The following is a 72,089-nucleotide window of genomic DNA, read 5'->3' on the forward strand; positions in this document are numbered from 1 at the left end:
TATAGAGCCTTGCACAGGGGCTGGTTTTGGGCCTATACTCGCTATCAGGGTGTCTATTTCCCCATTTGCTGGCCTCATATGCAGCTCTCTTGTTTGTTGTGCTGGCTGCCCCAATGGGATGAGCGCGTGAGATTGCACTCACCGTGTTCCCCTTGCTGATTGTCGTGATGCTGCCCGGCAGGGTGTACTCCGCTGGGCCTGTTGCACGTGCGCGCGCGCGCCGATCCTCGACGCTTCGATCCTCGACACTCCGATTTCCTTTTCGGTGCGCGGCAGTTGCACGGCAGCTGGTGCGCGGGTCTTTGATCCCACCCTCGTCACCAGTGTAGTGTGCGTTACCCGGGGCCCTTGGGGGTATTGGCGCGCTAAGTGCCGCGGCGCCGGGAACAGATTCAGGCCACACGCGTACTGTGATTGGAGACCTCGCCCCCGAGCGGGCGGCTCCTTTTATTACTTCCCCGCAGGCCACGCCTGGCCCGCGGATGTAGTGGGGCGGTCTCAAACAACTAGACCGTGAAATACTACAAACAGTAAATGTAAGTTCAAATATTGGGTGGGAAATGCATTCTTACATTCTGCAAACTCAAATGGTTAATGCAATCTCTCTGCAGTTTTCTTTCTGTGTGTAGTCAGAGAAGAATCTTGATTGGCAGCGTATAGAATAGTGGCTTTTCTACTTATAGTGCTACGAGGTCCCATCCTGGGACTGAGAAAGCACTTTTGACTTTGCAAGCCATTAATAGTATGAAAGACAGTAAAAGATAAGTGTCACTCAAAGTGTCACACATTTGACTGTAGAATTTCACAACTAAGTACACTGAAAATATGAAAATGTCACACATAAGCAATCTGAAACCTTGGCAGCTATGCACCATAAGCCATATGAAAACGTGGTAGCTATGCACATCGCACACTGAAAATATGGAAATGTCACACTATACATCTGGCAGCTCATGTATATAAATGCAGCATTACAATATACACTGCATGCTCCTGTTGAAACAAACGGCAGCGCTTGATGCTGTAGTGTATTTTCCATGCAGTGTAAACGTCCCATCCTGGCGAAATCCTCTTTGCTGACTACAGAGAGGAGAATGTTGAGAGACGGTACAAACTCGACACGAAAATATTAATTCAATTTTGTGTTTATGTGTTAGTTTATTCTCGTTTGTGTTCATTACAGTTTATTTGTCACTTCTTAGCCAGTCGTCTCTTTCAGCTTAGTCCGTTGTTTCTTTCAAATACGGTAAACCGACAGTGACGTAATTATCTTTTCCGGGTTAGTCAGAGCAGAGACAGCACGAGCAGTGAATACAGTCGGTTCCAGCCTCTTCGCTCTTCCTCCGGCTCCAGCAGCTGTAGGGGTGGAAGGATCCTCCGTCTGTGCGGCGACCTTCACCCTCTGACCCCAGACATCACCCCCGGCCTCGGATTGTCATCTCCACCGTCCCAGGCCGAGGGAGAGAGGGCTCTGAGCAGGTGTCTGCGCAGGTAGGAGTCTTCCTGTCCGCCTCTCCCCTCCCCGCTTCTGGACAACCTTAACTCTCCTCTCCAAGCCATGGCCCCTCCCCGCCTGCGGCCCCCTTCCCACCTCTCCTGTGCAGCCTCTCTCTTTCCCACCTCTCCTGTGCAGCCTCCCCCTACATCTCTCCTGTGCAGCCTCTCTCCCTCCCACCTCTCCTGTGCAACTTCTCCCCTTCCCACCTCTCCTGTGCTGCCTCTCCCCTTCCCACCTCTCCCGTGCAGCCTCTCCTCTTCTTCCCACCTCTCCCGTGCAGCCTCTCCTCTTCTTCCCACCTCTCCCGTGCAGCCTCTCCTCTTCTTCCCACCTCTCCCTCCCACCTCTCCCGTGCAGCCTCTCCTCTTCCCACCTCTCCCGTGCAGCCTCTCCTCTTCCCACCTCTCCCGTGCAGCCTCTCCTCTTCCCACCTCTCCTTTGCAGCGTCTCCCCTTCCCACCTCTTTTGTGCAGCCTCTCCCCCTCCCACCTCTCCTGTGCAGCATCACCCTCCCCCCACCCCCACCTCTTCCGTCCCACCTCTCCTCCTCTCCATCTCTCCTGTGCAGTTTCTCCTCTCTTTTTTAGGTCTCGCCTGAGCCAGCGCTTTAGCGCTGCTCTGGCGAGAGCTATAGAAAGCGGGATTTGGAAGTGCAAACGAGTGCTTTTCAGGCCGCCAACTACAGTGCATGTGCGCCAGGCGCGCGCACCATTTGGCAGCCTGCTGATCACTTTTGCGGCCGCTTTGATGTTCTCAGTGAGCAGCGCGGCCACTGAGAACATCAAAGCGGCCGCGAAAGTGCTCACCATATGCCAGTCTTCCCTGTGTTGCTTTAGCATTCCTCCCCCCCTTCCATGTTCTTTTGTGTCTGCAGTTACTTTTGAACTGGAAGCGCTGTAGTGCCTATGCTTGCTAACGGAGCAGTGCTCTTCCACCCTTAGAATCTTCAACTGTAGTGCCTCTATAAACAAGCATTGGCATAGCCAATAGGTCTCGCTTTTGGGACCTTATAAGTATTTAGTTATGCAACTGTTCCATGGCTAAACACTTATAAGGTCCCAAAAGCGAGACCTATTGGCTATGCCAATGCTTGTTTCTTCCGTGATCCGCTCGACTCTGTTTAGTCAGCGGCGCAGTCTGAGACTCCCTTCTTCGGTACATTGTTTATGGGACACATTCTGTGACATGTGGCACTGGATCAGTTCAGCTGCAAGCGGCTTGTAGGAGGCTTTAAATACACAAACAGCAAGCGCTGGGTCCAGCCTCCTGTGGATCTGCGCACCTTTTGTTGTTTTCGAGCTACCTGAAACTAGTGGTGTAGGCGCCTAAACACCGAGCTGCCGTTAGACATACGCGCCCCCTACTCACTCCTGTGCCCCTTGAAAATGGACCCAGGGGGTGCATTACACTCTTGCAGGGCAGATAAGGTCATCCACGGTGCTGAATTTGTTTCGGTGGGTGCCAGTGCCACTACCACTTATTCTCGGGGACCGGAACTCTTTCCACACAAGCAGTAATTCCGATCATAAGTGTGCTAGTTTTACATGTTGTATTTTTTAGAATGTTTTTTTCTAAAGCCCCAGGCCCCATATCGTATTTGTTATGTCATTATGTGACCTCAGCGTTGTAGCGTCGTCATGATGAGGCATTCCCTCCTCCTTTGCCTGTGAGCGCCCTGTCTAGACCGGGTCTATGCAATTGCAACACAGCCCACCCGCGAAGCATGACTGCAAGCAGTCATCAGGAAACATTGACTGGTAAAACAACCACACCATTGTCCTTTTCATTTCTACTCGTGCAATGCACTGATAACCTAAAGCACTGCTTTGTCATTTCATGTATCCCTCCTCAATTCCTGTCCCCGCCACCCCTTGTTCACTGTCCTCAGTCATTTCAATCCCAAGTGTGCAGTCCATCCCGGAGGTTCCCGACCCCATGCAAGAGTGAGGGCTCAGGAGGTCATTTGTGACATTAGGCTTCATTTCCATACATCAGATGGCACCCTGGAATCAAGTACAAATACTGCCATGAGCATTGCCTGGCAACTGACCCATGATGCTCTGCAGCTCCTATATAAAAGGAGGCAGTGATTAGATTGGCACAGGGCCAGTATCAGCTTGTTAAGGAGCTGCCTCAAATGGTATTTGATGGCCTTAAAGTTAAATCACCCCCTTAAGCAGTATGTCACCTTTTGGCACAAGTCTTTCTCTATTTACTATCGGTAAAGTGTATTTGTTGTGCTTGATCTAATTAAAATGAAAAAGGTTGAAAGAGCGGTGCTGGCTGACTTTGAGAAAGCAAAGAGTTTGTTGTGATTGAATGTAGTCCTCTGTTCGTATTAGTTTGTTTTCCTCAATTTTGATTCTTCCTAAATCTAAACATGTGGGTGAAATAAAAGGCTCACATCTTTTACTTGCTCACCCAAAATAAGTGAAATGCACATATACACACCCAGAAAATATGGAAATGTAGCTCATAAGGAAAATAAAAACCTGGCAGCGATGCTGACCTGGACTATGCACAGAAACTCCGCCCACCCTGATGCTGTGTGGAGCAGGCAGAGCAGGGTCTTATCTGTCTCAGGGTGGTAGTGTAGTAGTACATTTATATAGCGCTTGATAACCCCGAAAAGGTGCCAAAGCACGTTTTCAAATACATAGCACAGTTTCCCTGTGTTGTGCTATGGAATGAACTTCATCAGGTATATATGGGTAATGTTTTGATGGGCATAAGGACCAGAGTTATATTTTTATCTTGCTTGTCATTGCTACTGTGCATAGATTTGAAGCGAAAATGGGTGAGAAATAAGAGACTTAAGCCTTGGGTGCCAGTGTTGGAATGGGTACAAACTGAGTGAGTGAAGTATAGCTTGTGAGGTAATTGTTGTTGTGTTCTATCTGTATGCAGAGTCTGCTCAAACCACGCCAGAGCAAGTGTGTTGCTTCATCTGTGCATCAGTGTAGGGAAAAGTGAGAGAGAAGATGCGCTCATCCCTGCTGGTGGATACCTACCAGTTTTGGCTTGTTCTCTCTTGGATGTGAGTATAGGAAGGGCCCACACATGAGATGGTACCACTCTTGGGGTGGGTACAATCTTTCATTTTCTACAGCATGGGTGCTCATAAACATTTTAACAGGAGTGGCAGCTTCTGCATTGGGGTGTTGCGACTCCACATTTTTGATTTTGAGGTCTGATTTTTTTTCCATCTGTTCTTACACTTAAAAAGTACCTTCACTCAGAGCATTATCCGACAACCAGACAATTATGGGATGACCATTGTGGGTGTGTGGGAATCTCACTAATTGGGCTTATTTTTTTACTTTCTTGATTGTCAAAAGAGAGGTTCTACAGAAGTGACCACATCAAGGTTGATGAAACTCAGTGATGGCTTTGCATGAAGCAGTCAGACCCTATTTTACTCAGGCAGTGAGAAACATCTGCTTTGCAGCAGTCCCTCTTCAATGTTTAACAGATGACAGACGGCCCACTTTGACTTTCTTTTGTTCCAGCATTCATGGCCGTCAGAAACCTCCACTAAATGCTTCAGGCTTCTTAGGACAACACCTGTTAGCATTTTTCCACAGTAAATGATGCCACTAGCACTTACACTGACTAGGTTGGTGTGATGCAGTTGTTCTGAATTAGTGTAATCAAACAGTGTCACCTCCTGGAAGGTTGCAACTTCTTTAATTTTCTAATGAAGTTAGTGCAACTCTTTGTCAAATTGTTGTTATGGCATGAGCTAACATGCACTGTTCCCATTGTATTTACTGGCCTGGATGGAAAACACACACTAAGCAGCACTGTGCAGTGCTTGTAGGGCTTGTTTATTTCCTATACCGGCTAGGTGTATGTACATGGTCTCACAGTAGTACTTTTTTCTGTTCCGTTTCAAATTTCACCAGCTACCCCTGGTCTGTGGTGTAACTCAGTGCTACAGTGAAATGTGGGATTAAGTAGCTTTTTCTCTACTGCCTTATCTTGGGTCTATCCCCTGTCTGCGTGTGAGATCACGTACTTTTCTACCTGCAGACAGAAAGAAAATAATACACAGGGCGCTTATAGCTGACCATTTTGTGTTTTACTCCAACCAAGATGCTAGGTTTGCATAGTTAGCTCAGACTTCATAGATTAAATAAAATGCTAGGTGCAACCAAAATGTAGCACGCAACGACGGCTGGAGATGGCAGGAGGGCAAACAAAAACTGCAGGAGGCGTTGGGGTGCAAGCAACAACTGGCAAGCAACGATGACAAGGAAGAAACAATGACTGGAGGGAGGATAAAAAAAAATAAAGTACCTGAATCCAAGCCTGAATCGTGGAAGGGCACCAATAAAGCAATTAATCAGTACCTCGTCTGGGGTTGTGGCCAAGACTCTTGCTAGCGGAGCTCCATGCTGGGCCCAAACACTAGGCTGTCACGATTGCAGCCATCCTGTCTGCCGCTGAGCCCGCTTACTGGAGGATGTCCAAAGTCCCTGTCGCCATGCTCTGGGACTGCGAGATGAGGCAAGGGGACCGCCTGAAACCCAACTGTGGCAAAAACATTGTGAGTGGTCTGCGGCGTTCACACACACGGGCTGGCCACCCCTCTGGAGCCTTGCCTGAGGGGCACTGTGCCTGCCCCAACCTGAACCCTGCTTTCGCCCATAATCCTTGGCGGAGCTGCCACCCATTACAACGCGCCCACCTGGGAGCTCAATGGCTCCTGCTGTCTGCATACTCTTAACCTGAGTGGGTGCGATCCAGGATCTTCGCGGCCCGTGCTGCCTGAGGTGAGGCTGCGATCGCACGAGGTGTGCCCCCAGTGGCTGGTGCTTGGTGGTGTGAGTCAAGGCGCTGTACCCTCCAATGAGTACAAGAAGTTCCGAGGCCGCTCCCTCCCATCTGAGACCAGTACTGGCATATAATGAATCGAGCTTGCGGCATCGGCCTCTGGTGTGTCAATGCTGCATGTGGCCTACCAGTTGCTAAGGGGGTTGCGGGGATGCGTGCCCCTCCTAGTCATGGCAGAAAGCATCCCGTGACCTCCTGTGTCCCCTGTGCGAACAATACAACTGAAAATAAAATAATAGATCAATAAAAAGCCCCACCTGACCTGCCTACGCACAACATGGCCCCCTGCAGTTGAATGGGCCTTACAGTTGAATGGGCCTTGCAGCTGGTGACATTGCATACCTGCACCAAAAGAGCTGCTTGTCCTACAGACCCCCTTTGAGTCGATGGGTCCCATTTGCACCACCACAGCCAACAGACCTTCAGTTACTTCTTGGGGGGCAAGGGGTTGTGAGAACGTGCCCCCCCACCCCTCTGGCGGAGACACTGCGCTGTAGTGAGTTCCCTGGGCGTTCCCCATTGCACCGCTGCTGCACGATGCAGGCCCTGGTGAATTGCTGCCTGCTTGACTGCTGCTGCCCATTTGTCGCATCATATGAGCATATTGGGGGCTACTGACCTTGACTTACCCCACCAATAGCTCCCTGTGGTGGCATTTGGGTCCCGCGCTCTGGTGTGGGATTGAGCTGGCAGCGTTACTGGTGGCATGGATCAGTGGGGACTGAGCTCTAAGTTCGAGCAGCTGCGCAGGAGTTCTACATCACCAGTGAGGAGAACCTGTGGCTCGTAGACCTACATTGAACCCATAGGCTGTCTGTTACCCACTCATTGCACACTCTAGCGAGAGGTGCAGGCCTGTCTCCCAATGCACTCCCTGCTGAGCTGGGTGCCCCCTATCCTGAAATTAGCACAAAGGTTCTCCAACTGACCCGGAACACTTGTTTGCCTCATGTCTGCTCACTACACACAACAGTTGTACTGTAATAGTTGTGATGTCCTAGCCTGGATGCAACCAGCACCACCTCATGTCTGCTTACCGTCTTTGAAAAAAGCATTGGGAAAACATGGACTGCTAAGAACTCACTCCCTGATCCCCGTGCCTCGGGCCACCCCCGTCCTCTGCCAACCACACATTGGGGGTCCTACAACACCTGGAATCCATCCTAGACAAGCACTCCATGCAGTTTGAAAAGATTCTCCATGCCATCCTGGACACTAAAACATCCCTTGAGGTGAAAATAGATGCTGTTTCCTTAGATGTGAACCTTTTGAGAGCAGATCACCGCAAGCTGGTGGACCGAGGGGACGTAATGGAATCTGCCATGTCCTACACAAAACCCTATTGTGAAGGATCTGCAGGCCAGTATGCTCACCATGCAGGAAGAAATGACCTCCATACTTTGCCATGCGGAGGATGCTGAATGCCGCGCAAGGTGCAACATCTGCTTCCTAGGCTTCCCGGAACATGCTGAACATCCCAGCGGCGAGCTCTTCTTGGAAGACTGGCTGATGTCCAATGTGCTGGAGAACAAGGTCCCCAAGCTGTTTTTGGTGAAGCGCACACATTGTGACCCAGGCCGACCACTTTTACCTGGAGCTCTGCCTCGCGCACTCAGTGCTTGCTTTAATTATCGAGATCTGATCCTACAACTCTTTCGCACAAAGGACCCCATGCGTTTCGAGAACATAGACATTTCCACATACCTAGACTTCACAATCGAAGTACATTGCCAGCGAAGGTCTACCTAAAAGTGAAGCGACACTTACATGAGCTACAATTTCGTTACGCCTTGGTATTCCCTGCAAAACTTAAGGTGATAGTTGGTGAATCGCCCACATTTTCTCCTCATTGGAGGATGAATGGACTTGGTTGCATGCAAAAGGCCTTGTGGGTTTGGCAGAGGCTGATCGCACAGATGGGGAATAGGTAACTCCACGACCCAAACTCACAAGACTGAGAGGGAGTCTGACAAGACCCACCCAGGCCCAGGTAGCCAATGAGCAAGCCTTGTGAACCGTACCGATCTTGGACTCTAGCTTTGACACAGGTGCCTCCGGGTCCTCTACCACAAGGGGCACACCTGACCTGAAATTCACACCACGCTTGGCCGACGATCTCATGTGACCGTCACTTCATGTGTTGATTCCTCGTCGATGAGAAGAGGTGGCGCACCCTGGCCCCATTGCGACGTGTGGGCTCTAGCTGGGGTTGGCAGCCCGGTAGCTGGGCCTTTTTGGAATGGGCCTTGAATATGCACGGTGGCCTTTGATGCTACCTCACACCTGCTCCAATGAGGACTTGTTTGTATGTTTTTCGTTACTGTTTATGAATGAAGGAATGAAGTCACTTGTAAAGTGCTGGCTATCACTCCAAAGGAGCATCTTGGCGCTGCAAGCGGGTAAGCGGAGTGTCAAGGAGTGTGATCTCTGATGGCGCCGTTATCAGATGAGAGATAAACGCCAGACTATCTGGCGCTGCAAAGATCCGGGTTTTCAGTCCTTTCTTAAACATGGACTCCAACTGTGTGAGTCTCAGTTGGGTGGGTAGATGGTTCCTTGCTTTTGTTCCCAGGACTGCCATAGACTTTCCTCCTCTGGACATCAGACGGAAATGTGGGGGTACTAACAGATTTTCCGTGGAGGATCTCCAGTTGCGTGCAAGTACAGAAGCTTTTATTCTAGTCCTGAGGTATTTGGGGCCGCTTTGTTTTACAGCTCTGAAGGTTATTACCAGGATCTTGAAGAAAATCCTCCTGTGTATTGGCATCCAGTGGAGGGTTTGGAGGGCCTCAGAGGCAGATGACCCCCTTGGTAGATTCAGTACCATTCGGGCTGCTGCGTTTTGAAAATTCTGCAGGTTTTTCAAAGAACTCTTCTTTACTCCTGCATAGAGACTGTTACAATAGTCTAGGCGTGATCAGATCAAAGCCACTGCCACGGTCTTAGGAGCTATAGCTGGAAGGAGGTCAAAGCATTTTTAAAGAGTTTTTATCCAATGAAAGCAGGCTCCTGCCACAGACAGTGCCTGCTGGTGAATGGAGAGGGATGTATCTAATCTGACCCCTAGGTTCTTAACAGTGTCCACTGTATTGGGGGGGGGGGTGGGGCTGCATCTGTTGGCCACCACAGTTTGGGCGTGAAGATGTTACATTTTCCCAGCAGCATAATCTCCGTCTTTTGGCTGTTGCACTTGAGGTGATTGGCCTTCATCCATTCAAAAACAGCAGAGAGACATTGTTGGAAATTTTCTTCTGCTGCTGTGGATTCTTTATCCAGGGTTAAAATAAGCTGTGTGTCGTCAGCGTAAGACACAGTCTCGATGTCAAAAGATGACACCAGATCTAATAAGGGCACCATGTATATATTAAAAAGTGTTGGGCTCAAAGCTGTGCCCTAGGGCACACCCGAGAGCAACTGCTTCTCTGTTGAAGTAAAATTGCAGAGTGTTACTGTTTGTCTTCTGTTCCCCAAGAATGATGTTAGCCAAGCCAACGCTTTATGCGAGATCCCCGCTCTTCTTAACTGTTCACCCACGATAACATGGGAGACAGTGTCGTATGCGGCCGAGAGATCCAACAGAATCAGCACTGTCACCTTTCCTTGATCCAATGCGAATTTTAAAGTCTTCAAAGTGTGTAGCAGTGCTGACATACCCAGCCCTAAAACCTGATGTTTCCATTTTACATTTGGGGATTTTTGGACAGGGACACGTGACCGCTGTCCTGGGAGGCTGATACAGCCGTTACACCCAGCTGCTGTTCACTTATGAAATATGTTTTTTTTGTAGTCTGCTGAAAGGGTGGGTATGCACATGGGAGTCCCCAGTGAGCATCCTCCGTGGTCCTGGGGAGCATCTTTAGTGCCAACGCGCTACTGTCACTGGGCAGGAGTGGGCAACACATCCTCCACCATGAGTCTCACTGATAGCTCACAAGACATGACTGACTTTTATACCCCACAGTACCACATACTCATGTGGAATGTGCATGGCATGGCTAGCCACTGCTAAACTCGTATCGCGTGTATGCTTATCTTAAGCGCCGCCACATGCTCATATACATGTTAGAAGAAATCCATCTCACGCTGGCGGAGTTACAAAAGGTTTGCATGAAATGCAGGGGCAGGTATTTGGCACATCCATGTCAGCTTATTCCAGAGAAGTGCTAATTTGGAATGCTCCTGTGGTGCAGTTCGCAGTAGACACACAGAGTAGGTGCAGATGGTCAGTTTAAAATGTTGGAGGGCCAACTAGATGGTGCCTCCCTCACATTAGTAGCTGTATATGCCCACACTGCCAATCAGTCGGGTTTCCAAGACATGCTCACCTCAGCCCTCTACTGTGATCCCCTCTATGTGGGATTCTGGGTAGGTGATTTCAGTTGTGTACTGGATGTCGCAGTCAATCGTTCCTCCCCTCCCCTACACATCTCCACATGTGTTTCAACCCCACAATAATTTTGTATATGGACCAAACACTGTGGTTTACATGATGCTTGGTGACTCGGACACCTGACCCACTGGGAATACTCTTTTTACTCCCTGGTACATGACATTCACACTAGGATTGACTTTATTCTCTGCACGAAACAGCAGTGCCCACAGATAAAACAGGCGGGGTACTTGGCACGTACCCTCTCGAACCACTGCCATTGGTCATACTTCAATGGTGAAGACAACGACCCACAATATCCACTCAGCGGTTGTAGATGGAGGCACTCTCCAATCCTCCATTCCGACAGGAGTTAGCACAGTGTATCACTCATTACTTAGAGCTCAACAAGGGCACTGCCTCACACAAGTTGTCACACGCAGCTACACACCACTTACTGGACGTGCTTCCAGAGGCCAAAACGCTGGGACACCTTCCGGTCTCACTCCGTGAGGCCCTGATCGTGTTCCTGCCTAAACCGGAAAGGGACCCCCTCGATGTCCCCTCATACCATCCTTTATCATTCCTGAATCTTTATTTCAAAAGGCTGGGCAGAGTGCTGGTAAATCGCCTCTTCCCAATAATCACTACCCTGGTCCATGTCGACCAGTCCGGTTTCATACCGGGGCGAAGCGCTTTTACCAACATTTGCTGCCTCCTGCATGACACCCTCAGACGCCTTCAGACAAGTCTGTGTCACTTGACATCGAGAAGGCGTTCGACACCCTGAGCTGGGACTTCTCTTTCTCACCCTTGACTCCATGCGGTTTGGCATGGCCTTTTTGGATTGGGTTTACATGCTATATGGCAGACCGTCGGGGTAGGTCAAGACTGACCAGATGATCTAACGGCTTCGTTATTCAAAGAGGCACCAGGCAGGGGTGTCCACTATCTCTGCTCATCTTCTCCCTGGCCATGGAACTGCTAGCTTACCATCTTTGCCAGCGGGCCAGATGAGGTAATCCCGGAGCTGCGTGTCCGTTACATCATATTGTTTTATGCAGATGATGCTCTTGTCTATTTATGCGACGTAGAGGCTTTGCTGCCTAGCATTGTGCGGTTGTTAGACAAATTTGGGGATGTCTCAGGGCTCCTTGCGGGCCCGTCTCAAGTAGTGTTATGACACTTTTAAATACTTGGGTGTTCTATTTTATCACTCGGAAAAAGACCTAAGGAGGGCAATGTAGGCAAAGCGTTCAGCTCCATCTGCCGGTCCTTGGCCTTTTGGCGACTGCTGCTTCTATCCCCACTGGGTTGCATGGCAATATCCAAAATGTTGATGTTCCCTTGCTTACTTAACTTTTTTACCACACTAGGAGCTTCCACGAACGACACCGCTTACTGCTCAAGATGGTATGATGCGAGGGAAGCAGACCGGTTGCGCTTACTTCCCTACAGCGTCCACTGGCGGCCTAGGCACACCCAACTTTGAGCTTTACTAAGCGGTGGCAAAGCTACAATGGCCCCTAGTCTGGTTATGCATATCCGCAAGTCCTGAACGGGCCCATGTTCATGCAACTGTGGGCACCGTGAGCATCTATACATGGCTGTCAGACTTGAAATCCCACCCCGTCAGGAAACATGCCAAATGGTTGTGGCCCACTCCTGCTTGTGTGAATTTGTGCACACTGAGGGAGCCCACATCCCATACTTGCGGTCCTTTGTGCTTTGGGACCTCCCCCAGCTTCACAAAGCGGCGCATCAAATCAATGTTTTCCCACTGGAGTGAAGCGGAAGTCGAACAGGTGGGGGAATTCTCAGCTCAGGACTCCATTATGTCCTTTTAGGTCGTTATAGACACCTACGGCATAGAAGCTGGCCAGTTCTTAACCTTCCACACGATACAAAATGCACCACGTACTGCCTGGGGTGGTGGCACTATGGAACCTCCTTTGTCTGTCAGGCTACACTTAATCTTGACTGCAGATAAATCGTGCCACACGGTCGTCACCCCCTACATCTCTCTCACCCCGCCAGACTACTCTGCGGGCGCACACACCAGATGGAGCACTGTACTACTGCAACTCCTAATGAACAAATCCTGGTCCCGCACGCTAAAAATGGTGATGGAGGTATCCTGCAATCCTACATTTCGCTTCACACAATTCGGCTATGTAGACCAAGCCTACCTCTCCTCCCAGCCCATCAAGCGTATGTATCTGTCCCTCTTCCCCTGAATGCCCCCGCTGCAAACAGTTGGACGCCTGACTCTACCACATGGTTTGGGATTGCTCAATGCTACATTCTGTATGGTAGAAAATCACTGCCATGGTGGCTGCACTGTCTGAACACGCTCTTGAGTCCTCACCTGAATCCTGCCTATTGGGATTATGCATCCAAGCGAAAGGTGAAGACACCTCCACTAGTTCATAGACCTCACTTTTGTGCTAATCAAAAGACTGATAACCATGGCATGGAAGTCGCCCATTACCTCTGATCTCCAGCAGTGGCTGCCTGCACTACTAACATGGACGCAGGCAGAGGCCACCACTCTGCTGCTTCTCCGTTCGTGGGAGGGACCACGGTGAATACTGGGACATCTTCTTACTTCAGGTTGATGTCCAAAACCATACGTGCAAGTAAACCATTCCACTCTATCACACGCTTTACCCCACACCTGCACGACCACGGACAGACTTCCCACCATGAGCAACGCAGTTGCATCACCCTCCCGGCACATGACTCGTCAGCCAACATGACCATTACTACAAGGCTCCCTTTGGACTCGAGCCCTGCTCCCCCAAGCGCACAAAGAAGACGAAACCTGGCTGCAACCCCTGCCCCCTTTTTGGTGCTGCTTACTAACGCCCCCGCCCATGTGCTTCCCTTTGGCAGGCGACCCACTCAGGAATTCAACCCTCTACACCATGATCATGCAACACACACCGTCACACTCTCACTCTAAAGTGTGGCCTCGAAAAATCTTTTTGCAATTTCGAGTCCATTTTAATCAGGATGAGCTATTTTTAGCACCTACAAGTCCCGTCTGGTGAGTGAACTTAGGCTGGAAAGAAGCAGGTGTTCTGTTCATTCAGAAAGTGAATGAGCAATAAAGATGCCATGAAATCTTGTTTTTTATCTTCACACATTTGCTGTCTGTTCAAGGAAAGAGATCAAATGTCAGTGCTTGGAAAATGGAGTTTATTTTTCTCTCTCTTATTAGAGTTAGAGGTTTTTGTCTAGTCAGCTGTCTGAAGATGTCAGTTATTTTTCTCTAACACCTAACATTTAAATAAATAGCCCGCTAATTAATATTACTAACGTTTCGAAATATATCAGGAATTACAAATCACATTGTTTTGTAAACAAGAAGTGTGATTCAAACAAAGTGTTAAATGGGAGCAAAACAACCCAGAACACTTTACTTGATGATGTGCAAATGACACATATTTGCAGAAACTCTATTTGCAAACATTATTGCTTGTACACTATATTGTTTTATCTGTAAAGCTGCATGTCTGATGGAAAGTTTGTGGCCATTTCAATGTAAAATCTGCTGATTAAACGTGATAGTGTGCTACCACTTCATGCTTTAGTTATTTATTTGTTAAAAATGATAGTTTTTAAACATGATTTGAGAAACATTCCTGACCTCGCCCTGATGACAATACTGATAATGAACTAAGAGGCAAGTCAGGGGTCGTGTGTATCAAAAGACACACAATTGGACGGAATGCAGAACAAATCAAAACATTCACCCCCAGTCAAGAGATTTGATCTCTGTACTGGGGTTAATGTTTGACATTGTTCTGCATTCTGTCCATCAATTGTTCTTTTTGCATTTATCCTATATGTGGCTAGATTTGTATTAGATGTGGGAATAAAGTTTTGTCTATTAAATCACACAAGAGTTTTTTGTACAGCAGACATGCTGAACTTGCACATTTGAAGGTGCTCTTAAATGTAATAATTAAGAAATTGGCAGCTTAATGAATTAAAATATTTGCGCACAATCACATAATTTGAAACCAGTTTATGGGCCAAGAGCGTTACAAATAGGTTGAGTAGGTTATTTAAGTCACAAGACCTGCAGGTCTAATAATATTTTTAGATTTTTCGAGGCCTGTATAGTAGACTCCACAATTGTATTAATATTTGAATAACTGTTTAATTGTAAATGTGTTTATCATGTTGCTTCAAAACACAGGCCTATGTTGTTGGATGTAATGGCATGTAGAGCTGATATCCTACATGTGCCTCGCTGCGAAATGTCATTATGCCCATGATTATCCCTGCTACTAACACTGTACAACGTCTATGAGAATCACTAAAAGCCATTTAAAAAAAAAAAGTGCTTCATACTTGCTCCATCGAAGGGACAAACAGACGAGGAAGAAAGTGAAACCAGCAGGCACTGACAATGAGAATCATGGAAAGGGACAAACAGAAAATCTTTCAAGCCAATTTGGAGTGAAACGCAAAAAATTACATAGGGGAGCAGGGTGAACATGAGGGGGATGTTCATGGATAGATGTAGGCCACAAACACCCCTTCATCAAAAAAATCAAAAAACAATACTTGCCTCCAGACCAAAGCCTAGACTGCTCTTGTCTTAACAGCCCCAGAGGTCTGAGATAATTACAGAGACAGACGAACTAGGACAGGTGCAAAGACACAGACACATAGACACTGTTAAACACACTTGCAGACACTGTTAAACACACTTGCAGATACTGTTAAACACACTCGCAGACACTGTTAAACACACTCGCAGACACTGTTAAACACACTCGCAGACACTGTTAAACACACTCGCAGACACTGTTAAACACACTCGCAGACACTGTTAAACACACTCGCAGACACTGTTAAACACACTCGCAGACACTGTTAAACACACTCGCAGACACTGTTAAACACACTCGCAGACACTGTTAAACACACTCGCAGACACTGTTAAACACACTCGCAGACACTGTTTAACACACTCGCAGACACTGTTTAACACACTCGCAGACTATGTTTAACACACTCGCAGACTATGTTTAACACACTCGCAGACTATGTTTAACACACTCGCAGACTATGTTTAACACACTCGCAGACTATGTTTAACACACTCGCAGACTTTCTTTAACACACTGCAGACTTTCTTTAACACACTCGCAGACTTTCTTTAACACACTCGCAGACTTTCTTTAACACACTCGCAGACACTCTTTAACAAACTCGCAGACACTCTTTAACACACTCGCAGACACACTTTAGAAACACACAGACTGTACGTGGAACAGTGGATCTTTGGGCAGAAGAGGGTGTGGAATGTGGTTTTGTCTTAGTTCAGTAACAAAGGCTAACTACAAGACTCTCTGAATTTTTAAATTTTTTATTGTTCTCCATTTATCATATGGGCTCAAGTTCTCTATAAGGTCTGTAGGGATCTCACAGAATCGTTTCTTGTATTTTCAATAGGCATAGGCCCTGCAGACTCCTTCCTAGCTTCAGAGACCGTCTGGAGTTCCACTTCCAGTGTCCTCAGATTAAAGTAAAAGGTAAGTGTCCTTTTAACCCAGATTAAGTTTTTTAAAATTCTCAATTATTGGAGGGACAACTCCTCTCAACTTCTCATTTAGGGTTGTTCTTCCCAGCTATAATTGTTCAGCTATGTAATACTTTCCATGAACACTTTCTTTCTCCTGTCTGTTTATCCTTCTGCTTTGTTTCTTATTCCTTAAGTCTTCTCCTCATCCCCCCCCCACCCCTCCTCACAAGAATAAGGCCCTTAGTTAGGCCATCAAGACTTGCTAAAAGAATAGAAACCCAGGTGATTTTAGGACTCAATCTGTAAGCAGGATTCTATGCACAGTTGTCCTGGTTTCGCCCTCAGTTGTCCTTCAAGGGCTCTGTGCCAGCCTCTAAGCCTTTACTCTCCCTGACATGTTCCTTCCCGGACTACCCCATCAAGCACCTGGTCAGCCACGGTCCTCCCATGATCCATGGTGGGGCCACAGCATTTCATTTGTATTTCTAGGTCTGACCCTTGGCTCAATGGTCCTCCTCCCTCAAACAGCAGCTCCTAGGTTTTAATTCCTCCTGGTTGTCATCCGTGCTGTAGCTCCTCATCCCTGTGCAGCAGGGTATCCTCTTCCGTGAGTCGACTCCTTGTTGGTGGTCCTCCACTTCCCAGGTCTTAGAGTCAAAGATTGTCAGCATGTGAGAAGCTTTTATACTCCTTTGTTAGTTCTCCCTCTCCAAGTCTTTCCTCTCTATCGCTCTTTCTTAATTTGTTTCCAGTCTTTCTTCTCTTTCTACGTTTTCCTCTGTTCTTCTTCTGCAGGTGCTTGTCCACGCTCTGTATGCTGAGGACATCATTGGGATTCCTCCTCCTTAGGCCAAAGCTGCTAAATCATAAATTGTTAACTCTCTGTAACCAAAAATACAACACTGTACTTCACTATCCACACTACTAGCAAGACATAATAAAACCCAAAATTCATATTGAAACCACACTTTAAATCAACAAGAGGCTTAATGTACAAAGCAAAACCTGAGGTGCACTTATACATCTTTTATAAGCGACAGTCCTGTCTTACCGCCAGTTCTGGTCTCTTAAACAACACGTTCACTCCATCAGCCAGGCCGCAGAATGTTTGGTGCCGGGCTTCGCTTTAACTCTGACAGTGCCAGGTCTACAAGGAATCAGGGCAGATGCTTCTTAGGCAGTGAACTGTCAGCTGGGGGTCTTTTGTCTTTATGTGGATGCTGTGCTCAGACTGTTCCATCAGTCTGATTCTGTCTGGAAGCCAAATTAGTTTCCCCAAAAATTCAGAATCTTACTTTGAACTAGTTGCTATCAGAGGCATCTCATACACTCCCCAACCCACTACAATCTTCACAAAAGCATCCAGTGAGGAGTGCCAGTGTCCAAAGTATGTGTACCCCAATAATCAGGCCTTTTATGGGATTTTGGACCTGAAAGCATCTGTTCATGCAGGCTGTGAGGCAGTATTGCATCAGACTATTTGCTAGAGAAAAGAAGCTTTTAAAAGTGCCTTTTGGTGATGCTGTACAGCAGTTGTTGTGCAGCATGGCCAAAACAAAAGTTATTTTTTAGGCGCACACATGCGCGATGCCAAGTGCACATGAAAGTGTCATTGCTTGCTTGCTCGTCGTTACATGCCTCCTAAGTGATACCGGGAATGTTTTTTTTTACCTATCCTAGATGCCTCAAGAAATGGAAATAATTAAAAGGAATAGCACAAAAATGATTTTACTAGGCAAGGGCTTCAGCAGCAGTTCGCTGCCCAGTTCTAGCCAAACAAAAAACATTTTTTTCAGGATTGCAACCAAGGAGCATGTGAGAAGGAAGCAACAGAGAGTGAATGGGGAGAGGAAAAGCAGAGAATGAGGGAAAGCAACATAGGTGGGGAGAAGTACAAACTTCATAAAGCAACAAGGAGCATAGAGTTTAGGGTAGTTTGGTTGGGAGGAGAAACACAACAGCACAACGTGGGGGGGCATACGATAGAGAATGCTGAAAGACACATGCATTCTCATGAAGTGCTTAAGTAAATAAAATAAAAAGTAGTTCCCTAAAAGTGAGCAGTGGAAGGATAGAAGCCACCCAATCATAGATATGGAGAAAAGACTATGCCCCAGGGGAGGGACAAACTCAAGATGGACAAGCTGGAACAAGGAAAGTTAGCAAAATGAAGCTAACAATTGAGTAACAATTAAGCCACCCTTTGGTAAACAGCGAGTGGGATATAAGCCCAGGTAACTTCTTGGTAAGCCCACAATAGTTCTTCTGGCAAAGGCCGCAATAGTTCTTCTGTGCTTGACCTAAAAAACGGTCCACCACTTAAAATCATGTTTTTTTCAACTTTATTAACAACACATAAACAATGTAAAATTGCATTTCTATCAACATGTTAACAGACAAAATGCCTTTTAATCTAACCCTATAAATAGAGTTTTTGATTCAAGCTACTTTTGTTTAGCACATGCATTAGATTACCTTCTTACAAGAGGCATTCATAAAATAACATTTGTACCACCAAACACACATAAAATAGACTTTGCTGTGCTAGATGTCATAGATAAGCTTAACACATGTTGTGATTAAATTGTGTACAGTTTTGCAATCATCTGTTATAATTTACCCTTTTTCAATTTATGCTGCTTTTGTATCACACAATGCATGGATTATTATTGAATACATATTTAAAATGCTTTCGAAGTCTATCCCTCTGCAGCTATAGTGCAAATAACATAAACAGTATAAGCACATTAAAATCTGTAGCACTTTTTTTTAGAGCTTGGCGGATGGGATATTCACCACTTTTTCATGCAGGATTTGTGAAGCTCACTACTCACCTGCGAGGGTCTCAAGGCACTGGGTGGGGGGACAAGCAGCTACGTCTCATATGAAGATCCAGGTCTTGAGGCTCTTCCTGAAAGCCTGCAGTGTATCTGGTCTGGAGTAAAAAGAAATGGAGTCCTTTTCGCTAGAAATATTGCTAATCCGTACCAATTTCTCTTATTTTGTACTTAGGTGTAGCAGTATTTGATGTTCACTCAGTCAGAGCATCTGCTGCAAATGAGCCCATAAAAGAACATTGAAAAGATAAGAAAAGAAAATACATTGTCCATGCATTGATTACATCAAGATGCGACTATTCCAATGTCATTTTCCTTGAGGCACCGTTGGAGCTGATTATTACAAAAAGATCAATTAATAGACCGAATGTTAAACAATGTCAAACATTCACCCCAGTACAGAGATCTGGACCCAAGCCCATCGTTATTTTGCTCCCCATGCCATTCCAGTTTAAACCCAGCCATATGCTGATGAGGAGTGATACCACAAAACTGGTCCCAGGATGCACTTTTCCGGTCCAGGGAGGACCTGGCCTTGCAGTTCGGGCTGGACTGTTCCCATAAGGAGCAGGGTCAAGAGTGATTTGCATATGGCTGTGTCTAGACTGAGCAAAAGAATGATGGACTAAACCTCAGATCTCTTGACTGAGGGTTAGTGGTTGAAAGGTTTCATCACTCAGTCCATCATCTTGTGTTTGCTGAGTTTGGCGTAAGTGGCCAAGGATATGCCCAGATGTGGGTCCCTTGCTCGCTGTGCCACTAGATTCAAGCTAGCCTGGCTGATATGGGGTGTTACCCTGAAACCAGTCCCAGGATGCTTTATTCCGGTCCAGGGAGGACCTGGCCTGGCAGTTCGGGCTGGACTGTTCCCATGAGGAGCAGGGTCAAGACTGATTTGCATGTGGCTGGGTCTAAACTGGGGTGGCATAGTGAGTAAAAGAACAATGGATTAAACCCAGATCTCTTGACTGGGGGTGAGTCATTGAAAAGTTTCAGCACACCGTCCATCATCTTGTGGTAGCTGATTATTAGGCTGCAACTGGTTTAGAATGCTTTATCCTGTCTAATACAAAAATCGATTCAGCATGGTCTGAAACTATTACACTGGCTACCAATTAAGCAAAGAATAAAGTTTAAAACTTTTACGATCACATATAAGGTGGTCCATCGGATGGGCCCGGTTTACATCCAGGAAACAATTGAAAAGTAGAGACCCTCTAGGGCCCTGTAATCTGAAAGCCAGTAGAAGGTTTGTGATGGACACTCACTCCTTGTGTTTGCTTTGTTCGCCCTAAGTTGGCAGGGTATGCCCAGACGTTGGTCCCTTGCTATCATCGCCACTGAATTCAAGCTTGCTGGGCTGATGAGGGGTCTTACCCAGAAACCGGTCCCAGTATGCTTGTTTCCAGTCCAGGGAGGACCTGGCTTGGCAGTTGGGGCTGGACTGTTCCCATTGGGCGCAGTGTCAAGACTGATTTGCATATGGCTGGGTCCAAACGGGAATGGCGAGCAAAAAAACAATGGATGTAGTCCCATATCTCTGTACTGGGGTAAATGTATGACATTGTTCTGCATTCTGTCCATCAATTGTTCTTTTTGCATTTGTCACCCCGAGTGGGACATGTATGCCCAGACGTGGGTCCCGGGCTCTCCATGAGGAACAGGGTCAAGACTGATTTGCATATGGCTGGATCTGAAATAAGTTGGGGAATTGAGCAAATGAATGATGATGGATTCAACACAGCTTTGTGGGAGTGAGTGTCTGAAATGTTTCAGCGCTCCGTCCGTCATCTCCTTGTGTTTGCTTCACACAGAACACACCCATTCCATTAGCGGTTAAGAATTATATAGGATTAATTTGGGACGTGTGGGATGTGGGGCACTCCAAAATCACATTTTAAACATTGACTTGGTCAGTATACAATGGAGGGATTGCATTACCTAACATTAAACATACTATTGGGTGACCCAAATCTCTTTAATAAATGCCTGGACATATGCACATAGGGAGGAACTGTCTATTAGTTTGGAGAGGGCAATGATGAAGAAACCTACTTCTGATGGATACATTTACCTGTAGATTCTCATGGCTAAATTCTCGTGAACTCTCTGTCCTTACTGTATATTTTTGCTAGTTCTGTTCTTCTGCTCCATAGTTGTCCTTCTCTTTTTTGCGCTAGCTTATGTGTACGTGTATAAGCTATGTATAGCTGTTTCACCTATATCTCTGTGTGCTTTATCTTGTTTTCTACATATGACTTGTAAAGCGCTCTGATACTCGCAAGGGTCTTGTTCGCGCTATATAAAACCTTCAAAATAAAAAATAAAAAAATTCCTCACCTTTTCAATATCCCAGGCACAAGACTGGATCTGTAACCTTTTCTCCAATAGCTCTGCCACACTGCCAGGGGGACGCAGTTCCAAGTCACCTCTGCACACAGCACCACATGACGTCACTGGAGCCATAAAGTGCCCCTGTCTGCACGCTGACGTCACTTCCCTGAATAGCTCTCCTCAGAGTAAAAGGAAATCTTTCAATCAACAATTTCTCATTCTGATTATTCTTTTAGGTGCAATTGTTGTCTAAATATCCCAAATGAAGCGATCTGGATTCAAACTATGCAGGGACTTTTATGGGCAAATGGGAATTCATGACCCTCACAAAATCTGCCTCTGGTTTTGGACCATGTTGTCGATAGATGTGAATCCTTTCAGAAGATGCATCCCAAGGCTCTGAAAGAAAGAAGAGTCAAAATATTTATGGCCAGAGCTGAGGAGAAAAAGTTGTAGAAAGTTGTGTCCCAGGTCAAGATCAAATCTCCTCCATCCTCAAAATCATCCCAGAGAAAACATAAAAAGAAGAGAAGGCATGGATCAAGACTAAGATCAACAAAAGCAGGTCACCTTCCCCGAAACTGCCACCTGCACCTCCTCCATTGTCTGACGTTGACCACCCTCCGGAAGATGAAGACCCATCAGAGCTGACTGCGTTCGACCCAGCGCCAGTGGCACAAAAGGAACCAATGACCACTGTGCATCCATTTTCACCTGTGGTGCTGTCTCCAAGGCCCCAGTCAGGAACCCAGTACCCTAAATTTGAGGATTCATGGATAGATCCTTCAAAGTTTCTGAACACCATGTTAAGTGTATTTATCAAAGACATGATCCCCACTGGTGTGCCGCTTGGCTGGTTGTATGACGGAACCCCGCATGCATTTACCACGCATGCCTTTACAACGCAGTCACTATCCTGAGTGTGACTTTACCACACGTTCCTTTACCATGCAGGACATTACAACGAATTGCCATAGGGGGGTGCTGGACATTAGAACTTTATATATTAGTATTCCAATTCCAGTCTACTCAACAGTTGGGGAGGTGTTGGATTTATAATCTAACAACGCGCCCCCCCTCTTGAAGTAAGTCGTGCACTGTAGGCCTCTCCTGAACTAGTTGCTCAAGATGCTGAATGCGTAAGATTGAATGGTGTCCTTCCTTTCCTTCCTTCCTTTCCTTCCTTTCCTTTCCTTCCTTTCCTTTCCTTCCTTTCCTTCCTTCCTTCCCCATATCTTGATGCACAAAACAACAGCAATGTGGTAAACCAGCAAACAGGGGGAGTGGGGTCATCTCTTCTCTGCGGAGGCTCTGTGACTTTTATCCTGGGCTCAAGATCACCAGATTTGTGTAGTAGCAAATCACCTGTCCGGAGTTCTCAATGTAGGAGTAGACCGTCTCAGTCAACGTCATCTGGCAGAACATGAGTGGCGTCCTCCCCCAGAGGTGATCCAGGTCATCTTTCAGTTACGAGGGACTCCTCTTGTGGATATGTATGTATTAGTTACATGGCATGTCAGGATCCAGTTGTGTATGTATGATGAGAAAATGCTCTGTACGTTATTGGGACTAGGACCCGGCTATTCTCATCTTTGTTTGCGGCTTCCCCCCTCACAACCCTAATGTGTTTTTCGTTGTTTGCACACCCCGGCCCTCTAAGCCCCTCAAGAGCTTCTCTTCTTCCCCCATCCCACTAGGCCCCCATATCCCTTCTCCCCCTACGTTACAACATGACTCCATGTCTTCAAGCACACCATGATCCAGCCTTGGACTTTCCTTTTACTTATCTCTTTTTCCACAATGTTGGTTCAGCTGAAAAGAACCAAGACTTCTACTCTTAGAATGCATCATTTTGTTAACGAAAAGGTCAGAGATGAAGAATGGTATCCAGTGTATGACCATCCAACTGAGTGAACCAGATGCGATTTGTTGGCGGTTGAGGGTGTCAAGGTTTGGACAGCTAGCTTCAGTTTTTAAATCCTTCTTGTCAAGTTTCCAGTCCTTGTAGGATGTATAGATTGAGGTAGGTTAGTATAGTCTTGGTAATTGCATCTGGTAAGGCACCCTAAAGTCTTCAGTTGTTGCAGGTTGGTCTGCAGATCAGAATGATGGCGCAAGCACAATTAACAGGAAAGTATGCCTATTGATATTGAATAGAGATTACAGATTATACAGTATCCATTGTAGTTACATGATTTATACCATAATATTGCTTCGTTTCCCCCACTATTTGGGCCGCATCTACACACTATATTTATGTATACAATGTAATACCCTGTGGTTCCAATCTAGTAGGTCTCCAGCGTGGCTTGGATGATTGTATTGTTGTGGGGCTAAACATTTTAATGGTTTTAATGAGCAGGATTGTGGATTTCAGAGGACGGAGGTAGTATATTGTACATAAATTGGTGTTTGGTCGTGAAAGAATGAAATGTGTAAGAACGTTCTCTTATTTATGTAAAGTGCTTTATTATGACTTGAAAACGATGCATCACATTAACCTGAAGGCTAATAAGGCTTTGCCCCATCCGGCAGTGGAAGGTTTAAGTTCCTTTTATAAATCAAGTGATAGGCACTTGAAGCATTGAATTCACACCTTCAAGGTAAAAACTCTTGTCACACTGCTCTATGTAGTAGAACATATACCGTGTGGATCGTATGTATGTGTTTTTTTAGCGCAAAGCAAAAGGGTAAATATTGCACAAGTTTTGTTTCTTGGGGCACTCAGTCCCTATATGCGACTAGAATTTGGACTGGCAGGCACGTTTGCTAAAACCCTAGATGCTGTGATTCAGTATGGCTATCACCCGATCCATTCTACAAAGGCATCACTGAAGGCGATTCTAAATTAACACTTTTTATGATTAATGATTTAAGTATTAATTTTTTGGGGTGACATTCACTTACACACACTGACCTACACCCAGCAGCTGGTGGGGAGAGCTCTTAAAGGTCTGCAATACAACTGGGAAAAAGTAAACCAAACCCCAACATAGTAAACTAGAAGACCCCCTCAGCTCCCTTTCTGAATTGTGCTAGATTTGGTAACTCAGTCCAAGTCCTATGCTTTGCACAGGCCAATCCAGTCCTTTGTGTGAAACAAACTCCCACAGTCTTAGAAGTGAGATGAGTCAATCGGTGGTTATAAGGGTCCCGGAGTGTTCCTCTTGGGTTATCTGCAGAATTTTCAATTATCTCGAACACATAAGCTCCCTAAAATCTTTGACCAGGAATGATATAAAAAGACCCCAAATTCTTTCAAATTGATCCACTTGTAGTCACAGGTGCTAACATTGTCTCTATTCCAAGTAGATCCCATAGTTTTTTCATCTGGGATCTGGTCTGAACCTCGCAAAGCTGTGGTGATTTGTTCAGCCGTTCCTCAATAGGCTTTTAAGGGCAAAGTTTGTCCTAAAGGAGGCCAAGAAGAATATATGTGGACTGTGGTGAGGCTGCTGCCACTTATGACAATATTGGCGATTCTGCGTGTGTGCGAGTTTTAACTTGTGCATGTTTTTAACTTTGTTCTGATTTAAATCTTATGCTGTTCTTACCTGTTTTCTGCCCTGTTCTACCGCGGCTGAGTGCCGTTTGTGTGGAGGGCGTACTAGTAATTTTCTTGGCCACTCCCGGCCATTTTTCCACTTCCGGGTGACGAAGGGGGTCGTTTAGCTTTGCTGCTCTTCCCCCTACTTAACCCAATGTGTCAGCGGGCGCGCCGCTGGCGCGCCAAAAGCAAGCCTATGGCAAGCCAGTCTGCGCCCGGCCGGGATCAGGGGCCACAAATCCTGGCTCTTCTCAGTCCGCTCCTAGATGTTATTCTTCCTTGATGCTGCATAATCTTTGACCTTCTTTGAACTGGTCCTGTCAAGTGCTCATTCCAGACCTTTCCCTCCTTGGGTGCTCATGCTGCCATTTTGAGCTCACTCCTAACACTCAGCCGGCGGCTGTTTATGACCCCCCAGGCTTGGAATGGGGCAACCTGTTCTTTTCCTAATATTTTAACTGCTTCTTTGCCGTATAGCGAATTTCGCTGTTACAGCTTAAATTGCTGCTCCTTATCCAAACATCAGTTTCACATAGATAAGGATCCTGATGTAGTCTTTTTTATCTGAGACTTGGCTTCATGATGGCTCCCTTCCTGATGTCATCTCGGCCCTTCCTAATAATCTTTCGTTGCTGGGAATCAATAGGCCCCTCAAAGTTGGGGGTGGTATCGACATTATTTAAAAAAAAAAATGTATAACTGTAAAAAATTGTAGACCTCCAGATTCCTAACTGGAAAGCCCTTGCCTTATCTATCCCTTTTAATCACAAGTTTACTTTCTCAGGCGCTCTTATCTATCGCCCTCCTGGGCCTTCTCATAATTGGTGTTCAGCATTTTGTGATCTTCTGGCACCCCATGTCCTCCGAACTGCTATTTTCTCTGTGCTGGGAGATCTCAGTCCCCTTCTGGAGAACCCTGAAGACGAATCTGCGAAGACAAATCTGCATACACATTCACAGAGGACATGAACATTCTTAATCTTCCATTGTTAAACTCACTTCCTACTCACATTGCTGGTCATTTACTAGACCCTATTTTTTTCTAATCTTGCTACCTTATTTGTTGCATCACCTATCCAGCTTTGCTGGACTGATCATTTTGCAGTCCCTTTATTTATCAAGTTTCCCTTTATTTTTTCTACTTGGCCGACCTCACTAGCTAAAATTCGGAACTGACCCAAACTTAATATAATGGCACTCAACAAAGCGCTTCGGGACAGTATTCCGTCTCTTGACTCCTCCCCTAACCTAGCCCAGCCTATCATTCACCAATGGCTCACAGCGACCACTGATTCTATTTTACCCTCTATCTACAAAGCAACAGTGTAGAACCCGTCTCCCTGGTACATGGTTTACTGATTCTCTTAAACAAGAGAAAAAAACGTTGTAAAGCCTTAGAAAGGCACTGGGGGAAACACTATCTGCCTGCTGCTAAGCTGGAGTACTTCAGTATTGTTGCAATCAGCTCACTGAGCTGTCCCCTAACTATAGACTTCGGTTGATTCACTTCAAATTCTTACATGTGTATTACAGAACGCCCATAAGTTTACACCGTATGGGGCTGAGGGATGATGAGTGCTGCTGGGGTTGTGGGGTAACCCCCGCTTCTTTCATACATATGGCTTGGGAGTGTTCTGCACTAGCTGAGTACTGGTCCCAGATCTTTACACAAATAAATCAAATCCTGGGAATGTCCCTGTTCCCATCCCCAGTATTGGAACTGTTAGGATATGTGAAGGAAACCCATATTAAAAAGCGTAAACTACATGCACTACTACTGCTATTCGCCAAACGTCAAATTGCGGTTCACTGGGGGAGGAGGAGGAAGCCAACGACCATGGAATGAATTAGGGAAGTTGAATATGGTCATTCCCAGCTAACTACTTTCTGGGAATTGATGCCTCCTACCGCTAGTCTCCGTGAAATATGGTAGCCGTTTGTTGCCTGGGCTCGGGAGAAGACAAGTGGGGATGAGGATGTTGTGCTAGATGCTGCCAGAACTGACGATGTGACATGAATACGATATGGTTATTTGACATGGTTCTATGATAGATGCTGTTGGATGGGGACTGGTATCTGCTTTTGTATTTCTGAACTACTACCTCTAAATGTTTAATTTTTCGTGACTAATGGTCCTGGTGATATTGGAGCACATTGATGTCAAAGGCGCATGACGATTAACGATTATTGTGTGTATACTGAGATATTGTATGACTAAACAATGTATACCTGGCATGTTGGTTTGTTGCATTAAAATGTACATTGCATTTATTTGAAAATACCAATATATATATATTTTTTTAAAGAGCTGGAGTACTTAGGAGCATTAAAGAGATCTCATGCTCTTTGCAGATCGGCTTGTGCAACTTTTTACATTGAAAAGATTTCTAGCTCCCATCACTGTCAGAAAACTTTGTTTAAGGTTATTTTTAAACTCTCAGCCGCCAGTACATTCCTGGCTTCTCCCTCGCTCTCCCAACTTCAATGCGATGAGCTGGCGTCCTTCTTCTACAATAAAGTTACGTCTATTCATAACCAACTTGCTGTGGATGCCCTCCAACAAGGGAATCTAATGTTTCCAACTAGCCCCTTGACAGGGTCACCTGAATTTTCCTCCCAGGCTTCTGCACCAACTAGTTTTTGGCCTCCTTTGGATTTGCCTTCCTTGGAGCGGTTACTGAGTTTTATCAAGTCTGGTTCACCTCTTAATCCCCTTCCCCCCATCCAAACTCATCCTCCTGCACGACTCGATTCTTTCTGTGATTCTTAACCTTCTCAATACTTCTCTTAGCACAGGTTTGGTTCCTCAGGAGTGGAAACATGCACTTGTTCTCCCTCTTTTAAACAAGCATTGGTATAGCCAATGGGTCTTGCATTTGGAACCTTATGAGTATTTAGTTATGCAGTACAATATCCTTGGTGCAACAACATCAAATGTTGCATGTCTAAACACTTATAAGGTTCCAAAGGCGAGACCTAATGGCTATGGCAATGCTTGTTTATATAATTATAATCCGTGATGACTGAACGGAAAGTAGAGTAGAAAGTCTTCATGCGGTCCGGAGTGTCAAAAAAGGTGTATATCTTTCTTTCTTCAATGTACAGTCTCTATGTGATCTAAATGCAAGAACGTGTGATATACTAGTTGGAGGATTTTTATAGAACAAATAGAGTGATCATCTCCAACAGAAGTTGTAAGAGATTGGTGCATAGACACTACGCAACCTACTTATAATAATGAATGTATATATGGTGTGAGGGGTTCCTCCTGGTTTGTTTGCTTACTTATTGATCCTGCCCTCTCCACTTTAACAGGATCACTCCCCGTTTGGACGATGATGGCAACCCTGATGGCAGCACCCCCACTCTGAAAATAGTACCCCGAACTGCAACTTTTGAAGACCACGTCTCCTTCTCTGCTGCCCTCCCCCTTGCAGTCTGCAATACTCTCCCACTGGAACCGAGGGCTGAAAAGTGTCCAGGCTTTTAAGGCTTGGCTTTTTACTTGCTCATCTATCTATTCTCTTTGTCGGGTCAAGCCTTTTTCCAACCCTCCACTACCTTTCTATCGTCCTTCTTGTTGAGTATGTCCTGCCTTTGTTCTCGGCCCGCTGATATTTTTAACATTTCTTTTATTTTCCTCCGGACATTCTGTTACTTTAGGGCCATGAAGCTTTGCGTCTGCACGCTCTAACAATACATTTCACACAACAGAAGCTCCTCTGTGAGCACTCCCAACAGCCTCCAAGGCCATGGACAGGCTGTATAAACACAAGATATTCAGTCTGGCCTGCGATATTTTTGTAAAGCAGGTGCGTGCGAGGGGCAAACTCTGAACTCTATGGAAAGTCAGCAGGCTGCAGCAAGCGCTTTGAAACCAAACTAATGACAGAATGTGCGCTGTAAAGCTGAGGAATAGATGCCTTAGTGACTGGCTTTTGGTGCTCATAGAGTCGGTGCTTGAGCTGCTGCCTTTGTACCAGTCAATTAGAGGGCACATGAGAACTGTTAAGGAGTACTTAAGCTGCTCAGTCTCATTGTATGCTGGATAATTTCGTAAAAAACAGGCAGTGCTTAATTTGAGCCGGTGGGAGCCACCGGCACTTTTTGGGGGACCGGCAGTTATTTTTCTTATAAGGCATTCCGCAAGAGACCCCGGGAAAACACACAAACGAAAAATAAGAGAAGAAGGAAAACCTGTCACCAAGGGAGAAAGCAGGAACCTGTAAGACTGGGATAAAAGGGCAAATAGCGTCTGGCAGTGGATTAAATAGGCCTGAGGTGGAATCACGCAGCCTGGGTATTCGACGTGCTGACATTTAAAAGCATTGGCCGCAGGTTTCTCAGCAGTGCTTTTGGGCACCGACACTCGTGTTACAAATTAAGCACTGCACAGGTCTTAATGGTTCGCTGTTGGGCGCCATTGACTTTCACCAACATAACATATGTGAGCTCAGCTGGCTGTATGTTTATATTTAGTATGTCTGCGTCGGAAGTACCACTGGGTGTGACGTTAAAGCCATCCACCAAGCATATCTGTGCTGTGCAGGGTGTGTGAAATGTGTTGTGTAATGTGTTCGCTCGGAAGTTTGGTATCTTCGTTGAGAAACATAATGGAATGAATGCAGTTGTAAACCCTTCAAACAGCGTACATGATGCTTCCTTGCATGTTACATGTTTAGACTGTGATGGTCTTTATTAAAACAACTCAAGCACACAAGGCATTACCTGCGCTGCACAGGCCTGGATGACACTCTGGCACTGCCATATGGGCCGTCTTGATAAAGCCCCCATCTAGCAGCAACATTGTGCAGCTCTGTCAGCGTAACACTGGAGATTAAAACATAATTTCAGTGCCAAGTAACAATGTTGATAGTGGTGTCATGAAACATTTCATTTGAACCAGTAAAAGCACATAAAAAATATAATGTATCCTTAAGATGGATGCATCGGTGTTTAGTGGTCCCATTTCACGAGGGTGTCTTTGAGCGGGTTCTAGTTTATATGTCACCACCTCTAAGCATGCTGGGAACAGTAGGCTTATACCAATAGAGTGAACATTAAAACTACACGTTCCAGCGTGCTACTTACTAACTTCACTGTTAGCTGAAAGGCAGGAGTGGCCGAAAGTCACCCTCAAGACGTGGGGCAATCTGACAGCCCTGGAATAAGGGAGGGCTAGAAGGTAGCTGGGTATGACAATATAAAGTACGCATCCGAGGGATCTGTGCACCCCGGCCACCTGCAATGTCATCTGCTGAATCACAGCGATCACCAGAGATTGTGCAGCATTCACAGAGAAACGGGGCACTACCTGATCACAATGCACACATTTAACCGGACGTTTAAGAGCCAAAATATGATCATCCGGGGCAAACACGACTCGTGGGAGCAAAGAATCGCTTTAGTATATATACGATAAAACCTTCAAAAAGAGTAGGCGAGAAGCCATTAATCTCTGTTTCATGCTATTTAAGGACACTGGTGTTTTGTTCTGGAGGACGTGGTTACATCAAGTCTGAACGAGGGCGGCAACAGAGGAAGAAAGCCCGCGAATGGTGCACACGCGCAGTCCCTTTGTTTTCAATGATCGCGCCCGCGTCTGGGCACAATGATTGAAAACAGATGTGGCCCTTGCGCGTAACCACAAGCCTTAGACCGTGGGCGGTTACATTGGCTGGGAAAGGCGGGACATGAGCCCGCCTTTACCCACTTGCGTGCTGTCTTTTAAGGAAGACGCACGCAAAGGCCAATGGAATGTCAGGACTTCGAGCATGAGCTTGCTCTCTCGTGCACAAAGTGCCGATGAGCTTCAAGAGGTCGTTTCCCTATTGCAGCGCATGCACACTGCTATAGGCTCAACCTAAAAAGGAAGGTCTCGACCCCCTCTGTTGGTCTAATTTTCGTCCTATCTCTCTTTTAGCTGTGTTTTCTAAAATTTTGGACTGACGTATTAATACTCTACTCTCTTCCTATGTTACTACTCACAATTTGTTGCATTTTTCTCAGTCTGGCTTTAGATCTGGCCATATTACCGCATCTGCTCTTCTTGGGGTTACTGAACACCTCCGGCTACAACTTTACTCTGGAGGTACCTCTGCCCTCATCCTGCTGGATTTGAGCGCAGCTTTCGATACGGTGTCTCATTCCATTCTCAAAGACTCTGGAAAGGACCGTACCTTTCAGGTCTTTTCGAACAAAGTTAGGTCAAACACTCTAGCCTTAACCCCCTGAGTTCCTCAAGGCTCCATTTTGAGCCCGTTACTTTTCAATCCATATGTCCACCCTTTGGCCGACATTGCTGAGCAGTCGGGTTTGACTATATTTTCCTATGCCCACGATACCCAGATTGTTTTCTCCCTTTCTGCTGGCCAGCACCAAGATCCTTCTTTGTTGCAGCTTGGTTTGAGGAATGTTTCTTCGTGGCTGTCTAGTAACGCACTTAAGCTTAATAGCACCAAAACCGAGGTGCTCATTCTGGGTAATAACCCAGAGCTTTGGGGAATTAAAAATTAGCCTGATAATCTGGGCCCGGTACCTGCCTCTGTCCCTAAAGTCGAAAACCTGGGTTTTATCATTGATAAAAGGCTCTCCCTTAAGCCTCAGGTCTCCATTGTAGCAGCATCTTGCTTTGCTACTCAGGTGGATCAAAACATCCTCTGGTTAATTCCACCCCCAGTTCAGAGAACGGTTCTGCAGGCTTTGGTGATATCCAGACTGGACTACGGCAATGTGATGTGCCTGGGCGCTGACAAAGGCTCAATACATCGCTTACAGGTCATTCAAAATGCTGCTGCTCATCTTCTTTTCCATCTACACAGATATGCTTCTCTGTCTCCTCTGCTCCACTGGCTTGGTGTTAACAAGCGTATTGAGTTCAAGGCCCTATGTTAAATGTTTCGTACCAAATGTGACCTTGCTCTCTCTGGTTACACCTTATGTTCCGGGTCGACAGTTGAGATCTTCCAGCCTCTCACTGTTTTCAGTACCAAGATTTCGACTTGCCCGTATGAGAGGTCTTTCATTTGCCTGTCTTGGCCCCAGCTTTGGAATTCTCTGCCCTTAGGAACTGTCATTCCCTGTTATCTTTTTGTAAAGGCTTAAATACGTTTCTGTGTAGTGACTCTGCTTGATCTCTATGCTCCGTTTTGCCTGTTGCTTAATTTGGTTTCTGCCTCCACATGCTCTCAGCGCCGGGAAACCCTGTTGGGTAGCTGCGTGCTTTACAAGTGCAATAAATAAATAGGCGGGCAATTGAAGCAAGCCAGGCCATGGTGGATACATACGTTTGCATGATCGCCCACACTTCTGCCAACAGTTCTCTGACCTAGAAGGGTTCCATGTCCACTTCAAGCAGCTGCACCCCACTCTAGGCAACGCTACTCCACTCTACACAATGCCAATCTTTTCTACACAACTCCAGTCCACTCTATACAACGCTAATCTACTCTACACAACGTTAATCCACTGCACGCAACACCAATGCACTCCATTCAACTGCACTCCACGCAACTGCACTTCACACTACTCCACTCTACTGAACGCCAATCTATGCCATGCAATACCACTCCATGCAATACCACTCCATGCAACACCACTCCGCTCCAGTCAATGCCACTCCACTCAATACTACTCCGCACAACTGCACTCCATGCAACGCAATGCAACTCTGCACAGCCACACTCCCCACACTGCAACTCCACTCAACACAATTTCAATCCGCTCTACACAACACCACTGCCCTTTACACAGCGCCACTCCACACAATTCCACTCTGCAACGCTGCTCGACTCTACTCTACACCGCTCCCCACCACTCTACTCTGTGCCAATCTATGCAATGCTGCTCCATGCAATGCCTTGCTGCAACACGCAACGCCATGCTGCTCCATGCAATGCCACGCTGCTCCACGCAACACCACGCTGCTCCACGCAACGCCATGCTGCTCCACACAGCGCCACTCTGCTCCACGCAACGCCACTCTGCTCCACGCAATGCCACTCTGCTCCACGCAACGCCACTCTGCTCCACGCATGGCACAGGCATATCTCATGCAGTTATTTGTGAGTCAAGCATACTGTGAGTCATTGAAAATCTGGCTCTTCTAGAACTTCTGTTAACTTGTGCATAAGCCCTCTGCAAGTTAGCTTCAGTTAGCCCTAACCATCTTAATTGGATCTGGTTAGCAGATCTGGTTGCTGTCTGTCTGATCTCAGCATCGTATGTATAACATCGAAATCTAATTGCCCCCTATATGGTTGACAGCAGTTTGTTCAAGACTGTGGACTGTTTTGACAGAAATGTGCACATGCCAACTTAGTTGTCTAGGGTAAGGTTGCAAACACCAACTGCCCTCTCTGTAAACACATGGCCAATCGCTATACATCCAGCATGTAACATTAACACACTGAAATTGTAACACCTTCCTAAGCTATGCACATGATGAAGTGAGATGTATTAATTAATTGTCTTACTCTGTGATAGGACTTAAAGCCATAGCCCACTGACAAAGCCAACAAGGTCAACACCATCATATGTTGTTACTATTCCGATGAACGAGGACTCTGGTGCATGCTGGGCTGTTCTTTTTGGAGCAGAATCAATGCTGAGTGCCATGAGAATATTCATTGTCAATACTGGCACAGTGAGATAAAAACATGTACTGAATTGCTACCTAGAATAATTACCAGTGGCTGAAATGCATTCAAGTATTGATTTTTGTACATTTCATCACAGACATAGCGTACACTTTACTGTTTATAGATTTTGACATTACAAGTATTTTTATATCCACAGAGAGGAGATTCCTGAACACCTAAGATGAAGAGTAATGAAGAAAGTATGACAATACTTGAAAGCTATATTATACTCAAGAAGATCCAGAAATACTGGCAAGCAGTAATTTAAAATACAACAACTCGATAAAAGACTGAGACTCTCGTACATGAACAGACATATCCTGCAAGAAAATAAAGTGAAATCTGGCATCTTTAAGAGGCTGAGGCCATCCATGCTGTGGACCCAAAACATCCAAATAAATCGAAATCACAAAAAATACACTGGCACAACCCATCCAGTATGAAAACGTGTTGGATACCACCCTTTATCATAGATAATTATCAGGTAGTTACAACAATGCTCCCCTCTCCAACATGATAATATAAATGTGGTGACTTTGCGCTTCTACTTGAAAGTTCTTAACGTAGGTTGAAGACACAGCCCCTGATAGCAAGACCTTACATATGTTATCAGTCTTGGAAGAGTTCCAGTAACTATTCAACATTATTATTAACAACAGATGCACTGGAAATACTACACATATGTAGTGAATATTATAGTATAGTTAGTGGTTTAGAAACCACAATTGTTAGTCAGCAAACACATTAACATGATTTATGCCAAAATATAACTGACAACCAGACTCTAAGAAAAAAAAAACTCACAACGTAAGATAAGCTTTGGCTTCTCCTCAGTACTAAAGTAGCATCACTAGACATGCACAGGTGAAAACCCATGAGGACACAGTTAATGTGGCAATAGTGTTCATCAGCCATCACAACTAAGAATGAATTAACAAACAAAAAAATATATATAAAGGCGCTCTTTGCAAGAAGATTTTAACAACTCATCCCTACACTGCCACCAGTAACAACTCAACAGAAAGCTTATTCAGCTGTAATGGATTTAAGATGAATTTTTTATGAGTCATCTGCTCTGTGAGGCAAATATCAAACACATACAGCAGAAAACACAGACTCATACAGAGAAAATGGAAATAGCAAACCTTAAGAACCGTCAGCGAACCTGCACACTAGGAAAATCATACTCCTGCAGTGAAAATGGCAAGCGCTTTACTTTCTCAGAAAAACTAAAGAGCCATCAGCGAACAAACACAAGGGAAAAAACATATCCTTGCAGTGAATGTAGCAAACACTTTACTGATTTATCAAAACTTAAGATCCATCAGCGAACACACACAAGGGGAAAACCATACACATGCAGTGAATGCAGTAAGGGCTTCACTCGAGCATCAGAATTAACCCTCCATCTGCGATGGCATACAGGAGAAAAACCATACACTTGCCAAGAATGTGGAAAGAGCTTTAGTAAATCCTCGCATTTAAAGAGCCACCAACAGACACATACAGTGGAGAAACCCTATACATGCAATGAATGTGGAAAAAGTTTTTCTCGTCCATCAGCTGTAAAGTTCCACCAGCGATTGCACACAGGGGAAAAACCTTACACTTGCAGTGAATGTGGAAAGAGTTTTAGTAGATCTACGCATCTAAAGAGCCACGAGCTAACACACACAGGGGAAAAACCTTATGTATGCAGTGAATGTGGAAAGAGCTTTACTCATGCCTCATACCTAACCATCCATCTGCGGCGGCATACAGGAGAAAAACTATATTCTTGCAGTGAATGTGGAAAAAGCTTTACTCGTTCATCAAATCTAAAGAGCCACCAACGTATGCACACAGGGGAAAAACCTTTCAGTTGCAGTGAATGTGGAAAGAGCTTTAGTAGATCTACTTTTCTAAAGCTCCATCAGCGAACACACACTGGGGAAAAACCGTACACATGCAGTGAATGTGGAAAGGGCTTTGTTCAGTCATCACACCTAACCGTCCATCTGCGAAGGCATACAGGAGAAAAACCATACACTTGTAGTGAATGTGGAAAAAGGTTTAGTAAACCCGCACATCTAAGAATCCACCATTTGACACACACGGGGGAAAAACCATATACATGCAGTGAATGTGGTAAGAGGTTTACTGAAGCATCACACCTAGCAATCCATCTGCGACGGCATACAGGAGAAAAACCTTACACATGCAGTGAATGTGGAAAGAGCTTTATTGAAGCATCATACCTAACCATCCACCTGCGATGTCATACAGGAGTAAAACCGTACACTTGCATTGAATGTGGAAAGAGCTTTAGTACATCCAGAAATCTAAAAAGCCACCATCTAACGCACACCGGGGAAAAACCTCACAGATGCAGTGAATGTGGAAAGAGCTTTACTGAAGCATCAGCTCTGAAAATCCACCAGCGAATGCACACAGGGGAAAAACCTTACACTTGCAGTGAATGTGGAAAGAGCTTTACTAGCGCATCAACTATAAAGAACCACCAGCGAATGCACACCGGTGAAAAACCCTACACTTGCAGTGAATGTGGAAAGAGTTTTACTAGACCTACACATCTAAAGAGCCACCAGCTAACACACACAGGGGAAAAACCATAAATATGCAGTGAATGTGAAATGAGCTTTACTCGTTTATCAACTGTAAAGATCTATCAGCGCATGCATACACGAGAAATCATACACATGGAATGAATTTGGAAATGTCTTCACTGGAGCATCAATCCTAACCATCCATCTGCAAAGACGTGGGAGAAAGGCCATACACTTGCAGGGAATGTGGAAAGCGCTTTAGTAAATCCACATACCTAAAGACCCACCATCTAACACACACAGGAATAAACATACACATGCAGAGAATGTGGAAAAAGCTTTACTCAAGCATCAGGCCTAACAATCCGTCTCCAATGGCATAAAGAAGAAAATACACGAAAATGCTGTGAATGTTCAAAAAGCTTTAGTAATTCCATGTGTCTAAAGAGTCAGCAACTAACACATAAACATAAAAAAACACATGCAGTGGATGTGGAAAGAGCTTTATTCAAGCATCAGTGCTAACTATCCATCTATGAAGGCATACAGAAGAAAAACTATATAAATGCAGTGAAGGTGGAATGAGCTTTGCTATAACAACATACCTAAAATGCCACCAGTAATCACAGAAAAAACAGCATAAAATCTGTAGGATGTTTCAGTGATTCATAAACTGAACAAAACCCGAAAATCCTCAAATATAGTAAATAGAACAGCTTTTGTGATTTATCATTCCCAGTGGTCAGTTAGTGAACATACAAAAGCGAAAATAACATTCTATTGTAATGGATGCGAGAAGAGCTTCCATGCTTTTTTGCAACTACATGTGCATCGGCAAATATACACATAGGAAAACTCCTTCATAAGCTTTGAATAGGGTGTGTTTCAGGCTCTCATGAAATTATAAATCACTCAGCAACACATCCCCAAAACATGTTTGACTGTGGTAAATGTGGGAATGTTTCATTTACTTTTCAGCATATAAAGTTTTAACGTTTATGAAGAAACTGTCCATTTCAGGTAGCAGTCAATAATTGCACTTTCTAGCTTTGGAAAAAATATAATATGTTGAAACTACCCTTCCACTGTGGAAGTTGCCTTGTGTATGCTGTATGGAGAGATTTCTTTTTGATCCATTTATGGAATATATTGGTAACCTTTGACATTGTTGACCATGAGGCGCATTTGTCTATTCCATTCATGCACATGGAGTTGATGGATGCCCTAAAGATTTATATAAGTATTAAGGTCCAGTTATCTTTAAATGTATATCTGTTCTTTTTTTGTAGGATAATAATAGGTAGCCATGTATTATGGCAGCATATTTCCACCACAGGGTACTGATGAGATCATAAACCACAAGGCCAAAGGTCATGTGGTTTGTTAATTATCACCAGATGCTTTAGATGGGAATGTAGGGTCATGTCATAAATATAAGCTTGTTTGTATTTTTTATATTACATGATTATTTTGTGGCATTTGTTTTGAAAAATGTATTGTTTTTCAAATGGGAATGTTTACTTACAATTGTAAGTGAAGTCTGCATAACGGTGAGATTGTTCATGCTGTTTTTCACATTTATTTATTAAAATAAGAATGGTCAGGATTCAAATATTAAATCATCAAAACACAATAGTAAAGGTCTGTAGACTGGTTTGAGGCTAGCCATTTGCAGATAAAACCCATATTTCATAGAGACCCATGAAATGTCTCCAGAACCCCATGAGGTCAGCATAAGAGCATATTACAAGATTACCTGCTATGTGTTTTTTCTGCTATTAAAGTATGATATAATTTCATCACTCTGATCTGGTAATTATGTATGCTTGTAAATAGAACAGTACAATGTGTTGTGGATAGGATGCATCAATCTTTTTTATGTATATTGGTTTTTCTTGTTTTTAGTAATTTTGATGTGTAGGGTGACCAGATGACACCATCTCGCAAGAACTTTTGAAGTCATAGACTTTCTTTTAAGAATCTTTTTTATGAGGTCTGTTAGTTTTCTATTGAATAAGAACCTTGATTGCAATACCTGCAATGCACTAATATAGTAAATGAAATCCAGACCTGTCATGCAGCATCCACATGGCATTGATTCATCTTGCCATCCTCATGGTGTCCTAATATTTATAGTTAATAGAAAAAAATTGTGAATGCATTTTTTTACTTTTTAAAAATGTTTGATTTAACTTACTGTTGGTAACCTTGTCATATCTGTAAATACCAATCCAGATTAAAACATTTTTCTGAACTTTGCACACAGATTACACTTTAGCATAAATACTGTCTTCTCTTTGCTTTATTGGGCAAATTTGCTAAAACGATTTTATGTTACTACATTTTTCCCTTATTCGACAGCAATCTTTACTTTCATAGCACTCTATCTGTAGAGCATACTTGGGCACAAGACACATGCATTTCCTTTATTTCTGATAAACTCCGGGAGAAGCAGTGTTAGCTTCCCAACTTCAACAGATTGGATTGTATCCAACTGACGTGGGATGGGATAAGTAAATTAAACTTATCTTTAGAAAAGAACATGCTATGGAAAGCTGTGGATAATTTCTGCCACTTTCTAAGCATTCTCCACTTTCTTGAAAAACACTTAACCTACTATGGAAGCATGCATCATTCACACCATTAACTTCCATTTTAACATTATACAGTCTACTCTCAGTTCACATTGAATTGTATGCCCCAAATGAGCTCTTTCTAACTCAGCCACACTGGAGAGCGTGACTCTCTGGAAGGTGGTTCTGTGGAAGGCCCAATATGAGGTGCAAATACTTTCTTTTTGTTTCATTGTATTTATTTGATTAAGAAAGCTGTGTTATATGGCAAATATTTCATGGTGATTATGACTTTGTTTTGAAATGTACTCTAAACAAAAAGTCCTAATCTTGCAAATATATAAAACAGTATATATGTTGATGCACAGAATGTAATATGTTGTGATATGTTGTGTATGTTGGAAGGGGGCATGAGTTTCAAGTAGGGAAATCTGAAGTTAGTCATCCATCAACAAAATTAATAACTAGCAAATTACGCTCAGCAGCTTTGCACTGTGTGATTTTTCATGTGGTATGCTCATGTGGATTAGTTATTGGCAAAGGTATTTAATTATAACTAAAGTACAAGGAGTTAAATTAGTGCAGTGGTGGGTGCCGGAGAGCTGCTGCCCAAAGTGACCACACTGCAGTAAGCTCCTGAAGCCAGATACTAAAATCCACCTCCCTCCATCCTACAACTAACATGTTCAAAAACACCAAACAACAGCATAGCTAAATAGTGTGCCGTCTGCTGATTCTGGAGAGCAGTAAATCTGCTACCCTGGACAGACAGGTTGGCCTGGATCATCGCTGTCTCAGGTCCCATTGTGACTGATGCCTGTGCTTAGGCCAAGGAGGGTACTTGGCATGACCGCAGAGATCAGCAGAGTATCGTATGCCTCGAGAAAGACCTGCAGCGGTCGCTCATGCTGGTCGTAATGTCGGCCATTCGGCAGCAATACCCCTCCATGTGGGTTCCAGCAGAGGAGGGGTGTTAGAAAGGGGGTTTCTTGTTGGCAGAATATGCACCCTGTCCAAGCAGGAACCACAATCCTAGTCAGGGGGAGTCCCTACACAATCTGAATTATCCTGTGCTCACCCTTGGTAGCTTGGCACATAGCAGTCAGGCTTAACTTAGGAGGCAATGTGTAAAATATTTGTGCAACACTTAAACAGTAGTGACAACACGACAAAAAGACTCCACAACAGTTCAGAAAAACGAAAGTATGATTTTATTAATAAAACAAGACAAAAATGATGAAACTCCAATATGTCGAAGTTGAGATGTGAATTTGAAAGGAATAAATGTCAAAATAGCGCTTAGAAGCATGTAGTGCTTAGAGGGTTAGTTGGTCGTGCCTGACTGGAACAAAGTATAAAGTTCATCCAACCATGATGGAAGGCGGGTGGGATACAGGGACCCACTTAGGCATGCTGAATAAAAGTACCTTGATGTATGTCAATAGATACAGAGTGTAGTCAAGCGATGCTTTGGTGATCCCCGATGCCACTGCGGTGAATGGGATGAGGGCTGTGAGCTAAGCATTGGTCCCGGAATATGGTGTGTCCGAGTGCGATGCTGCGGCTCTGAGTGTGATTCGCCAATCCGATTCCAGAGACATCAGGTGGTATATCGATAAAGCTGCAGCAGACACGTAGGTCCACGTCCAAAGATCCAGGACTGCGCTGGCACCTCTTGGCAGGACAGACTCACCAGCACAGGACAGACTCACCAGCAGATGAGCCCAAGGGCTGGAAATGAAGAGTTCTAAGTCTTTTGTTTTCCTGATACCTAGGCAACAGGAGGAGAGCTATTGGAGACACTCTGGGTTGAAGTGATGCAGGTCCAGTCTTTTTCACCAAGGCAGAGAGAGTGCAACAGCAGGGCAACACAGCACGGCAAACAGCAGATCCAGCAGAGTAGAAGTACTTAAACAGCACAGCGGTTCTTCTTCTTCCTGGCAAAGTGGTCACAGGTCCAGAAGTGTACTGAATTGGTAGGGTCAGAGACCCAATACTTATACCCAAATGTGGCTTTGAAGTGGGGCCTTGAAATGAGCTGGTCGCCCCTTTCTTCTCAGCCCTATCTTCAGACTAGCTGGGGGGGGGGGTTAAATCAGCCCTTTGAGTGGGGTCAGGCCTCTACTTATTGAAGTGTATCGGCCCCTCCCTCTCTTCCTGCACAGGAAGTCATCAGAATGCAGATGTATGTAGATGGGTACTCCAACACACATTTCCTTTCTGTGTTTGTGACTGTCTAGAGGAAATGGACAAAGCGTAGCTGTCACCCACCCCAGATGTATGTTGGAGACGGGCTGTAAGGCACACAGAGCAGTAAGAGCCGAGAAAAGTGTTATTCATAAAATAGTAATGTTAAAGCCAACTTTACCAGTAAAGAGTATTTCTTATAACCATTCCTAAGATATGAAATCTAATGTAGCTACTCCTTTCTGATCAGAAATTACAGCCTTAAAGTATATTAAGGAATTCCCAATAACAACCTATGATAGGAGTAGGCCTCACAGTAGTGAAAAACAAGTTCAGCGGTTTGTTACTACAAAGACATGCAAACCATAAAGGTACATGTCCTACCTTGCACAGCACCCTGCCCTTAGGGCTACCTAGGGCCTAACGTAGGGGTGACTTCGGTGTAATAAAAGTTTTAAGGCTTCGTAAGTAGCTTTAAATGTGAAGTGGCATTAAACGGCACACACTGGTCCTGCAATGGCAGGCCTGAGACATGTTTATGAGGCCACTTATGTGGGCGGCACAATCAGTGCTGCAGGCCCACTATTCACATTTAATACACAGGCCCAACGCACATTAGGTGCACTTTACTAGGGACTGATAAGTAAATTAAATTAGCCAATTGAGGATGAACCAATATTACCATGTTTAGGGTAGACTTATAAGTAAATTAAATTAGCCAATTGAGGATAAACCAATATTACCATGTTTAGGGTAGAGCGTACAAGTACTTTAGCTCTGTTTAGCAGTTGTAAATTCAACAGAGGATGCCAGCAAAAACAAGGTCACAAACAGGGGAGGAGGAAGGTAAGGGGATCCTTCAGAGAGGGTAATTTTCCAACAAGATGCCATTTTTGAGTGGTATGCACTGGTGACTGCCTGATCGGGCCTGGAAGAACTTGTGGATGGACTGCATTGGTCTCCTGGGTATTGGGCCGTCCCACCATCATCATCTGACCTATAATGACGTGCCCATTTGAAGGTGGTAAACAAAATGCATGAAAACACAGCTACAAAAAGCCAACGAGGGAGGACTGTGCTATCACTGGGGACTACTGTGTCCAAGTAAGGTGTGGTGTGACAATTCCAGCATGCTCATTGGGAGCCCCAATTCATGCTGTGTATCACAAAACTGAATTCCAACATCAGCATATTTGCGTCTCTCCGCTTGCAATTGCTAATTAATACAATTACCTACTTTACCTGACAGATTAACAGTGGACTGTGGCCCTGTGTCCACCGCATTGAGGCTTGAGTAGGAGGACCAGCTGTAGGCTGCAGGGATTATAATACACCTAGGCGAAAGCGAGATCGAACTGCTGAACCCAATGTTGACACACTCTTTTCAGTTGTCTTTAGCACCAATATCAACTAAGAGACTCAGTGCCTGGTTACGAGTGGGTCGGTTAATTCTGACCCATTTGTGAACTCCTGTTTATGCATTGGTTGGAATTATGAGCTTAATGCTATATAACACATCCAATAATAAAGAAATGTGTTAAATTCCTCAAGCTTTGTTAAATTTCAGCATGTCAAACCTGTGAAATTTAACAGGAATTATGTACGTTATCGTGCCAGGTGGATTGTGGTGCATTAAACACCAAAATCCAAATGTTATTCTCCACCAACTCATAATAGGTGCTGGTTATCGCTTTTTTCAGATTTCTTGATTGTGGAGCATGTGCATTCAGTGCTTATGCTGAACCAACCTCCAGGTGCTCCACCGTGTGCCACTATTGTGCCACTATTGTGCGCCTCTTAAGCTATCATGACAGGGGCCCTGCACTTCCCATGGCCCAAGGAAGGAAGGATCTCCTATACCAGAACTACCCAAAATGATTTGCTGACTTCACTCTTTCCGCAACACCTAATATGTAAAATTGCAACTCTGTGCATGATCACATGTGGCAGAGACAATAGGATAGTTTTGATATAATGTTGAGTTGCAATCATTTGTTGGTTGTTTCCTATCCACTTAGATTGACTCCAGGGCTGCAGAAAAAGGCATAGGGCTGCAGTAACAGGAAACACTCAAGGATAAACGCCTTTTGGTACTTTCATGTGGCTTTCTTGGGTGATTTAGATAGTTCACGAACCATTTGGAGGTAAGGGGAAGGATGATATGGGCATTTTTAAGTTTTATTAACTGAACTGAACATGCCATAGCAGATTGTGAAACATGCCACACTATCGACATGAGATTACAACACTTGTACTGGTATCCATACTTCCCCCGCCAATGATAGTGCAGTCTGCGAAACAGTACCTTACAATTCATATAAAGCTCATCTCATGGAATGTAATAGGGTTTATCTGATTGAGACTTCTAGCTGCAGATTCCTTACCGTGGAATATTCCTCAGACATCACACTGGACCCGGAAGTGAAATGTAATAGGGTTTATCTGATTGAGACTTCTAGCTGCAGATTCCTTATCGTGGAATATTCCTCAGGCGTCACACTGGACCCGGAAGTTTTTCTAGCAATACCTCTGCATACAGTATGTGGCACCGATTGGCTCCACGTTGGCCGGAAGTGTACTGCGCAGTGCCTATAAAAGTGCCACCCCAGCACATTGATCTCAGATCTTTTCTTTCTGCAACAGCCTCTCCAACTATGGAGAGTTACATCTGTCCACCTATTTTCATCATTTTGTCAACCATTTCTTTTTTTACTTTGTCTCCCACTGTGTGCATGAATGTCTACCAAACATCTGGTGGGTTATAAGCCTTTTGGACTGTCTGTGATAGACCCCCACCTGGTTTGCCTTTGGTGCTTTGATCGGAACATGACTCCAAGACTTGTGAGGATTGCTGACCATGGACCCTAAAGCACTGAGGGAGCGTTCCTTGAAGCTCCTGGTCATTTGATGCCAGTTTCCTCCACGATGTTCCTGGACACGAGGAAGGTCACTGGGCCATCTACGGAACTGTTTCAGGCACTCCTCATCACGATCGAAGTCGTCAGGTTAGTCCCACAACAAGTCTAAAAAGTCAAAGAAGGGGCGTGGCCAAGATGGTGGAGGGAGCTGATGAAAACATTGGTCCCTCCGCTCCGGCAAACCTCCGTGTACCCCCGGCACCCATGCTCACGAGGGGTGAATATAAAGTCTTGCCGTCCCTGGGAACACTTGTGCAGAATCAGGCACGCAGGGCAGTGCCCATCCAGAGCACAAGCGACGGACCCCGGAGGTCCAAGGGAGCGGAGCAGACTGCATTGGCAGGCGGCGGGCAGGGAGTTGTGCCCGATCCAGGTGAGAGGAGTGAGCTGCGGCGTGTGACCCTCTGCCCACACAGGAAAACGCCGAGAGGAGCAGCCTTGATAGGTGGCCAGAAGCCGTGGAAGGGCTCCTGCAACAGATGTGTCCCGGCTGATCGGACCCGGAATAAAACGGGATAAGCCCCCTCTGCCTCAGCTTCAATATCCCCTGTGCAACCACACCACACCCATGGACAGGGCTAACTGGAGGCCCCAAGGCAATTGGGAAGCCCATGAACTCACTCGGGGGTACCGAGGCCTGGAGAACAAAGCACTTGTGCGATGCCGGCCGTGGGCTGAAATGGCGGTGAGACCCGCCGGCACTGGGGCAGTGGCCGCTTGACCAGGAGGGCTGTGAGGCCAAAGAGGACAGCAGGGGTGGGAGGCACCCCACAGAGATTCACATACCCTTTTGGGCTACCCGGACACAGACAGTAAGCACGCAGGGCGGCGCCCGCCTGGTGGATGAGTGGCATGCCCCGGCAGTGCTGGTGGCAGGGACTGGTTTGCCCCAGTTGGTCAAGGGCTGAAGAGGACGGCAGGTGTCTGAGGCGCCCCTCCTAGAGTATGCTGTGGACCAACATATGGAGGAGACCACTGAGGCCTACACAAGTCTGGCCCAAGCACATCAGGCTGAACTTTGCAAGCATATAGCCAAGGCCTATGCTAAGGGGCACACAGCCAGCTCCCCTCGACTAGATAGAGTTCACTGAGTGGGCCCGCCCAGAGAGGTGAACCTGCCCCCCCCTGGATATCCTGGCATGTGTGCACAGCTTCTCCTTGAAGGAACGTATCCTCCATAGGGACAGACACGCCATCCCAGACACTTCTGCTGCCACCCACTTCAACTGCTCCAGGACCTCTTAGTTATCATGCTGCAGAAGCGGAGAGAGTTTTGCGGAGAGAGTTTCGCTCAGTGATTGCCTTCCTCCAAGAACTTAACACCACGTATTCCAGGGGTCTTCCTTTTCGTTTGGTCTTTACCTGGGAAGGAATAACCCACCAACTGTACTCCATTAGAGCAGCCTGTGATCTTCTCCATATTAAACCACCGAAGGGGCCTGTGGGGAATGTGGTGAGATCAGGAACCAGGACCAGTCGACGGTCCCGGTAGAGACAGACATCCCTGGGCAGAGGTCTCTCTAGGCCGGACTCAGCCACGATGGCACAGGAGAGAAAGGCAGTGCTCGAGAGTTTAGTTTTAGAGACCTGGCACAAGGAAACACTGACTGGGATGTCAAAGTTGAAACTCAATCAATGCATTGGGAGCAAGACAGATGCTATCCGTTGCTGAGAGGGGGAGGGACCCCCATGGAAGCTAATGGCCACCACAGACCCCATCTTCGGTTTTTCTCCGGGAATGGCTTGGCTTGACCAGGACATCCCGCCCCTTCCTGAGACTATGCTCTGGTTTCTTCTTCAAATGTTTTTGTTTGTTATGTACTAAACTGCAACACCACGGAAGGTATCAGAGTCTGGGAAACTAGTGCCTAATATGCAGAAGCCCTAACACCTCAGGGGTTCATCCCACACCGTAGTACAGCTCGCAGGACAAAGAAATCAATGAAGGGCCATTAGCTGGACAGCACACCCACACTATGGCGTTGGGTGATTTTCTGAATGTGATCTCCCTAAATGAAAAGGGGCTTAATAACCTGGTCAAGCGGAGGGCCGTTCTTCCATACTTAGAACACTCTGGCACAGACATCTGTCTCCTTTGGGAGACTCAACTCCTAGTGAAAGATTCCCATAGGCTTCAATCCAAGGCGTTCCCACATCAATTCCTTCCTTCCACAGGAGGTAAGACAGCTTGGGTGGCAATATTAATTTCCCGTAAATTTCTGGGATCGATTGGCCCTAAACTAATCGAGCTCAAGGGCCATCTACTAGTATATCAAAGACAACTGGGCACTCAGACACTCACCTTGGCCTCCCTGTGCTCACCTAATGAGGGTCAGGAACATTTAATCTGTGCTGCACTAGAAGAGGCCCTCGCATCCCAAGACCGTAACATTGTACTCAGCAACAACATGGACCACTCGGTCCTCAGAGAGGGTGTGGTAGGGGCCCTTTCGGATGAAGGATTTGCCTGGTTGAGTGAGGTGGGGTTGATTAATCTCTGGAGGGCATTCCATCCCCACACCCGAGATTACACATTTTTTTCACATGCCCATATATCACATGCTCATTTAGATTACTTTCTTGGGACCCATGGCCTCCAGCGGTCGGTGGAGATTGCGTTCGGTGGAGATTGAAACAAGATCACTCTCTGACCACTCAGAGCTCCTACTCGAGATACACAATCCTCAACTGAGAGAAAGGCGGCGGCAATGAAGACTCCGGGAAACATTGCTGCAAAGACTGAAGGTGGTCACGCAGATCAACAAAGCCATCAGGGATTATATAGACCTTAATGATACCCCCGACATCCCTGCAGCCACTTTTTGGGATGCTCTGAAGGCGGTCATCAGGGGGAGTTTAGAGCTCTCTCAGCGGTCAAAAACCACCAACGAAAGATCAAAAGGGTGGCGCTCCAGAAGTAGGTCAGAGAACTAGAACACATTCATCACCACACCGAAGCCCCCAGGATATGGCGCCAGCTGGAGGCTACACGGAAACAATTCGCGAGCCTAGACCTAAACAGCGCTCAATACTCACTCCTCCGCCTAAAACACTCCTTCTATGTGAATGGGAATAAATGTGGCAGGCTCCTCGCAACCAAGCTCCGAGACCAAAGACAGTCCAACAGAGTGAACTCCCTCCTTTCCTGAGTAGGAGACCTCGTAGAAGGCAACGCTCACATAGCGACCCACTTTAGAGAATATTATGCAACCCTGTACTCAGAGCAGCCTATCCCCCAATAAGCTCCTCTGCGCTATCTCCGCACCGTGGCTACAACCCGCTTGTCTGACGCCCAGGCGGCCCCCCTTGACGATCATATTCGAGGAGGTAATCTCAGCCATTTCTAGGTAGAAAGCCTTGAAATCTTCAGGTCCGGACGGCTTCTCTTCGGGTTTTTATAAAGCCTTCTGCCCGGAGTTAGCCCTAATCCTCACGCGGCTATCGCAAATAGGGCCACTCTCCCACCCTCGATGCACAAAGCCACCATAGTTGTAATCCCCAAACCTAGGAAGGACAGACGCTCATGCACCAATTATCGCCCCGTCTCACTCTTAAACATGGACACAAAGTTGTTTACGGGAATTCTGGCAGCCCGCCTTAATCCTTTTATGCAGTGCCTGATAGGTCTGTGTGTTTTCTGCATTTTTTTTTGTTTTTGTTTTTGTTTTTTTGCATTTGATAGGTCTGGGCAAGCGGGTTTTGTCACGTATAGACAATGCGCGTACAATACCAAAAGGTTCTTACACATTATTGATAAAGCTCATGCTAGGGAGGAGTCTAGCATGTCGCTTTCGGCCGACGCGGAGAAAGCTTTTAACCAGGCCACTGGCTCTTCCTGGAAGCGACACTGGTGCACTTCTGGCTAGAGGAATGATTTTTATCCTGGGTCCTAAGTGGCTATGGGTCCCCAGTGGCCTCGGTGTGAGTGAAAGGACACAATTCCGAGAGCTTCCCAATATGTTGGGGCTCAAAGCAGGGCTGCCCTCTCTCACCTCCCCTCTTCGCTCTCTATATTGAACCCTTCGTGCAGGGAGTGAGAGACCACCCCGGGATTAGGGAAATTCCTCTCAGCGGGGAGGTGCACCGGGTCAGTTTATATACTGATGATATAATGGTCATGCTAGATAACCCCCACAAGAGTCTACCCCATTTTCTAAAAGAGTTGGAGGAGTTAAGGGAGGTGTCTGGGATCCGTATGAACCTCCACAAATCCCAAGCTCTCAAAACTTCAGTTCCCCCTCTCATAGTTGACACCTTGAAATGGGCCTATATGATTAGCTGGGTGACCGAGTCCATCCTTTACTTGGGAGTCCAGTTGGGCCTGACCCTGGAGCGAACTAATGTCCTTAACTAACGACAAATGACAAAACGAGTACGCACCGAGCTGGATCAATGGTGGCACTACCCACTCTCCCTGCTGGGCAGCGTTGCAGCCTTTAAGATGGCCACCCTGCCCAGAATACTCTTCCTATTCCAGGCTCTGCCTTTAACTCTCTCGCCTGGTATAATCGTGGCCTGGCAGGCTATGCTCCACCACTTTGTCTGAGTGGGCAGGATGAGCAAGGAGCTAGGTTAGCTCCCTTCAACGGAGGGTGGACTCAGAATACCTTGTTTACGCCGATATTGTCAGGCAGCCCAGCTTCGATAATTAATTGAGGGGTCTAGAGCAGAGTCGGAGAAACACTTGCTTTTTATGGACAGGGCCCTAGCCGGTACCTCATTGGAGAAGTTTCCTTCCTTCAGTGTCCGCATCGGGCCCCCAGCCTCTATATCTCCCCAGTCACAAGCTCCCGCCTGAGGGTGTGGGTCTGGTGCACCCACAGAGGACGTTTGACTTCCATTCCTTTTCCTCTGACCCTGGTCGACAATAACCCCACTTTCACACCTAGGACTGCGCCTTCGTTTCGAGTGTGGCAGGGAGTAGCTTGCAGAGCGACAGGGATTTATTTTTAATCTGGATGGCCCTATCCGCTTTGACACCATCGAGAAGAATTACTCCATCCCCGAGGACAAACGGTTCCGATACCTCCGAATTGGACACTGGTTACTGCACCCATCAGTGCGGGGCGGAGCAGAGTGAACATTGACCCCTTATGAGAAATGGCTCCTCGGCAAACACTCAAACGCCTCATCTCAGAACTATGTGTTCTTCTCTGACCCACACAGACTGAGGACAAATGTCCAGCCCAACGACGCTGGGAAACAGAATTAGGACGCCAACTCTCCCAGAAGGAGTACTGTACATGACACACAGGGTCTGCAAACAGCCAGTGTATATATCAGGACCCCCTGCTACTGATCTCAATCCCCAGGGCAGGGAAAATAGAATTGCACAAACAATTCCCTAGGCAACTCTATATTTACTTAGCATTATATAAAATAATTTCTAATACATTCTAAAGAAGGTCAAGTGTACAAATAAGGACAAACCTAAACTATTATTTTATTCTATAAAAATATCAGTAAAATCAATGAAATGCAGTGTCTGTGCAATTACATGACAAGTTAAAAACAGTATAATTCATGACAGAACTGTTTCTCTTCTAGATAAACAATCCATGTTCAAGTGTTGATTATACAAGTTCAAAATACACATATAATCTGATACTATTTGATAGTTTAGATGCAACTTTTACAATGGTAAAGGCACATCAAATGGTGGATACAAATAGTTTTTTCATCCATTAATACAGTGAACAATCAAATATATCAATGAGTACATCTGTTCTGAGAGACAGAAAAGTGGCTTTAATCATGGAGGAAACTTCGTGGGATCGAGTCGACGTGCATTTCAGCGACCCAAGCTCCTTCATCAGGAAAGCCACAAATGTATCATACCAAATGCTACATACCAATTGACAAGAGTAAAGATGTAAATGGGGCCCACTTGATTACTTCCTCTGAGATAAAAAAAAAAACAAGCAAAATGTTGTCAAGATCAAAGGAGATTAAGAAAAATGCAAAGTGATCTATAGAAAGGCAAATCTAATGTTGTCTGAAAGTTGAACCGGGCAAGATCTTGAAACCAGAATTGCATCTAAAAAGAAATCTGTTTCTCCTATTGCTTTCCTCAAATGTACAGAGAAGATTTACTGTAGACTGAGGACGTATAATATTCCACTTTGTTTCTATATACATTGATATGGGTGAAAAACATCACTGTCATATGGTCTTTAACGGTTGTCAACTGCTTGAAAACGGCGAGACCTGACCATATGAACCAATGGCAATTGGAAGACATAATGAATAACTTGTAGAAAAGGTGGGACCTTTGGAAGGTGTTTGGACAAAATATTGTTTTAAAAATATCAGTAGACAGAAATATTGGAAATTAAATACCATGACACACACATTTCTTTTTATTGGGGAGTCTTTTTATAGCGCGAACTAGACCCAACGGTAACGGAGCGCTTTACATGAACACCAGTTGCGTTACAGACAGATACATTTATTTTTGTTAGGCACGGGGACATTAAGGGATTTGCCCAGAATCACAGGATTTTGAGCGTCCCTGGCGAGACTTGAACTCGTTTCCACAACTCCAAAGTTGACCGCTCTCTCCACAAATATTGTGATGCACAAATATAGTTGACATGAATATCGTTTGTTAAGGTAAGTAATATTGTTTTAAATAGTATTGATGTTGTAAATAAAGTTTTCACTCATATAATGGTTAGAATATGTTTTTTAAATTATTATAATGTGTTGAAGTTGATATATTAATTTTATGTTTTACTATTCTTTATATGTTACTAATATTTTTTTAAATATAGCTTGTAATTTGAAAGTGGTTTACATTTTTTTATTTAACCTGTAGCATTGTAGCAGGTTGTAGAGATTATAGGTAAATAGGGCAGAAAGTTAATTTCGTAATAATTAATTACAATTATTTAATACATGGTATTTAATTATATGCTTGATATTTATTATGTAAATTATGTAATATTGATTTATTTTTACTGTATGTTATTAGTGTGCTGTTAGGTTTGTAGGGGGAAAAGTGGGAAGTTAATTAATAATCAAGTAATACTTGATTAAAAACTTACAATTAATTGTTAAATAATTATTTAATTTATTTTCAATTATGTAGTTCATGGAATACTCATTTATTTAACTTATATTTTAGTTGAGGGCTGCTAGGGCTTGTAGTGGTGTAGGGTGGGAAGATAATTAAGTAATAATTAACAATGTATTATTGTTAATTAATTAATTGATTGATTCTTAATTATGTATAAAAGATGGAATACTGGTTTATTTAACCTATATTTTATTTGTGGAATGTTAGGTTTGTAGGGATATAGGATGGGAAGTTAATTAAGTTCTAATGAAATAACTATTAATTATTATTTGTAAATTAATTATTTAATTGAATTGGATATATGTAAATTGTGGAATGCTCATTTATTTAAAATGTTTTTTTTTGCGGGATGGTAGGTTTCAAGGAGTCTAGGGAAGGAAGTTAATTAAGTAATAATTAATTAACAATACATTATCAATTGTGAATTATTTAATTTATTTTAAATATGTATGTTATGGAATAGTTGTTTTGGTTATATTTTAGGTGCAGGCTGCTAGATTTGTTGGGGTACAAGGTGGGAAGTAAATTAATTAATATTTGAATATCATTTATTTATTAATTGATAATTACCTTTTTATGGAATAGTTATTATGTAAATGAAGTGGGGTTTTTTAATACATATATTTGTATTTAATATTTTTTATGTTAAGAGTTTAATATTTTTTCTACATTCATGGGGTTATTCATATATGTAATGTGTTAAAAGTGAAGTCATTTACTTACTCCTGCTTAGACTGCAGTAAAATTAATCTGTTCACAGTTCAGCTATTTTGCCACTGTTGCACAGACTGGTGTGGGAATTGTAAATTGTATCCCTCCAAAGCCCAACACTTTCCCTACTGTTGCGCTGTTTGGAGTGGGAATAGTAAATTGCCTCGGAATGCCTTGCATGCATTCAGCAGAGCTGAACCGCACATGACACAAAAATTGCCCCCAAAGATGCTGCTGTGTGCCAAGAACCCATCATGATGGCGACCGAGCAGGGCAGGAAAAATGCAGCCATGCCCGATGGTGCCTGTAAGGTAAGGGTAAAACCCTTACAGTAACAGTCAGCGGATTGAAAGAAGCCGTAGACTCAGAAGATTTCAATCACCGAAAAATCCAAGCAAATGCTGTCAGCACACATCACATTTGCTGGAACCATAAGCCACAACAATCCTTAACAAAAGCCATGGCAAGATCTGATAAAGCAGTGTTTATATGACAGAAGAGCTATATCCTTTACAATAACTATAAAATGAAAAAGAATCTGACCAGAAGTATTCAAGTTTGACCACTGAGAGTGAGTTACATGTCCTTGATCACTTCATCAGAGAAAAGATTGCTCATTGTGAAAAATAATAAAAACCCTCTCCTTCAGCAAGTACTTCTTTTTGTAACAACTTTGTTTTTAGGGGTTAACAAAGGTTTGCAAGGTATGCATAAACATCTAGATTATTACACCTACATCAGTTGCATTTATATCATGAGACAATAACAGTGCTAAGTATGCATTCTCAACATGATACTGTTTTACAATCGCTAAAACATGCATACATTTAGGAAAGGTGCAAGAATTGGTCAATGGACTACAACATCTTTTTGAAGGTCTGTATGTGGGCGAGACAACTCAAAAATGCCTGAGCTGCATTTATCTGGGACACGTCCATTGTGCTGCCCCACACCCGATTCTCCCTTTTCATGTATGTCACAAAGGTGTGCCATGTCGAGTCAAATTTGTGCATCTGGTCGTGGATCATTGCAGGCAGTTTTCCCCATTGCGTAAATGGACTGTACCTTCCCCTACCACATCTTGAGAGTAGGGGTGTTTGGCAATTTCCACATCTGGGCTATGGTGAGGTGGGTTGCTCTTAAAAGATGGGGGATCAGCTTCCCTAGTGGAGTGGTCATGGGGTATGGGCACTGGGCGCCTGAATGGCTTAGTAATATCAGCAATGGCTCTTGGGGGAGGGTAGTATTTGTCATGATGTGTATAAGTGTGAGGATTTCCCGCTAGAACTGTTGGACAAGAGGACGTGACCACCATGCATGTAATGCTCCCCACATCCCTTATAACACCTGTACAGACTACCACACATCTTGTGTAGCCTAATGGGGGTGAGATACCACTGTATAAGTATTTTGTAGGTGGTCTGTTTGTAGTCTATATAGATAGAGGACTTTGCAGCTTTTTGCCAGATTGTTTTCCAGTTGTCGTCTGGAATTTCGGTGGCCGACTCTCTCTCCTATTTGGTAACTTAAGGGTACTTCTTATGGGGACGAAGTTCTAATATGGTCATCTAAAGCAAGGTAATTCCCCGCGTCTCATGTTGTTGCAGAAGAGAGAATCACCATGTGTCTCCTCCCTACAGAGTTCATCTCGAAAGCGCCTTTCCCCCACCCAGTGCAATGCTTGTGTTAATCTGAAGGCATCCATTCTGCCCAACGTTTTCTTATATTCTAAACAGAATGTCCCTTGGTTGGATGTAAACTCATGAAAGTACTCTTTCAGAAGAGGCGGGTCCCCTTATTCCACACTCGGAACCCTGAATCTGTCATTCCAGGAGAAAGTCCGGCTTATTGGCCAACTGGGAAAGGCGGAAGTGAGAGGAAGGGATTGTCTTTTTGTGATGTAGCGATCGCCAATGGTCCAATAGTTTCGTTGCTGTAAGAAGTAGGTCCGGGGATCTTGTTTGGAGCGAGGATGGGAGCCGTAATAAATACTTAAGTAGAATTGTGGAGAAGGACTGCTGAACCTGTACCCAAGGCTTGAGGTCGGGTCATGGTTCCAATCTGAGGCAAGGCGTACCTACGCTGCATGTATTTAGGCGTTATTTAGGGAAGCTCAGCTCTCCCTCCAATGTAGCGCGTGCAAGAGTTGAAAAAGTCACTCTGGGGGGATTGCCTTGCCATATAAATTCCAGCATGTTTTGCCAGACCTGTTTTAGCGTTGGCCCTGCTATAGTGAAGGGTAGTGTTTGTAATGTATAGAGCAACCGGAGAATGAAGTTCATTTTCAGGCAGTTTAATCTGCCCATCCAAGCGATCTCAAATTTGCCCCATCCGTAAAGATTTAAATATAGCTGAAATTAGTGGATGAATGTTGCTGTCATATAATGCCTACGTATGGGTCGGCAAAATGATTCCCAGGTACTTAATGGCTGTTCTGGTCCACAAGAGCCCGCCTTGTTGAATAGGAACCAGGATCTGTTCCCGTGGATCTGTCACCCTCGTTCCTTGTGATTTGGAATAGATTATTTTAAATCTTGAGTCCTGTGCATCTAGCTCTGCCTGTAGCTCTGCCTTTAGTGCTGAGATCGTCTGGTCAGCAAGATCACTAAACAATGTATATAATCTGCAAACAGGACCACTTTGTATTTTGTTTCCTACACTCATGCTGCGGCAATTGGGATTACACATATTAGTCACTAGGGGTTCCATTGCCAAGGCAACGATCAGTGGGACAGCCTGCCTAGCTCATCTAGTGATGGGGGTTTCAGCTGTGTATTCCCTTTTGACCTTAAGCCGTGCAGTTGGTTGGTGATAGTTAGCGTGGATGATTTTTGAACATTTTGGGCCCATGTGGCTTTTTTTGAGGAGCTTCGACTGATATGGTCAATCCACCTACTTGAAAGCTGTCTTCTGTACTGAGTGAGAGGAGGGCCATTGGTTGGGTACATGTGTGGGTAAGCTCCTGTCAGGAATCAGGCCACTTGTTCAGTGATGTGGAGCATAATCTAATTTCTCGGTGCATGTCGAGTACAAAAAGTGTCTCTCCTTATTGAGACTCCCTTATTTGCACTCCTGGAAAATAGTAGATTCATTGGTAGACACTCCCTTACAAGCTTATCTATGCGTCATGTGGGAGAGACTTTGCTTGACTTCCTGTTCCAGTTACTAACTGGATCCACGCCCCCTTCGTGCAATCCCTGACAGCCTTGTGTACCAACTTTGTCCTGTCTCTTTAGATTTTTCTGAATTCCCTGCACGTTTGTCTTTTTCTTTTCCGCGTGCGTCTAGGAACTCCTTTGCCCCCATTGTTCCTTGACTGTAGTGAGCTGACTCATTTTTGACCTTCCTGTGCCATATCGGGGCCATCCGATACTTTGTTGCAGCTTTGCGCATGTACGTTTACACTCGCAGTTCCCGGCCGGTAGTCAAGGGAGAATTGTTACATTGTATCCCTCCAGATGCAAGAGACATTCTATGGCAGGACCGGAGGCTTCTGATTATGCTTTCTCTATTTCTTTACTGAACTCAGCAGCCAATGAGAAATAAACTACAATGAGTAAAAAACATCACAACCCATGAGGCTTTGAACCACGCCTCCTCGTAACCACCAATGGCAATCAGGCAAAGTATACAAAACAGAGAGACACTTCCTTGTCTTCCTCTTTCTTTGCTGCTCCGCAGTCAAGATAAGTGTCTCTCTCTTTTGTATTCTTTGACTCTGTGCCGCTTTGTAAGGCATTTGTTTCGTTGTTTAATCGTCACATATTGCTCCTGTTTTCAGGTTTGTACCTGTATGCTTGGCGAGGGCTTGCTCTCGAAGCGAAGTGTCCGCTAGTCGCTTCGGTCGCGCGCTGCACGCTAGGCGCGTTGGTGATATTTGTGTCGGTCTTTTCTCCGGTAGGGTTCAGCGCGTGTTGCGCTGTGTACTTCGTGTTCCTTTGTTCTCGCCCTTGTACCCGCGCTGCATTTGGATCGCGGTGAGCGATCGGAGGGATTTGGCCCCCCCCTCTTGGGAGCGATTCGCACGCCGAGGCCAGAACGGCTTCCGGCGTGCGCCTCGGGAGCACGCAAGCTCGCTGACGCGCGCGCCTCCCTTACATGTGCCGGTAAAGACGCCCTGCCCCGGGCTGAATTGGGGGATTGACGCAGCAGGCAAAACGGGAGCGGAGTACGGGCGGTGCAGTAAATTTGCATTTTTAGTGCAGCGCTTATCTTTTGGCTGTAGTGTGGCCACTAGTGCCTTCAATATTGGCCGGGTGGCCTTACAATTAATTTTTGGAACTTTGGGCTCACCCAGGTTGGAGGGGCTGTCCCCCCTCATTACTCCTGAGTGGTGCAGCTCTACTTTTCTAACCCCTGTTGGGATTGTTTGTACTCCTGGGCTCCCTTTTGCTCCGGCATTGCTCCCACCTGACACCCTAACCTGTGGAGGTTGGGGTTGGCTTACTGAGCTTCCCCCTGGGGATTTTGTGATTGAATACAAGATATTCACCTGAGGCATGGCAGACTGTGAGTTCTACCAAGAGGAGGTGGCTGCGTGTGACGACCAGGGTGATGACGATTATTACTATGACGATTCCATGGAGGATTTAATTGATAAAAAATTGGATGCCAAGTTAGACAAGGCGCTCTCCTCCGCCTTGTTGCCTATTGCTCAGAGGTTGGATCGTTTGGTCGCCCCGAACCCTTCCCCGGCTGGCACTGGTCCTGCTCCGATACCTCCCCCCCCCCCTCCTTCTGAGCCCTTTGGTATTCCTTGGCCGCACGTCCACTCGTATTCCAAACTCCACAAGTCTAACGAGCAGGCCCTGGCTGACGCCCCGGCCCTCCCGCCTAAGCCTCCCTCTCCCATCCCTGTCATAGACACCACCTCAGGTCCTGATACTGACACCGACTCTTCAAGGGAGTCTCGGCCTCGTAAACTCACAAAAAAGCGCAAACACTCTTCCTCTCCCCCGGCCCAACCCTCTCCCTTCCTTATCGATCCGTCGGATATTGTCCACCCTAGCTCTGCGGACTGGGTCCCACCATCAGCGGTGGCTGACTACATGCATACTCATTTAAGGAAGAGCTTTGACAAAGAGGTGAGGGCATGCCTAAGGTCTGAATGCCCGCGTCCCGACTTGCCGAGTAGCTATTACTCCCGACATTGACTCCTCCATGACCACTTTCCTTAAAAAATATAAGAAAGACCCCAAGAAGGGAATCGATCGCGCCCTTCGGGCGTGTCAAGATAAGGTTCTTGACCTTGCGGGCCCCTTAGCTAAAATTCTTGAGTTGGCCCTACAGGCGAAAGAGACGGGGGCGGCCATCCACCCTGAGGTGCTAGCGGGATGGGCTCAGAGAGCGATATGTATGCTGGGCAATGCCAATTGCGCCTTGGCTTCCGAGCGGCGCAAGTCAGTCCTTTTAAGGATCGATCCACAACTGGTGGAATTGGCCACGGCGGAGCCGGGTCCATTGGCAGAGGGTCAACTCTTTGGTGACAAATTCGTGAAGGACATTGCTAAATTTGTGAACACTTTTGCCTCTCTCGACAAGTCTCAATCATCCTTGAAGAAAGTTTTTCACCAGGTCTCTGGTAGGGCCGGGCGTGGTAGAGGACGCTCGACCGGCCGCTACTCCAACCCCAGTCCTCAGCGAGGTTTCGCGCCCAGACGCCGAGGCTATACCCAAGAGCATGAGCAGGCTGGTTTCTATCCCTCCAGATCACGTGGATACAGGGGCCGCTTCAATCGAGGTGTCAACCGCGGCCACAAAAACTTTGAGTCCCAGTCTTCTGGTAAGTCCTGTGTACCCTGCGATTCCCCTGGGGGGAAGATTGTTACATTTTGTTGTCAACTGGGCTCGCCTCACCACAGATGTTTGGATTTTGCAGACAGTTCAGGGTTACCAGATAGAGCTGCTGGACCCACCAGGTCAACTGGGTCCTCCGTGGCCTCTCCATTTTTCCCTTCTAGAACAGAATTTTATAGACTCCGAACTGCAAGAGCTTTTGGACAAACAGGCCATTGCCGTAGGACCTTTCATTCCCGGAGGGTTTTGCAGCAACGTCTTTTTGGTGCAAAAGAAGGGAGGAGGTCAGAGGTTGGTATTGAACCTCAGAGATTTCAACCCTTTGTAGTCTACCGGCACTTCAAGATGGAGGGCATCCATCTCCTCAGAGACCTATTGCTGGAAAAGGATTGGATGGTCCGGTTGGACTTGAAGGATGCTTACCTTACGGTTCCCATTTGTCCCTCTCATCAGAAATTCCTTCAGTTTCAATGGGAGGGACAATGGTACCGGTATCTTTCCCTTCCCTTCGGTCTATCGTCGGCCCGTGGGTTTTCACGAAACTCCTGAAACCGGTGGTCTCTCGGCTGCGAGAATGGGGAGTGCGCATGATTGTCTACCTCGACAACATGCTGCTCCTAGCCCAAAACCGGGATCTACTGCTCACACACTTAGGGTGGACAGTGTCCCTTTTACAGGATCTGGGGTTTGTCATCAATCACACGAAGTCCATGATGGTTCCGAACCAACAGATGTAATTCTTGGGCTTTCAAATAAATTCGGTCTCTGCTCAACTTCTTCTCCCTCTGCCCAAGATCAGGTCTATCAAGCGGGAAATCAAATCCGTCTTGTCCAAAGAAATGATTTCCTTGCGAGTTTTGGCAAGGATCGTGGGCCTATTGGCCTCTTCCATTCAGGCCATTTTCCCGGGTCCCCTACACTATCGGGCCCTTCAGCGGCTCAAGATACAGTACCTCCAGAGGAGGTTTCACTACGATCACCTCATTCCCTTATCTCTAGACACTCGAGAGGAGCTTCAGTGGTGGCTGGAGCACTTGTCGGCCTGGAACGGACGGGCGATTTTCAGCGCCGCTCCGGATGTCATTATAGAATCCCACGCCAGCCGATGGGGCTGGGGGGCTCGGTGTGGAGACTTTGCCACAGGCGGACGGTGGTCTGCCGACGAGTTAAGGCTGCACATCAACTGCCTCGAGTTGTTAGCGGCTTCGATTGCGATACGATCGATATCTCCCCTGAAGAGCAATTGTTGCATCCTTCTCCGGATGGACAATGTGTCAGCAGTGAGATATATCAATCGGTTGGGGGGGACGAGGTCCCAGATGTTGGTCAACATCGTCAAGGAGTTCTGGCATTTCTGCCTCAATCACAAGATCACGGTCATAGCGGAATATCTCCCGGGCAAGCTCAACCAGGTGGCGGACTGGAACTCCAGGTTCCTGCGCGATTACAGCGACTGGAAGCTTCATCCCCCGCTGTTTGCGGAGATCATGAGTATGCGAGGTCCCTGCACAATAGACCTTTTTGCCTCCCGCCTCAACGCCCAGATTCCGTTGTTCTTCAGCTGGAGACCGGATCCGCTGGCATTGGGAACGGACGCGTTCCTTCAGCATTGGGGCCGGCAGAGGAACTATGCCTTTCCTTCGTTTGCCCTAATCCCGAGAGTGGAGGCCTTTGTCCGTCACCAGACGGCTTCAGTAGTGTTGGTGACGCCGTTGTGGAAGACTCAGTCGTGGTTTCCCACACTATTGGAGTTGTCTGTGGATCTTCCATTTCAGCTCCCGATTTTCCCGACGATTCTCCAGGACCCAGTGGGGGAGTGCCACCCGCTGATCCTGCAGAACCAACTTCCTCTCATGGTGTGGACGCTCTTGGGAGACGCGAGAGCATTGCAGGCCTTTCACAGGCGGCTGCCGGCTTTATGCGACAGGCTTGGGCTCCATCCACCCGGAAACGGTATTCGGCTTCATGGAAACGATGGGTGGGTTGGTGCCTTCAACGGAAGGTAGATCCCGTGGGATCAGATGTGACGGAGATTTTGAATTTCCTGTCGGAGTGCGCGGAATCGGGGCTGGCTTACAGGTCAGTTAATAATTTCAGATCAGCGATCTCGGCCGGTCATGATTCTATTGACGGTAAGCCGGTGGGGATGCATCCCCTAGTGTGTAAGCTTCTTAAAGGGATTAGAGTGGCCAATCCCCCTAGACCCAGGTATTCGACCCTATGGGATGTTTCTACGGTACTCTCTTTATTGGAATCTTGGCCGGACAATCCAGAACTTTCATTAAAACAATTATCGGCCAAACTCACTATGCTATTATGTCTGATTTCCTGCCGCAGAGTCTCGGATGTGCGAGCTCTGGATCTGGCGGGCAGAATGTTTTCTCCACAGGTCGTCTCTTTTGTCATCATGAGGCGGACAAAGACAATGTCACGTTCGGTAGAGTATCCTGCTTTCCCTCACAATAATAAGTTATGTGTTTTGCATTGTTTGAAAACTTATGAGGAACGCGCGCTTGCCCACAGATCTGAACCTTTGGGGCAGTTGTTAATTGCTATTCAAAAACCTTATAAGCCTGTATCAGCGGCCACCTTGGCCAGGTGGGTTAGATGGGTGATGTCTGAAGCGGGCATTGATGTCACTGTTTTTGGTGCTCATTCCACTAAGGGAGCCATGGCCTCTAAAGCGTATTTGTTGGGCTCTCGGTTGGAGGATATCCTGAGAGCGGCTGATTGGTCTACAGATTCTATGTTCAAAATGTTTTATTACAAGCCTATATCTCATGTTTCTTCTGTTGTTATTGATGAGCTTTGAACCAGCATAATCAGAAGCCTCCGGTCCTGCCATAGAATACAAAATTTTGTAGCTATCGCGACAAGAATTTTAGATTCTATTAAGGACACGGAGGCGAGGATTATCCCACCCGTTGGGACTGTAGTAACTAATGTTTAGTTGTATGGCTATTATATGCATAACAGATTATTGCCCACCCTTAAAGAACTAGATTGTGGATTTCCCCCTTTTTCAATCTTATTTCTTTTTCCAGGAAATGATTCTAACAAGAATTGAATGGGTGCTCCGACTGGAGATGTTTTTTCCCGGGGGCGAGGAGTGGCTCTCGGATCTGCGGAAGGGCTTTGTCAAGACCTGCAGCTTTGCTCCGATGAGAGGTGGATTCCCCTTTGAGAAGATGGTGTTCTGTGGACTGGGTGACTATATTCTCTGTTGAGAATCCTAAAGACTCTGTTTTTTCTCTCCGTTGAGAGCTGGAGTTCCTGTGCTGTTTTTTCGTTCGGACTTATAGACTGTTTTTGCATAGAAAGAGGAAGACAAGGAAGTGTCTCTCTGTTTTGTATACTTTGCCTGATTGCCATTGGTGGTTACGAGGAGGCGTGGTTCAAAGCCTCATGGGTTGTGATGTTTTTTACTCATTGTAGTTTATTTCTCATTGGCTGCTGAGTTCAGTAAAGAAATAGAGAAAGCATAATCCTCGCCTCCGTGTCCTTAATAGAATCTAAAATTCTTGTTGCGATAGCTAGAAAATTTTGTATTCTCTCACAGTTCCCGTCTGGCAGATGCGGTAGCTGATACATTGTATTTAGCCACCTTCTGCCCCAGACTTGCGTAGAGACTCGTGCACCACGTGTGAGTATTTTTTTGCTGCTAGCAGTCCTTCAATTTTGTTTTGAGGAGTGTCCTCCCATGAATGTCACCCTACAGTCTACATTACAAAGCCCCTCATTAGAGGAGCTTGCAGCAGCCTTTGTATATTTGCAGTCCGTAGTAGGCAGGTTAAGGACCGAGAACCAGCGTTAGAACTCAAACCTCAGAAGACACCAGAGCATCAGGGCCCATTCATAAGAATAAGAAGAGCTATATTCAGCCTGCACACTTTATGTTTTGTCCCCTACTACTAGCTCTATGCCAAAAGATGTAGGGACCCCTCCCCCTGTCCACTTCACAGTCCACACACCTTGTCCAGTCCCTCTATCCATGCCAGAAAGGATCAATGGTGACAGTACTAAATATAGTACGTTTATGAATCAGTGTAGGTTACAATTTATTTGGAAGACCGCCTCGTTTCCTGATGATGCCGCTAAAGTGGCCTTTGTCATTTCGTATTTAACTGGCAATGCGGCTAACTGGGCGGTGCCCCTGGTAGAAAATAATGACCCGTTGCTTTATGATTTTATCTCAAAAAGATTGAAAGGGGCCCCCTTATCACCAAAGGAGTAAGGCACCAAATCAATACTTGCATTTTTTTTTATTTTTGGCTTTTGTTGGTGGTGGTATTAGGCTTTATGATTGTACCTTGTTTCAGGAGAAAATGCGGAGCCTTTTTGCAAAGCATACTTTTATGCAGGCAAGCGACAACGAGTTTCTAAATTTGAAACAGGGTTCTAAGGATCTGCTCACATATATTACGTGTTTCAACAGATTGGTCAGAGAAACACATTGGCCCGAAGAAAAGAGGACCTCTCTATTTTACAGAGGGCTTTGTGATGAATTGAAATACATCCTTTCTCAGATAGTTCACCCACCAGAGGATTGCCCCCCTTTCATAGATCTTGTGGTAAAACTGGACCATAGGTTGAGTGAAATCACGCAATACACTCTCTCGCTTCTTAGTAGTAAAGAGTGACAGAAAATAGAGCAAGGACACCAAGGATCGCTGTGAACCCATGCAGATAGGAGGTGTGAGAGGTTCCCTGTCTGTAGAGGAGAAAGAGAAAGGACACAAGCTCAATTTGTGTTTATACTGTGGGAAAAGCAGACATTTTGCAAGAGAGTGTCCTGTAAAACCTCGTGCTCCTTTTAAGGCTGTAGCGGCAACAGACTACAGTATGACACCGTCGGAAAACTGAAGTACTTGAAGGTACATGAGACCGGCTCTTCAAGTTGTTTACTTCCTCAGGTCTCCCAGTTTATTTCCAATGCAGTGGATACTATACCTAAACATTTCACCTCATCAGTAACCTTAATTCTTTCTTCACAGTGCAGAAAGGCTCTGTCTATTGTGTTGGATTCTGGGGCCTCAGGGAACTTTTTAGACATCAAATTGGCCCAAGAATTGGGGATACCTTTTTTACCAAAACCTCGCCCTGAACAGGTTAGAGCAGTGGATGGAACTGAACTATCCCCGGGATTGATAACATAACATACCCCTGATATTATCATGGTATGTGGCAATGCTCATTCAGAATCCCTTCGATTTGTTTTAATCGACGCACCTAGTTTTGGAGCCATTCTTGGGGTTCCTAGGCATTTAGTTTGATAAGGCCCTTTTCTTTCAACCACAGATTCAGGCTCTGACAGGCTCCTGCCTTGGGACGTTTCGGATGCTGAAAAACGTTCTTCCCCTTCTGGCAGAGTCGGTTAGGAAAACAGTCATCCAAGAGCTAATAGCCTCCAGATTGAACTAAGGTAATGCCCTTTATCTCAACCTCCTGGAGTATCTTCTGTGCAAACTTCTGGTGGTTCAGAACTCCATTGTTATTCAATCTCCCCCCTAGATCACACATGACCACTCATTTGGAGGCTCTTCACTGGCTCCCAATAAGAAAGAGGATACATTTCAAGTCCATTGTCTTAATACATAAAGCACTGCAAAGCTCAGGCGACGGCTATTTGAGAGAGAGGATCCATGATTACATCCCTGCCCGCACCTTGCGTTCCTCTTCTGAAAACTTGACTAAAGTCCCTTCTATGTGCCGGCTCAGAACAGGCGTCAGATCATTCTCTTATCTAGGACCATTTAACTGGATTAAGCTCCCTAGGGTGATGCATTTAATACAGGACCTCCCTGTGTTTAAAAATGCACTGAAGACTTGGCTTTTCACACAATCGGTATAAATTTCATCCATAGGTGCTGTCTTGCCGTTAGCTCCGGGACACTTATGGGTGTAGGTGTGCGCTGTATAAATCTTCATAACATAACATAACATAATATTTTCTATAAAATAATGTTCTATTGTATCCTAGAGGCGATCTCTGAGAGTTGAGTCGCAGCATGAAGCACTTTTAACCGGATCACTGACAAAATATCGAGAAGGAGAATATCGACCTACCAAAATTTCGAGGAAAAAATATAGAATGCCAAAATATCGAATCCCTATCTCCAAATAGGTAAGTACAAAAATATAGAATCCAAAATATCGTTGTAAAAAATATAGTTGGTCAAAATATCGAATTTTTAAAATGTCTTAAAAGTAATGTAAAATTAATGAAATAATACATATAATTAACTAAAACATACTTAAAAATACTTAAAAACTTTAAAATTAATAAATAATTAATGTAAGTAAAAAAAATCCCTGACAGCCTTGTGTACCAACTTTGTCCTGTCTCTTTAGATTTTTCTGAATTCCCTGCACGTTTGTCTTTTTCTTTTCCGCGTGCGTCTAGGAACTCCTTTGCCCCCATTATTCCTTGACTGTAGTGAGCTGACTCATTTTTGACCTTCCTGTGCCATATCGGGGCCATCCGATACTTTGTTGCAGCTTTGCGCATGTACGTTTACACTCGCAGTTCCCGGCAGGTAGTCAAGGGAGAATTGTTACATTGTATCCCTCCAGATGCAAGAGATATTCTATGGCAGGTTCGGAGGCTTCTGATTATGCTTTCTCTATTTCTTTACTGAACTCAGCAGCCAATGAGAAATAAACTACAATGAGTAAAAAACATCACAACCCATGAGGCTTTGAACCACGCCTCCTCGTAACCACCAATGGCATTCAGGCAAAGTATACAAAACAGAGAGACACTTGCTTGTCTTCCTCTTTCTTTGCTGCTCCGCAGTCAAGATAAGTGTCTCTCTCTTTTGTATTCTTTGATTCTGTGCCGCTTTGTCAGGCATTTGTTTCGTTGTTTAATCGTCACATATTGCTCCTGTTTTCAGGTTTGTACCTGTATGCTTGGCGAGGGCTTGCTCTCGAAGCGAAGTGTCCGCTAGTCGCTTCGGTCGCGCGCTGCACGCTAGGCGCGTTGGTGATATTTGTGTCGGTCTTTTCTCTGGTAGGGTTCAGCGCGTGTTGCGCTGTGTACTTCGTGTTCCTTTGTTCTCGCCCTTGTACCCGCGCTGCATTTGGATCGCGGTGAGCGATCGGAGGGATTTGGCCCCCCTCTCTTGGGAGCGAGTCGCACGCCGAGGCCAGAACGGCTTCCGGCGTGCGCCTCGGGAGCACGCAAGCTCGCTGACGCGCGCGCCTCCCTTACATGTGCCGGTAAAGATGCCCTGCCCCGGGCTGAATTGGGGGATTGACGCAGCAGGCAAAACGGGAGCGGAGTACGGGCCGGTGCAGTAAATTTGCATTTTTAGTGCAGCGCTTATCTTTTGGCTGTGGTGTGGCCACTAGTGCCTTCAATATTGGCCGGGTGGCCTTACAATTAATTTTTGGAACTTTGGGCTCACCCAGGTTGGAGGGGCTGTCCCCCCTCATTACTCCTGAGTGGTGCAGCTCTACTTTTCTAACCCCTGTTGGGATTGTTTGTACTCCTGGGCTCCCTTTTGCTCCGGCATTGCTCCCACCTGACACCCTAACCTGTGGAGGTTGGGGTTGGCTTACTGAGCTTCCCCCTGGGGATTTTGTGATTGAATACAAGATATTCACCTGAGGCATGGCAGACTGTGAGTTCTACCAAGAGGAGGTGGCTGCGTGTGACGACCAGGGTGATGACGATTATTACTATGACGATTCCATGGAGGATTTAATTGATAAAAAATTGGATGCCAAGTTAGACAAGGCGCTCTCCTCCGCCTTGTTGCCTATTGCTCAGAGGTTGGATCGTTTGGTCGCCCTGAACCCTTCCCCGGCTGGCACTGGTCCTGCTCCGATACCTCCCCCCCCCCTCCTTCCGAGCCCTTTGGTATTCCTTGGCCGCACGCCCACTCGTATTCCAAACTCTACAAGTCTAACGAGCAGGCCCTGGCTGACGCCCCGGCCCTCCCGCCTAAGCCTCCCTCTCCCATCCCTGTCATAGACACCACCTCAGGTCCTCATACTGACACCGACTCTTCAAGGGAGTCTCGGCCTCGTAAACGCACAAAAAAGCGCAAACACTCTTCCTCTCCCCCGGCCCAACCCTCTCCCTTCCTTTTCGATCCGTCGGATATTGTCCACCCTCGCTCTGCGGACTGGGTCCCACCATCAGCGGTGGCTGACTACATGCAGACTCATTTAAGGAAGAGCTTTGACAAAGAGGTGAGGGCATGCCTAAGGTCTGAATGCCCGCGTCCCGACTTGCCCCATAAAGTAGCTATTACTCCTGACATTGACTCCTCCATGACCACTTTCCTTAAAAAATATAAGAAAGACCCCAAGAAGGGAATCGATCGCGCCCTTCGGGCGTGTCAAGATAAGGTTCTTGACCTTGCGGGCCCCTTAGCTAAAATTCTTGAGTTGGCCCTACAGGCGAAAGAGACGGGGGCGGCCATCCACCCTGAGGTGCTAGCGGGATGGGCTCAGAGAGCGATATGTATGCTGGGCAATGCCAATTGCGCCTTGGCTTCTGAGCGGCGCAAGTCAGTCCTTTTAAGGATCGATCCACAACTGGTGGAATTGGCCACGGCGGAGCCGGGTCCATTGGCAGAGGGTCAACTCTTTGGTGACAAATTCGTGAAGGACATTGCTAAATTTGTGAACACTTTTGCCTCTCTCGACAAGTCTCAATCATCCTTGAAGAAAGTTTTTCACCAGGTCTCTGGTAGGGCCGGGCGTGGTAGAGGACGCTCGACCGGCCGCTACTCCAACCCCAGTCCTCAGCGAGGTTTCGCGCCCAGACGCCGAGGCTATACCCAAGAGCATGAGCAGGCTGGTTTCTATCCCTCCAGATCACGTGGATACAGGGGCCGCTTCAATCGAGGTGTCAACCGCGGCCACAACAACTTTGAGTCCCAGTCTTCTGGTAAGTCCTGTGTACCCTGCGATTCCCCTGGGGGGAAGATTGTTACATTTTGTTGTGAACTGGGCTCGCCTCACCACAGATGTTTGGATTTTGCAGACAGTTCAGGGTTACCAGATAGAGCTGCTGGACCCACCAGGTTAACTGGGTCCTCCGTGGCCTCTCCATTTTTCCCTTCTAGAACAGAATTTTATAGACTCCGAACTGCAAGAGCTTTTGGACAAACAGGCCATTGCCGTAGGACCTTTCGTTCCCGGAGGGTTTTGCAGCAACGTCTTTTTGGTGCAAAAGAAGGGAGGAGGTCAGAGGTTGGTATTGAACCTCAGAGATTTCAACCCCTTTGTAGTCTACCGGCACTTCAAGATGGAGGGCATCCATCTCCTCAGAGACCTATTGCTGGAAAAGGATTGGATGGTCCGGTTGGACTTGAAGGATGCTTACCTTACGGTTCCCATTTGTCCCTCTCATCAGAAATTCCTTCAGTTTCAATGGAAGGGACAATGGTACCGGTATCTTTCCCTTCCCTTCGGTCTATCGTCGGCCCGTGGGTTTTCACGAAACTCCTGAAACCGGTGGTCTCTCGGCTGCGAGAATGGGGAGTGCGCATGATTGTCTACCTCGACGACATGCTGCTCCTAGCCCAAAACCGGGATCTACTGCTCACACACTTAGGGTGGACAGTGTCCCTTTTACAGGATCTGGGGTTTGTCATCAATCACACGAAGTCCATGATGGTTCCGAACCAACAGATGGAATTCTTGGGCTTTCAAATAAATTCGGTCTCTGCTCAACTTCTTCTCCCTCTGCCCAAGATCAGGTCTATCAAGCGGGAAATCAAATCCGTCTTGTCCAAAGAAATGATTTCCTTGCGAGTTTTGGCAAGGATCGTGGGCCTATTGGCCTCTTCCATTCAGGCCATTTTCCCGGGTCCCCTACACTATCGGGCCCTTCAGCGGCTCAAGATACAGTACCTCCAGAGGAGGTTTCACTACAATCACCTCATTCCCTTATCTCTAGACGCTCGAGAGGAGCTTCAGTGGTGGCTGGAGCACATGTCGGCCTGGAACGGACGGGCGATTTTCGGCGCCGCTCAGGATGTCATTATAGAATCCCACGCCAGCCGATGGGGCTGGGGGGCTCGGTGGGGAGACTTTGCCACAGGCGGACGGTGGTCTGCCGACGAGTTAAGGCTGCACATCAACTGCCTCGAGTTGTTAGCGGGTTCGTTTGCGATACGATCGATATCTCCCCTGAAGAGCAATTGTTGCATCCTTCTCCGGATGGACAATGTGTCAGCAGTGAGATATATCAATCGGTTAGGGGGGACGAGGTCCCAGATGTTGGTCAACATCGTCAAGGAGTTCTGGCATTTCTGCCTCAATCACAAGATCACGGTCATAGCGGAATATCTCCCGGGCAAGCTCAACCAGGTGGCGGACTGGAACTCCAGGTTCCTGCGCGATTACAGCGACTGGAAGCTTCATCCCCCGCTGTTTGCGGAGACAATGAGTATGCGAGGTCCCTGCACAATAGACCTTTTTGCCTCCTGCCTCAACGCCCAGATTCCGTTGTTCTTCAGCTGGAGACCGGACCCGCTGGCATTGGGAACGGACGCGTTCCTTCAGCATTGGGGCCGGCAGAGGAACTATGCCTTTCCTCCGTTTGCCCTAATCCAGAGAGTGGCGGCCTTTGTCCGTCGCCAGACGGCTTCAGTAGTGTTGGTGACGCCGTTGTGGAAGACTCAGTCGTGGTTTCCCACACTAATGGAGTTGTCTGTGGATCTTCCATTTCAGCTCCCGATTTTCCCGACGATTCTCCAGGTCCCAGTGGGGGAGTGCCACCCGCTGATCCTGCAGAACCAACTTCCTCTCATGGTGTGGACGCTCTTGGGAGACGCGAGAGCATTGCAGGCCTTTCACAGGCGGCTGCCGGCTTTATGCGACAAGCTTGGGCTCCATCCACCCGGAAACGGTATTCGGCTTCATGGAAACGATGGGTGGGTTGGTGCCTTCAACGGAAGGTAGATCCCGTGGGATCAGATGTGACGGAGATTTTGAATTTCCTGTCGGAGTGCGCGGAATCGGGGCTGGCTTACAGGTCAGTTAATAATTTCAGATCAGCGATCTCGGCCGGTCATGATTCTATTGACGGTAAGCCGGTGGGGATGCATCCCCTAGTGTGTAAGCTTCTTAAAGGGATTAGAGTGGCCAATCCCCCTAGACCCAGGTATTCGACCCTATGGGATGTTTCTACGGTACTCTCTTTATTGGAATCTTGGCCGGACAATCCAGAACTTTCATTAAAACAATTATCGGCCAAACTCACTATGCTATTATGTCTGATTTCCTGCCGCAGAGTCTCGGATGTGCGAGCTCTGGATCTGGCGGGCAGAATGTTTTCTCCACAGGACGTCTCTTTTGTCATCACGAGGCGGACAAAGACAATGTCACGTTTGGTAGAGTATCCTGCTTTCCCTCACAATAATAAGTTATGTGTTTTGCATTGTTTGAAAACTTATGAGGAACGCACGCTTGCCCACAGATCTGAACCTTTGGGGCAGTTGTTAATTGCTATTCAAAAACCTTATAAGCCTGTATCAGCGGCCACCTTGGCCAGGTGGGTTAGATGGGTGATGTCTGAAGCGGGCATTGATGTCACTGTTTTTGGTGCTCATTCCACTAGGGGAGCCATGGCCTCTAAAGTGTATTTGTTGGGCTCTCGGTTGGAGGATATCCTGAGAGCGGCTGATTGGTCTACAGATTCTATGTTCAAAATGTTTTATTACAAGCCTATATCTCATGTTTCTTCTGTTGTTATTGATGAGCTTTGAACCAGCATAATCAGAAGCCTCCGGTCCTGCCATAGAATACAAAATTTTGTAGCTATCGCGACAAGAATTTTAGATTCTATTAAGGACACGGAGGCGAGGATTATCCCACCCGTTGGGACTGTAGTAACTAATGTTTAGTTGTATGGCTATTATATGCATAACAGATTATTGCCCACCCTTAAAGAACTAGATTGTGGATTTCCCCCTTTTTCAATCTTATTTCTTTTTCCAGGAAATGATTCTAACAAGAATTGAAGGGGTGCTCCGACTGGAGATGTTTTTTCCCGGGGGCGAGGAGTGGCTCTCGGATCTGCGGAAGGGCTTTGTCAAGACCTGCAGCTTTGCTCCGATGAGAGGTGGATTCCCCTTTGAGAAGATGGTGTTCTGTGGACTGGGTGACTATATTCTCTGTTGAGAATCCTAAAGACTCTGTTTTTTCTCTCCGTTGAGAGCTGGAGTTCCTGTGCTGTTTTTTCGTTCGGACTTATAGACTGTTTTTGCATAGAAAGAGAAAGACAAGGAAGTGTCTCTCTGTTTTGTATACTTTGCCTGATTGCCATTGGTGGTTACGAGGAGGCGTGGTTCAAAGCCTCATGGGTTGTGATGTTTTTTACTCATTGTAGTTTATTTCTCATTGGCTGCTGAGTTCAGTAAAGAAATAGAGAAAGCATAATCCTCGCCTCCGTGTCCTTAATAGAATCTAAAATTCTTGTCGCGATAGCTAGAAAATTTTGTATTCTCTCACAGTTCCCGTCTGGCAGACGCGGTAGCTGATACATTGTATTTAGCCACCTTCTGCCCCAGACTTGCGTAGAGACTCGTGCACCACGTGTGAGTATTTTTTTGCTGCTAGCAGTCCTTCAATTTTGTTTTGAGGAGTGTCCTCCCATGAATGTCACCCTACAGTCTACATTACAAAGCCCCTCATTAGAGGAGCTTGCAGCAGCCTTTGTATATTTGCAGTCCGTAGTAGGCAGGTTAAGGACCGAGAACCAGCGTTAGAACTCAAACCTCAGAAGACACCAGAGCATCAGGGCCCATTCATAAGAATAAGAAGAGCTATATTCAGCCTGCACACTTTATGTTTTGTCCCCTACTACTAGCTCTATGCCAAAAGATGTAGGGACCCCTCCCCCTGTCCACTTCACAGTCCACACACCTTGTCCAGTCCCTCTATCCATGCCAGAAAGGATCAATGGTGACAGTACTAAATATAGTACGTTTATGAATCAGTGTAGGTTACAATTTCTTTGGAAGACCGCCTCGTTTCCTGATGATGCCGCTAAAGTGGCCTTTGTCATTTCGTATTTAACTGGCAATGCGGCTAACTGGGCGGTGCCCCTGGTAGAAAATAATGACCCGTTGCTTTATGATTTTATCTCAAAAAGATTGAAAGGGGCCCCCTTATCACCAAAGGAGTAAGGCACCAAATCAATACTTGCATTTTTTTTAATTTTTGGCTTTTGTTGGTGGTGGTATTAGGCTTTATGATTGTACCTTGTTTCAGGAGAAAATGCAGAGCCTTTTTGCAAAGCATACTTTTATGCAGGCAAGCGATAACGAGTTTCTAAATTTGAAACAGGGTTCTAAGGATTTGCTCACATATATTACGTGTTTCAACAGATTGGTCAGAGAAACACATTGGCCCGAAGAAAAGAGGACCTCTCTATTTTACAGAGGGCTTTGTGATGAATTGAAATACCTCCTTTCTCAGATAGTTCACCCACCAGAGGATTGCCCCCCTTTCATAGATCTTGTGGTAAAACTGGACCATAGGTTGAGTGAAATCACGCAATACACTCTCTCGCTTCTTAGTAGTAAAGAGTGACAGAAAATAGAGCAAGGACACCAAGGATCGCTGTGAACCCATGCAGTTAGGAGGTGTGAGAGGTTCCCTGTCTGTAGAGGAGAAAGAGAAAGGACACAAGCTCAATTTGTGTTTATACTGTGGGAAAAGCAGACATTTTGCAAGAGAGTGTCCTGTAAAACCTCGTGCTCCTTTTAAGGCTGTAGCGGCAACAGACTACAGTATGACACCGTCGGAAAACTGAAGTACTTGAAGGTACATGAGACCGGCTCTTCAAGTTGTTTACTTCCTCAGGTCTCCCAGTTTATTTCCAATGCAGTGGATACTATACCTAAACATTTCACCTCATCAGTAACCTTAATTCTTTCTTCACAGTGCAGAAAGGCTCTGTCTATTGTGTTGGATTCTGGGGCCTCAGGGAACTTTTTAGACATCAAATTGGCCCAAGAATTGGGGATACCTTTTTTACCAAAACCTCGCCCTGAACAGGTTAGAGCAGTGGATGGAACTGAACTATCCCCGGGATTGATAACATAACATACCCCTGATATTATCATGGTATGTGGCAATGCTCATTCAGAATCCCTTCGATTTGTTTTAATCGACGCACCTAGTTTTGGAGCCATTCTTGGGGTTCCTAGGCATTTAGTTTGATAAGGCCCTTTTCTTTCAACCACAGATTCAGGCTCTGACAGGCTCCTGCCTTGGGACGTTTCGGATGCTGAAAAACTTTCTTCCCCTTCTGGCAGGGTCGGTTAGGAAAACAGTCATCCAAGAGCTAATAGCCTCCAGATTGAACTAAGGTAATGCCCTTTATCTCAACCTCCTGGAGTATCTTCTGTGCAAACTTCAGGTGGTTCAGAACTCCATTGTTACTCAATCTCCCCCCTAGATCACACATGACCACTCATTTGGAGGCTCTTCACTGGCTCCCAATAAGAAAGAGGATACATTTCAAGTCCATTGTCTTAATACATAAAGCACTGCAAAGCTCAGGCGACGGCTATTTGAGAGAGAGGATCCATGATTACATCCCTGCCCGCACCTTGCGTTCCTCTTCTGAAAACTTGACTAAAGTCCCTTCTATGTGCCGGCTCAGAACAGGCGTCAGATCATTCTCTTATCTAGGACCATTTAACTGG

General features: G+C 45.8%; 1 protein-coding gene across 1 annotated transcript; it reads left to right on the top strand.

The window, feature by feature from the left end:
• The first annotated feature begins 1,288 nt into the window (after window positions 1-1,288).
• On the top strand, window positions 1,289-38,407 carry LOC146799965 (uncharacterized). Its single transcript, XM_085620892.1, has 3 exons — window positions 1,289-1,491; window positions 16,176-16,255; window positions 33,760-38,407. The coding sequence occupies exon 3, from the start codon at window positions 34,664-34,666 to the stop codon at window positions 36,215-36,217; it is 1,554 nt and encodes a 517-aa protein (XP_085477018.1). The 5' UTR covers window positions 1,289-1,491; window positions 16,176-16,255; window positions 33,760-34,663; the 3' UTR covers window positions 36,218-38,407.
• The last annotated feature ends 33,682 nt before the right edge of the window (window positions 38,408-72,089 follow it).

The sequence above is a fragment of the Triturus cristatus genome, chromosome 8 (genome assembly GCF_964204655.1).
Source record: "Triturus cristatus chromosome 8, aTriCri1.1, whole genome shotgun sequence".
Taxonomy (NCBI): Eukaryota; Metazoa; Chordata; class Amphibia; order Caudata; family Salamandridae; genus Triturus; species Triturus cristatus.

Coding starts and splice junctions, on each gene's coding strand:
- LOC146799965 (XM_085620892.1), top strand. CDS start 34,664: ATGAGTCATCTGCTCTGTGAGGCAAATATCAAACACATACAGCAGAAA.